Source organism: Equus przewalskii, chromosome 9, assembly GCF_037783145.1.
Source record: "Equus przewalskii isolate Varuska chromosome 9, EquPr2, whole genome shotgun sequence".
Taxonomy (NCBI): Eukaryota; Metazoa; Chordata; class Mammalia; order Perissodactyla; family Equidae; genus Equus; species Equus przewalskii.
In genome coordinates, this window is record NC_091839.1 from 24,729,932 (window position 1) to 24,791,838 (window position 61,907).

At 42.7% G+C, this 61,907-nt stretch overlaps 2 protein-coding genes across 37 annotated transcripts; one reads left to right on the forward strand and one right to left on the reverse strand.

The window, feature by feature from the left end:
• The first annotated feature begins 3,669 nt into the window (after positions 1-3,669).
• Positions 3,670-30,555, forward strand: ZNF667 (zinc finger protein 667). Of its 34 annotated transcripts, none has more exons than XM_070558618.1 (10): positions 4,181-4,237; positions 9,604-9,869; positions 10,057-10,233; positions 15,516-15,668; positions 16,556-16,647; positions 18,221-18,347; positions 19,631-19,723; positions 26,455-26,551; positions 26,690-26,718; positions 27,696-30,555. In XM_070558618.1, exons 5-10 carry the CDS (start codon positions 16,615-16,617, stop codon positions 29,273-29,275), a joined length of 1,959 nt encoding a protein of 652 aa, XP_070414719.1. In that variant the 5' UTR covers positions 4,181-4,237; positions 9,604-9,869; positions 10,057-10,233; positions 15,516-15,668; positions 16,556-16,614; the 3' UTR covers positions 29,276-30,555. The 34 variants fall into 34 exon arrangements, with proteins under 34 accessions (XP_070414734.1, XP_070414736.1, XP_070414707.1 ...); XM_070558617.1 differs by having other exon boundaries at positions 4,188-4,469; XM_070558619.1 differs by lacking the exon at positions 9,604-9,869 and having other exon boundaries at positions 4,119-4,237.
• Positions 30,556-42,682: 12,127 nt separating this feature from the next.
• On the reverse strand, positions 42,683-58,960 carry ZNF583 (zinc finger protein 583). Of its 3 annotated transcripts, XM_008528655.2 has the most exons (6): positions 57,751-58,500; positions 56,767-56,941; positions 56,419-56,507; positions 50,747-50,873; positions 50,371-50,466; positions 42,683-45,263 (listed from the first exon to the last, which is right to left on the reverse strand). In XM_008528655.2, the coding sequence occupies exons 3-6, from the start codon at positions 56,425-56,427 to the stop codon at positions 43,786-43,788; spliced, it is 1,710 nt and encodes a 569-aa protein (XP_008526877.1). In that variant the 5' UTR covers positions 56,428-56,507; positions 56,767-56,941; positions 57,751-58,500; the 3' UTR covers positions 42,683-43,785. The 3 variants fall into 3 exon arrangements, with proteins under 3 accessions (XP_008526877.1, XP_008526876.1, XP_008526875.1); XM_008528654.2 differs by lacking the exon at positions 56,767-56,941 and having other exon boundaries at positions 58,490-58,960; XM_008528653.2 differs by lacking the exons at positions 56,419-56,507; positions 56,767-56,941; positions 57,751-58,500 and having other exon boundaries at positions 50,747-50,885.
• Between the last annotated feature and the right edge of the window lie 2,947 nt (positions 58,961-61,907).

A 61,907-nucleotide genomic window follows, 5' to 3' on the forward strand; every position in this document is an offset into this window, starting at 1 on the left:
CGCCCAGGATTCGAACCAACGAAACACTGGGCCGCCTGCAGTGGAGCACGGGAACTTAACCACTCGGCCACGGGGCCAGCCCCAAACAATGGGGAACAGTTGCAGGATTTTTTTTTTTTTTTTTGAGGAAGATGAGCCCTGAGCTAACTAGTGCCAATCCTCCTCTTTTTGCTGAGGAAGACTGGCCTGAGCTAACATCCGTGCCCATCTTCCTCTACTTTATACGTGGAACACCTACCACAGCATGGCTTGCCAAGCAGTGCCATGTCCGCAACTGGGATCCGAACCAACGAACCCTGGGCTGCTGAAGCGAACGTGCGAACTTAACCGCTGCGCCATTGGGGTTCCTTTAATTATGACGTGTGTAGGGCATGTCTTTCCCAATCAACAGCTCCACAAACCTATGATGCATAACTGCAGGAGCTCTAAAGGAAGATTCTAACTTTGAATATCCCCAGGGATATAAACGTGAATCTGTACCTTAGATTACAGCTTAAATCATATGATACAAAATACATTATCTAAATTTCATGAAACTCTCTCAACCCATCTTCTGTGATCTGGTAGTGGACAAACGATCAGAATATTCTCAGATCAGACTGTGTTGTGGACAGATTTTTGGGACCCCTCTTCCTGGTCTAACAGGTGAATCTAAGGTGCATAGGCTTTAAGTCAGTACAATAAAAACGCATGCTCTCCTGTGAAGCAACCGTGAAGGCCATCTTCAGCCTGTGTCAAAATGACCTTGCTACCCCACACCTCATGACTGAAGATGCCAGCTGGACAGATCCACAACAGGAAAAGATAAAGGGGGACCTCACTCTCATATATCCCAGCCGCATTTGTTAGAGATTAAGGGAATAATGAACGACCCTGGTCCTTACCTCCCTCCACACAGATAACATCAGCATCTCCAAACTTGTTTGATGTATAACCAAGAAATTTTTGTTTATATTACCTTCAATGTATAATCTAGAGAAAACCCCAGATGTACTCTATCCCTTTTCAAAAAAGATCTAGTTGTAAGTTTTTTTTCCTCTTCCCTGCACATACACTGTTTTGTGAAAGAGATTTATGCTGGACTTAAACTCACACACCTTGGAGCAGGTCCATCAGAGCACAGTGTCGAACTGTTTCCCAGGGTTCCAATTCCTCACGCTGATTACTGAATAAAATCCTTCACTAATATCACCCTGACTCTTTATTTCACTTGACAGTGTTATATTATATGAATGTTGTACTGTGTTTCTATTTGTCTGCTTGTTTACTGTAAGGGTCATTTATTTGGCTGTGATCTCCATGACTCTTTATATTATCATCTTTATTGTGTTATTATTCTACCATTTTACACCAACTTGGCAAAATACTTGGCACATAATAGAAACTAGATAAAATACTGGATAAATGAAATAAACAAAAATGACATCAGATCAAGCTCAATTTCACCCCCAGACCTCTGGGGAAGGGAGAGGGGCTGGAGATTGAGTTCAGTCACCAATGACCAATGGTTTAATCAATCACACCTATGTAATGAAGCCTCCATAAAAACCCAAAAGGATGGTTTCAGTGAGCTTCTGGGTTGGTGAACATATGGAGGTGCTTGACGAGTGGCGGGCTCAGAGAGCACAGACGCTCCAAGCCCCTTCCCACATACCTTGCCCAGGGCAAATCTTCCATCTAGCCAGTCCTAAAGTTATATTTTTTTATAATAACTGATGATCTAGTAAGTAAAATGTTTCTCTGAGTTCTGTGAGCTGATCTAGCAAATTAATCAAACCCAAGGAGGTGGTCATTGGATCCTCTGACCTCTAGCTGGTCAGTGAGAAGCACAGGTGACAACCTGGACTTGCAATTGGTGTCTAATGTGGGCTGTGGGGGCAGTCTTCGGGACTGAGCCCTTAGTCTGTGGGATCTGACGCTACTGTCAGCTAGATAGAATCAGAATTGAGTTAAATTGTAGAATACCCAGCTGGTGTCGGGGAATTGCTTGATGGTGGGGAAAAATCCACACACTGGAATTGGAATCAGAATTGTACACATACACACCTCTAAAAACACAAAAACTGGAGGCCGGCCCTGTGGCCTAGTGGCTAAGTTCGGCTTGCTCCACTTTGGCAGCTTGGGTTTATGGGTTCAGATCCCAGGCACAGACCCACACTGCTTGTCAGGCCATGCTATGGTGGTGACCCATATACAGGGTAGAGGAAGATGGGCACAGATGTTAGCTCAGGGCAACTCTTCCTCAGGAAAACACACACACACTCACACACACACTGTGTCTCAATACACAGCCACAGTGGTTTCCCATACACACATACCCAACCACGAAAACCCAGCCATATACGTATACAAGCACACACTTCCACAAATGGTAGCTTCTAGACACACACACACACAAATTTCACTATCTGTGGTTCCCTACACATACACCACACAACCACAAAGACTGGAATCTAAAGAATCAGTCGGATAGTGTTTCAGGCTCCGTGGGCCATACAATTCCTATTGTAACTACTCAACTCCGCAGTTGTGCAAAAGCAGCCACAGTGTAAGTACGTGAGAGGATACTTACACACGGGCACTCATTCAAAATCAGTGTTCCCTCCACGCTCCATACACAACCACAAAAGCTGCGTCTCACAAAACACAACACAACAAGAGCACTGTGGGCAGCTTTTTGGGCCCCCTCTCCCTGGTCTAACAGGCGAATCTAACAAGAAAACTGCATAGGCTTTAAGTCAGTACACTAACATCCACGCTGTGCTGTGAAGCAGCCGTGCATCTTCAGCCTGTGTCACATGACCTTGCAACCCCTCATCTCATGACTGAAGGCGCCAGCTGGAGACATCAGCAACAGGAAGAGATGGAGGGTACCTACTTCCTACAGCCCCAGCTGCAGTTCCTGGAGCTAAAGGGAATAATTATCCACCCTGGTCCTTGCCTCCCTCCACACAGACAGCGTCAGCATCTCTGAACTTGTTTGACGTATAACCAGGGAATTCTTGTTTATGTATCATCAATGTATAATCTAGAGAAAAACCAGACGTACCCCATCCTTTTCTGACATACATGAAACCTCCTTGTAAGCTTTTCCCCTCTCCCCTGCACGTACACTGTTTCGTGAGAGACGCGCGCTGCACCTAAACTCACACACCGGCAGTAGCTCCTCCGAATATTCTGTCGGACTGTTTCCCAGGATTGAATTCCTCACCTGGATTATCAAATAGACTCCTTTAATTAACCTTCACCCAGACTCTACTTCAGTCGACAGCACACAACCACAAAAGCAGGGTCACACACGCTCACAAACAATCGTTCATCTTCACACGTATACACACTAACACAACTTGGGGCCCAGAAGCACAAACGCACAATCACACCCCGGGACTCGCGCGCCCAGACGATAGAGGCAGGTCCACACCTCACACGTTCCCTCTGAGACTCACGATGGCACTGCGCTTAACTTCAGCGCCACCGCAGTTCCAGCCCGCCCCCGCCCACCAGCCAGCCGGGCTGACGCACCTCCCCGTCACCACACGCAGGGTCTCCTGGGAAATGTAGTCTGACGGACGGAACGGCGGCGCGCAAAGGATTCTGGGGCTCTTCGTTCAATGAAGGCGTAAGTGAGATTTCCACTCCAGCCTGGACGAACATCCCTCCGCCCCTCTCGCGGGTCACTTCGTCACGGACCGGACAGATCGGAGCCACTGCGGGCCGGGATTCCTCAACCTCACGTCTGGGTCTGGCCGACAAGAGCCGTGCCGCGCCCCACAGGCTTCTGGGAGTTGCAGCCTGAGCTCCAAGTGCGCAAGCGCGGGTGAGCCCAGCTCTAAGTCCAGCTGAGGCCGGGGGACAACGGGGAGGGTCCTAGGGGGAGAAGCCCCCAAACGGGACGGGAACGTGCAGGCGTGGAAGCCGAGGACAGCAACGAATTGCGGAGGGTGGAGGCTGGGTTTGGTTGAACAGATCTAGCAAAGGCCTCAGTGCCAGAAGACGCCTCCGTGACTTCCTACGGGGAATGAGGAGTGGGGCCCCGGGGGAGCGCAAAATAGGCCCTGCGCGTGCGCGCGGCCGTGCGTGCTACGTGTGTTGTGCAGGGGCGGGGCCTCGGGCTGGCGCGCGAGCGACCCCACCCCCCCTGTGGCTCTGATTGCGTGAGCGTGCCTGCGGGCGCTGTTGCGTGTGAGGGGCGGGGCCTCAGGCCCCTTCTTGTGGAACGGTTCCCGGAGGGGAGAGCGTGAGTGCGTGGGCGCCGCGTGGCTTTGTTTAGGGGCGGGGCCTTGCGCTCTGGGGGAAGCCCTGGGGGTGGGGCCGCGTCCCGCCTACGTGTTGCTCGTGTGAGGGGGCGGGGCCAGCGGTGCTCTGGGGTCCCGGAGGGGAGTGCGCAGGCGCGCGGGGCGGACGCGGGGAGCGGTGCCTGCGCGGAGGTGCGAGTGGTCGCCGCCGGGACGCTACCTGGGAGGAGGGAGGTGACCGTAGGTGTGGGCGTGTGTCTGTGCGAGTGTGTCTGTGCTCGCGGCTGCGTGGGCTTGCCGGCGTGTGACAGCTTGTGGGGTCGTGGGCCCGAGACTGCGTAGCGTGGTGACACTGCGCGGGGTTGGGGCCGGTGACCACCTGTGGGGCTGTTCCCTAAGATTCTGAGGGGCTCTGCGCCTGCGGCCGCGTGTGCGGTTCGCGTCTGGTTGTGTGGTGGGCCGAGTGGGAGGTGAAGGACCGGGACTGGATATTCGAAACGTGTGATGACGTTGGGTGTGCTGGGAGATGAGGGGGCGTCGGTGGCTGTGTGTCTGTGACAGAGGCAGCGCTCCTGGTGACGAGGGGGCGTCGGTGGCTGTGTGTCTGTGACCGAGGCAGCCCGCGTGGTGACGAGGGGGCGTCGGTGGCTGTGTGTCTGTGACGGAGGCAGCCCGCGTGGTGACGAGCGGGTCTCGGGACCGGGTGTCTCATGCGTGGTCCGTGGTGCTTGTGAGGAAGAAGTGACTGCGCCTGTAGCGGGCGGGGGTGGGCATGAGAGTGTGGCTCTGAGGACTTGTGTGTTGGAGCGCTTTGTGTGACACGTGTCGTTTACCACAGTCTGGCGTGACTAATTTGACTGGGTGACTGTGGTTCGGCGGCTGTGTGATCGTGCTGTCCGGCTGTCTGTCCCCCTGTAACTGGCAGGGGCCCTGCGGGGAGGAGGCTGAGGGCCGCACAGGTGCGATGGGCTCTGGGAACGGGAGTGTGCGCGCCGTGGTGCCGGGCTTTCCCCCTGGTGACGTAGATGGAAACAGCACTTGGCCTAGGTGTTGGGAAAATTAAATGGGGTAACACGGGTGAAACGCCCAGCTCAGGGCTTGCCGCTCACTAAGCGCTCTGTGGGTGCTGGCTGTTTGTTTCAGTGCTGGTGGTCTCTGTTCTTTGACCCCATGCAGAGACAGGGGCTTATGGTGAATGCTGGAGGGGTTTTCATCTCTGAACTTGAGACTGGGTGTTTGTCCTCGAAGCTGGGGGTCTGACCTCTCCCACGTGAGCAGCGGTGCCCTCCATAGCCCAGCCACACACTTACCCATTGTCTGCTTGGGCCTTAGTGTGCTTTTGAAGGGAGGGCGCAGCCCCTCTTGGCCTCTGGGACCTGAGGCTGGTGTGGCTGGGTATGGTTGCGTGTCACCTTCCTAACCAGTGTAGCTCGGGGGAGGAAGAGCATGGACTCTGGGATTCCTGGTTCCATCACTCACTAGTTGTGTGACTTTGGGAGAGGTTACTTAAATTTGCTGCCCCTCAGTTTCACCTCCAAAACAGGGATAATAATAGTATCAGTCCCAGGCTTGTGGTGAGCATTAAGTAGAACAGCGCCTGACACAAGCAAACAACATATAAATGATACTTGTATTAACATAATAACAGTAAGGATCCCAGAGAATAGAATCCACAGGAAGAAAGGCAGAGAATTGAGCCCCAGAGTAGAGGTTTCAGGTTAACAGATAAAATAACCCTAAAGTCTAGGTCATAGCTTAGATTCAGAATTTTGTAGTCATAATTCCTGGGAGGGCTCTAGGCGGGCGGGGGAGGGGGGTGGGTTGGTATGGGGGGTGGAGACCAGGAATAGAGAGTCTTCCTGGATGGAAATGTCCCTAGGGAACCTGTGGGGTGAAGGCCTGAACTGGGAAATGACAGGGCCGAGGCTGGGGTATTTTCTGATTAACACCGGGGTCTGGAGATGTCTCTATGTAGAGACAAGGGTTTTTCAGCCTCGGCACTGTGGATACTTTGGCCCAGATAATTTTTTGTTTGGGGCAGGGGCTGTCGTATGCGTCATAGAATGTTTAGCATTATCTCTGGCCTCTTCCCACCAGATGCCAGTTGCACACTCCCCTGCCCCAGTTGTGAAAGTGAAAATGTCTCCAGTCACTGCAAGGTGTTTCCTGGAGGGCAAAATCACCCCATTTGAGAACCATTGGTGTACAGGACCACGATGAGGACACCCTGTGGACATTCCCAAGGCATGAGGATAGGGAGGGGAGTGAGGGGGCTGGAGGAAAGAGGTCAAAGAGGGATGTTGACTGAAATAAAGAGTCTAGGTGATGTTAGTGAAGGAGTTTATTCACTAATCAGTGGGAGGAGTTCAAACCTCGGGAAACAGGTCAAAAGAGGGCTCTGTTGGAACTGCTCTGAGGTCTGTGAGTTTAAGGGCAGCTTATATCTTTTTCACAAAACAGTATGTGTGCAGGGAAGAGGAATAAAAACTTACAGCTAGATTTCATATATGTCAAAAGGGGGTAGGGTACGTCTGGTTTTTCTCTAGATTATACGTTGACGATACATAAACAAGAATTCCTTGGTTGTACATCAGACAAGTTCGGAGATGCTGACGCTGTCTGTGTGGAGGGAGGCAAGGACCAGGGTCGTTAATTATTCCCTTAATCTCTAAGAAATGCAGCTGGGAAATGTGAGAGCAAGGTACCCATTACCTCTTCCTGTTGCTAATGTCTCCAGCTGGCGTCTTCAGTCATGAGATGCGAGATAGCAAGGTCGTTTGACACAGGCTGAAGATGCATGGCTGCTTTGCACAGCACAGCATGGATTTTAATGTACTGACTTAAAGCTTGTGCAGTTTCTTGCTAGATTCGCCTGTTAGACCAAGGAGAAGAATCCCAAAAATCCATCCATGGGGTAGTGTTCCTGAGATGAGAAGAAAGGGTGTCCATGGCCTGCAGCCTGGGTCTGCTCTAAGAGACATTCACTTATTTAGCAGTTGAGTGCCTGCTGTGGACCAGGCATTGTTCTAGTCAACCCACAAGACAGACAAGGTTCCTGCTTACCTGGAGCTTGCATTTAGTAGGTAGATGACAATTCAATTTATAACAGGTAGTGATAAGTATTTTGAAAAATAAAGCAGGGTGAAATGATTACGGGTGACTGCAGATGCTATTTGCGAAATCAACACCCAGCTTCCCATGGGCATCTCCATCAGCTCCAAAGCCAGGAAGGGCCACCGTCGGTGACTGGGTGGAATCCCTTCATCAGGGAATCCAAGAGTTTGGCTTTGAGCTTAACAAAGACTCTTCTCCTCTAATGCTGACCTGGAGAGGTCAGATCTCCAGCCCTATCTCTGAGGCTCAGAGACTGGGGCAGTGGTTCTAAACTAGGGGTTTGCATTATCATCAACTTAGAAAGCTTTAAAAAAAAAAAAAAAAAAGGCCCTAGACTCAATCCCCAGAGGTTCTGATTAATTAGTCTGGCATGGCGCACAGCCATTGGTATTTGTTAAAAAGCTCCCAAGACAGGTCGGCCCAGTGGCGTAGTGGTTGAGTTCGCATGCTTCACTTCTGTGGCCCAGGGTTCACTGGTTCGGATCCTGAGTGTGGACCTACACACTGCTCAGCAAGCCATGCTCTGGCCGTGTCCCGCATTGCAAAACAGGGGAAGATTGGCACAGATGTTAGCTCAATGACAGTCTTCCTCAAGCAAAAAGAGGATCTTAGCTCAGGGTCAATTCTTCATGACCAAAAAAAAAAAAAAAGAAGAAGAAAAGAAAAGCTTCCAAGACATTCTAAGGTACAGACAGGGTGGAGAGCTACAGCCCTGAGAGCTTGCGGGCTCTTTTGGGATTTCTAGGAATAGAAGAAATTAATGTGGTGGCGGGAGAGGAGGGTACCAGTGACCAGTACTGTCCGATTCTTATCAAAGGCAGGCCTGACAGCTGCGCTTTCCTGCAATAGGGACATTCCTAGCCCTGTCCTTCAAATGGGGATATCTGTTCCCATGAAAGAGGAATGGCAGGGCCCACATTCACGTGCAAAGCCTGTGTTTTCTGTTACAGCTAGACTTGGGTCTTTAGAGAACATGTCTTTGTATATCCCTGGGGCTGGCAGGTGCAGGGTAGGGGTGATCTTCACTGTTTGGCAGGTGGTACAGCAAAAGTACACTCTGGTTGAACGGAAGTGGTGAGGCTGTGCCGGTGTGCTAAAGGGCTGGCTTGCAGGTGTATCAGGACCTGCCCCCAGCTTGTGCTCAGCACAGCCCTCCAGGATCAGAGGGGTTCTTGGGGCTGAGAGGAGAGACCTGGTTGTCTGCCTGAGGGGAGTCATGGCCACTGTCCAGTAACTCTTTGAAGCTTTTTCCCATTCCAGTTCTAGCCATCCTCTCATTGGGACCGAGAATTTAGCTCTGTGTCTTTCAAAGCCCTCTCCCACCCTATGGTCGGGGACTCAGAAGACAAGCCCTGCCCTGAGATGGTGTGGGATCCACCCTCTTTATTTGCATTGTTATTGTTTATAAGAGGTAATTATAAATGCATGATAGAAAATGCCAGAGTGTAGACAGGGAAAGTGAGTTCTAAGTCTTCTTTCCCATGCCAGGTGACCCAGTTCCCTTATTCGGGGGCAGTCACTACTACCAGCTTCTTGATTATCCTTCAGAACTGGTCTATGCCTTTTCAAACTCATGCATCCATATCCTGTGTCTTGTTTTCTCTAAGCAGTTTTTCTATACCTTTTCCCCCATCATTGTCCCGTATCCTGGAGATCGTGTCGCATAGTACACGTGGAGCAGGTTTCTCAACCTCGGCACAGTTGGCACTTGGGCCAGATCATTCTCTGCTCTGGGGGCCATCCTGTCCATTGTAGGATGTTTAGCAGCATCTCTGGTCTCTACCTACTGAATGCCAGGAGTACCCTTCCCCTCCTTGTGACAACCAGAAATGTCCCCAGACATCAAAAGTGTCCCCTGGGGGCAAAATCTCCCTCAGTGAAGAACCACTGATGTAGTGCCACCTTGTTCTTTTAAAGGTCTACTTGGTGTCCCATTTTGTGCACATAACATTCACTTAGCCATTTTCCTATTGATGGCAGTTGGGTTGTTTCCACTCTCTTGATAACTAAAGTTTGTTTAGCACTGGCACTGCTCTGAGTGTGTTACATGTTTTCACGCCTTTAATCTTCACAGCAGCCCTGTGGAGCCGTTGTTGTTTGCCCCATTTTACAGTTGAGGAAGCTGAGGCCCAGACAAGACACAGAGAGTGTCTGAAATCACACACAGAGGGGATGGCAGTGTTAGAAGCTGGTCCCAGACAGCCTGGCTCCAGGCACACTCCCTTCACTGCAGGACTGTCTTGCCTTTTTCCAGAGCCTGCCACAGTGGATACCCTGTGTGCCTGTCATTTCATACACATGCAAGGACGTCCAAAGGCGGATACCAGAAATGAAGTGACGGGGTTAAAGGAGGTGTAACTTCAGTCTTAAAGGTGCTGCCAAATTGCCCCTCCCTTGAGGTTGTGCCAGTTTCTCTCCAACCAGCACCATATGAGAATTCTAACCACAGCCCTTTCAGTGGGTCTCGGTCTTCCTTGGTCCTCTCAATGCGTGGCGTGTCCTGGCTTAAGGAAAAGAAAGGTGAGAAGTCGCTGCAGAGAGCTCGTGTAAACTTCCCAATAGCCGAGGGGGAGGCGGGTGCTCTTTACCCACTGCAGAGGAGCACACTGAGGCTCCGTCTAGCTCTCCCACAGCCGATGATTGGCAGAGGCGGGCATTGAATTCAGAATTATCTAATGTCAAACTGCTGTTCTTTCCTCCCCGGCAGAGCTGAGTTCCTTGGAGAAAATTATTTGTGGACACGAATCGTGCTTCTCCAGTTTGGGGTGCATGACTGAGTGCAAACAGCTATGAGAAACCACAGGATGGACGTGATGCTACTTCCTGGAGAAATCTGTCTTACCTGAGGAATCAGAAGGGAAAAACCAAGTGATGTACTTATCTGGTAAATAATTTAAAACCTGATTTTTATATTAACCACAAACTCAGATTTATTGTAACGTAGGATGCACAAGTCACCTGGATGTTTCAAAACAAAACAGAACCAACCAGCAAAAGAGTTTTCTCTTGTGAGGTAGCTGCTTTGGGGTGTGTCCCAGACCACAGAACTAGGCGTTAACCTTCCTCTAGTGTTCGGGGATACTGGTCAAAAGTATGAGAACTGTAGGGGCTGGCCCCATGGCCGAGCGGTTAAGTTTGTGCGCTCCGCTGCAGGCGGCCCAGTGTTTCGTTGGTTCGAGTCCTGGGCGCGGACATGACACTGCTCATCAAACCACGCTGAGGCAGCGTCCCATGTGCCACAACTAGAAGGACCCACAACAAAGAATATACAACTATGTACTGGGGGGCTTTGGGGAGAAAAAGGAAAAAATAAAATCTTTAAAAAAAAAAAGTATGAGAACTGCCGGGCAGAGAACAGAGCTTCATCCTCTGAGGCCCTGGGCGCTGGAGTGCTGGGGCTGGCCTGCACCGGTTCACATGACCCTGTTGTGCACACCTCTCCCCAGCTCCGTGCTCAGTGACATCAGTTTGGTAGCTTACGATGGGCCCTGGTGGGAGTATTTACACCATGGAAATTAGCAGACGCTGCAGATCACCCAGCACACCCCTGCCCCGGGGTCTAACAGGATAGAGGCGTCCAGGATTCTGGGGCCGGCCCCTTTGTCTTTCTGCTTGAGGGAAGGCTTGCTCAGGGTAGTCAGAGACTTGAAGGCCAGGCCACTTGGTTTGTCACTGAGCCACAGCCCTCACCCTCAACAATTGGTGTGCTGCCAATCTCCCCAAGTCCTTTGGCTGCTCTAATAGAACAAAGGTAAATGTCTTGTAACTATGGTGCCACATGGACACCTCCCAAACTCTGCCAGAGAGGACCACGGGGGAATTTCCTGTGTAGGCTGCTGTCCTGCACCAATGGGCAGTTTGTGCTGCCTGTGGACAGGGGCTCAAACCCAGGCTGTCACTTAAACTGCTGTGACAGCAGGCAGCTCATCTTCCCTTTCTCATCCTCAGAATGGAAAATGTGGACCCACGTGGTCAGTTTGCTCTAAAGATGAAAGGAGAGCACGTGATGTATATAAAGTATCCAGCACAGCTCTCATTCTCCTACTGATTGTTAACTGAGGAGGTGATGTTGTCACCAGGGGTTGAGCACAGTCAACACACACACCCGAGCACTTCCACAGAGTGCATGGACAGGACGGTAACTCAGCCTGTCTCCCAGACTCAGCTCACAGCACTGGCCCCACCTGTGCTAATGACAACCACCACAATTGGGCTACCCTTCGTGGGTGATGACACATACAGTGACAACCACCATGATTGAAGCTACCCTTCACTGAGCACTGGCCCTGATGCTATCTTATCTACTCAAAGCAGCAGCCCTTTCTGGGTGTAAAAGATCAAGGTAAAGGCCCAGTAAGGTTCAGTAACTTGCCCCAGGTCACACAGCTACACAGGAGTGTTGGTCACTTCACAGTGTCCAGTCGAGGACAGGAGTTGAAGGCAAAGGCAAATGCAGTAACAGCAGAATTCTTTCTCTATGTGATGAAGTGGCACTCAGTGCAGGTCCCAGAGGCACCTGCTGCAGCCAGGGGTGCCAGGAGGGCTCCTTGAAGGAGTGATGGTAAAGAAGGTATTTGCTAGGGGGCCATTCAGTCATGGTGGTAGCAGCCCTTAGCACACCCCCTCCACGTGCCCTGCACTGGTCCAGGGTGCTTGGGACTTGCACTTGAGGGAGTGGAGACAGGCTGTAAGCACCACACATAGTAAGTTGGCAAGTTACATAGTATTTTGGGGAAAACTCAGTCTTTCCCTGTGTTTCTCTCCTTTACTCTCAGTGTCACCACGCTCACAACACTTCTGATGCCAGATGTGTGGGGTTTTTCCCACACTAGCAATTCTGCGACACTAACTCAGTGTCCTACAATTTAACTTAATTCTGACACTGTCTACCTGGAGGTAGCGCCAGATCCCATGTGTTGAGGGCTCAGTCCCATGAGACTGCCCCCTACCCACTTCAGATGCCAAGTGCAAGCAGTGAGTCCCCAGATTACCCACCACTTCTGTCTGACTTGGCTACTAGTTGGAGGTTCCCACAGCCCCCTCCTGGGGTTCAGTCAGTTTGCAAGAGTGGCTCATAGAACTCAGGGGAACCCTTCGTTTACCAGTTTGTAATATAATGAAGGACACAGATGAACAGATACATAGAGGGGATCTGGGAGGGTCCCGAGCGCAGGCGCTTCTGTCCCCGTGGAGGTGGGATGTGCCACCCTCTCGGGACGTTGATGTGTTCACCAGCCTGGAAGCTCTCTGAACCCAGTACTCTGGGGATTGTATAGAGGCTTCCTCACGTGGGCATGATCAGTTATTAACTCCATTCTCAGCCCCTCTCCCATCTCTGGAGGAGTAAGCTTTTAATCATAGCTTGGTCTTTCTGGTGACCATCTCCCATCCGGGAGCCCACCCGGCATCTCCTTGTTAGAGCAGAAGATGCTCCTGGTGCTCTTATCACTTAAGAATTGACAAGGCTTTTAGGAGCTCTGTACCAGGAACCAGGGGCGGAGACCAATATACATCTTTTCTGTTATCTCACACGTGGAGCGTTAGCCATGAGAGCTATGGAGAAGAGAAGCCAGAGCTGGGTGAGGGAGGCCAGGAGTGAGTGTGGGTGGGGTTGGAGGCAGGCTGCCGTTTTAAATAGAAAGGTTGGGGTGAGCCTCACAGAGACAGTGAGATTGGAGCAAAGATTGAAGGGAGTGAGGAGCTGAGCTGAGGCGGGGGAAGAGCATTGCAGGTAGCGTCCTGAGGCCGGGCTATGGCAGCACCTTCAGGGACTGGCAGGGAGGCCAGCGTGAGGGAGAGAGGGTTGTAGGACCTGAATTTGACTCTTAATCCTCGCAACAGCTCCAGAAGTAGTTCTGTTTTGTCCCCGTTTAACGGGAGGAAACTGTGGCACAGAGTGGTTAAGTAACTTGCCCAAGGTAAAACAGCTGATGAAAACAACTGTCACACCCAGGTGGTCTGACTCCAGAGTGATGTGTTTAACACACATCAGGCTGCCCAGCCCTTCCCTCTAACCCAGAGGGTTAGCCAGGTACCTGGGGGCAGATACCCCAGCTTGAATTCTGGCTCAGCAGCTTCCCTGCCCTATTACCTTGGGCAAGTGATTCCTGCCTCTCTCAGCTTCATTTTCCTCATCTGGAAAATGGTGTGAATAAAAGTACCTGCCCCCAGGGTAGGAGTGAGAATTAAATGATAATCCTCATAGAGCGATGCCTAGCACATGTAAAGCACTCAGTTTGTTAGTCTTATTAATAATTAATCTTAGTGTTACTTGTCATTATTACTATTGCTTTTCTCTTTATGAAGAGAGAAGTACAATAAACCAAATGTTCTTCTGGCTGGGTTCTCTTAAACAGTACAGGCCATCCTGTCATTCACATTTTTAATCAAAACATACTCACTGTCAGGGCTGGCCCGGTGGCATAGTAGTTAAGTTTGCGCTCTCCACATCAGTGGCTCGGGGTTCATCAGTTTGGACCCCAGGTGCAGACCTAGCACCACTCATCAAGCCATGCTGTGGTGGTGTCCCACATACAAAATAGAGGAAGACTGGTACAGATGTTAGCTCAGTGACAATCTTCCTCACCAAACCAAATCAAACGAAATAAAACATACTTGCTATCTAATTCTGAACTTAACTATGGCCTTGATTTCATTTATCTTCCCTACCTCCACCCTCAAGGGATGAAAAAAACACCTATAGAGAGAACTATCTTGTATTTCCATTTTCTAGATTGCATCCTGCTGTACCTTTTTCATAGAAAAATCAAAAGTTTTTTTTATGTTATTTCTGGGGTTTTTTTTGAGGAAGATTAGCCCTGAGCTAGCATCAGCCGCCAATCCTCCTCTTTTTGCTGAGGAAGATTGGCCTTGAGCTAACATCTGTGCCCATCTTCCTCAATTGTTTTATATGTGGGATGCCTGCCACAGCGTGGCCCGACAAGCAGTGTGTAGGTCGGTTCCCGTGATCCAAACCAGCGAACCCCAGGCCACCAAAGCGGAGCATGTGAACTCAACCCCTGCGCCACTGTGCCAGCCCCTCACCAAAAGAGTTTTTTATGCCGTAGCCACCATTGTTGGCACCGGCTGTGATGATGGCATTCTTCAGAGGCACGTGCTGAAGCAGTTAGGGGTGAAAGGTCATCATGTCTACATCTTATTTTGAATTTTAAAAAAAAACGAAATGTTAACATTTGGTGAAGAGTAATCAGGTGTTCATTGTACTATTCTCTAGATTTCAAGTTTTTTGAAATGGGGGAAATAAAAAGTATACCCCCATTTCTGCCTTTTCTAGACCCTGCCCTTCTCCGAAAGACAAGTTCAGAGGGCTTGGAAGGACTGCTAGCAGAATTGTTGCTCTGTGACGGGGTCTTGGCGTAGGATGGTTGCTCCCCACCCCGATTTCAGCATGCCAGGAAGCACTCAGAGCTGGCATTGAGTGAGTCAGCAGGTGTTTCTTGAGCACCGCTCTGTGCTGGCTGCTCTCTCAGCACCGGGAGGAGAGCCGTGGACAGAGCAGTCAAGGTGCCTGCTCTCGTGGAGCCCTGGTCACGGTGGGGGTAGTGCCCGTGCAAACACACGCTTACACAAGCCGTTTCCAGGAGGCAGTGAGTGCCGTGCAGAAAACGGAGCAGTAGAATAGTATAGACTCTGTAGTAGGGGGCAGCGCTGTCCCAGGGAAGCGTAACGTGAGGCATGGAACGTAAATCTTCCAGCAGCCACATTGAAAACAGTAAGAAGACACGGAAATTCATGATCACGGTTAATTTTAATAATGCATTTTATTTAACTCAATATGTCCGAAATGTTACAGTTTCAACATGTAGTCAATATAAACAATTACCACTGAGATATTTTACGTTCTTTTTTTTCACACTAAGTCTTTGAAATTCGCTGTGTCTCTCACATGTGTGCGCCTCAATCCAGACACTGTTTTCATTGGAGATGCTTGATCTATATTTGAATTTCATAACATTTACCATTGGAAAAATAGATTCACACACCCAAGTTGTTCGAAACATGCTTAAAAGTTTTACGGAAACAGAATTGAGGATCAGTTTTTAATTTTAGATTAATAATAAGTTTTAGTTGAGTAATTTTAATATTATTTTCTTGTGGTTTTAATAATAATTGAAATTAAGTAAAATTAAGCACTCATTTCCTCAGTTGCAGTAGCCTTGTTTCCAGAACTCAGTTGTCATATGTGGCTAGTGGCATGTGCATTGGACAGCACCGGTGGAGGTGACTCGGCGACGGAGGGGCCTCCCTCGGAGTGATGTCCGGCATCTCGCGCCTCCCCTCTGCCCGCCCCAGTATCTAGTGAGTCTCTTCAGCTCTTGCTCCTCCCCCACCAGCATGCACACAGTTTCTTCACCACAGAGCCATGCAAAACAGTTTTGTTAAATGGTACTTCGGATATGTCACTCCTTGCCCAGCCTCCTGCTCCCTCAGTAATGTCTTGTCACACTTAGGGTCATTTCCAAACTGCTCACCCCCACTTCATGATCTGACCCTTCCTGACCTCAGCCTCCTCCTAGCCCCCTGTTCCCTACCTCACTCTGCTTCAGCACACCTACCCACTTGGTTCCTCCACATGACAGGTACACGTCTGCCGCAGGGCCTTTGCACCTGTGGTACCTCTCCCCAGAATACTCCTCTCCCAGTGCCCAGGTGGCTCATACTCGCACTCCATGCAGACTCAGCTCAGTGTTGCCTCCTCTCACAGGCCTTCCTCCAAACCTCTTCACTCCCCGCCTGCCCTGGTCCTTTTTTTCTTCATAGCAATGATCGCAGCTAACACTTTGTTACGTGGGCCTGTCTTCCCTGCTGGAACGTAGTGTGCGTGGGAGCTGGTACTGCTCCACTCTAACTCATTGCTTACCGCCCAGCACCTGGGCCAGTACCTGGCACCTGGTAGGCACTCAGCAAATACTTGTCAAATGGATGAACAGGTGTCTACGCAGGTCTCATTTGCCTCCTGATGCAGAGCCCTCTGATCCTTGGAGCAGGTAGCATTGGCTGTGGTCCCTCCCTGACCCTGAGAAAGGGAAGAAATGCTGCACAAGGTGCTCTGACCTTCCTCCAAGTGTGTCTGTGCACGTGTGTGTGTACGTGTGTGTGTGACCAGGCTGAGGAGATTCTTACCCTAGAGACTCTGGGACTGCTTAGAAGTCCCCATCAGCCTCATGACTTCTCTTCTCCTGCAGCCCCACCTCCCCAGCACGCTGCCCCTCTCCAAACGCGGCCCCTCAGGGGCGAGGACAGGATGCCTGCTGCACGAGGGAAATCCAGGTCCAAGGTAAGTAGCGATTCCTCTTCCTTCAGGAAAGTGCCATCTTGTGAGACATGACCATTTGCTTTCCTCCCATGGAAACTTCCTGCCCAGGGGAGACCAGCCAAGACCTGGCCCTGTTTCCTCCCATCAGCACAGAGGCTGGGAGCCTGTGAGAAGGGCCCCAGCGAGCCAGGAGACCACCCAGCAGCCCCCTCTCCTCTTTTCTCAATGTGCGCATGACCACTTTCCTGTTTGTTCAGCATCTCCAGGGTCTCTGCCAGTGCTGGGAGGAAGGCCCTCCCCAGGGCATTCAAGGGAAGACGAGAGCCCCTGTGACATCCAGGTGGACACGTGTGCCTGGGTGGGACCTGCTGAGGCAGAGGGGATTTGATGTTGTCCTCCAGAGTTCTCTTAATGTCACTTTGTTTTCCTCGTGGAACCCATATTTACATGGAGGAAATCTCTTTAAGAGACTCCGTGTAGCCCCGTATTCAGGTTGAGTTCGTTGGAGCCAGGCCAGCGAAGGGGTGACGTCAGCTTCCTGTGAGAAGCGTGCTTCACCGCTTTAGATGGTCAAGGGATTTCCTGCAATAAGCGTCTTGAATGCGATTTCTTGTAACAGAAGCTACTGCCCTCTAAGCGATGTTATTCGTTCCTTATTGCTGCTGTAACAAATTGCCGCAAACTTGGCAGCTTGAAGCAGCACATGTTGATCATCACAGTTCATGGGTGGAGTTTGGGCACAGCATGGCTTACCTGGGTCCTCCGCTTTGGGTCTCAAGGCTGAAATCAAGGTGTTGGCTGGCTGTGGTCTCATGGGTCCTCCTCTAAACTCCCTGGTTATTGGCAGAATTCAGTTCCTTCTCGCTTTTTCCGGGTGGCCCCCTTCTTCCACCTTCAAGCCAGCAACAGCAGGTCAAATCGCACTGGTGCTTCAGATCCCCCCACTTCCCTCTCTGCTCTCCTCTTCTGCCACCAGCAGGAGAAAAATCTGCTCTCGTGGGCCCCTGTGATTAACTGCCTTGGGCCCCCCTGGATTATCTCCTTTTAAGGTCAATTGATTAGTAACCTTGATTACATCTGCAAAGAACCTTTTGCTGCATGTAACATAGTCCCATGCTCTTTAGAGAGCAAGTGGTCAGGAGCAAGACTCAGAAGTCAGACTGCCAGCTTCCACCCCAGCTCCTCCTTCACTGGCCCTGAGAACTTCAGTAAGTCACCTTAGCTCTCTGGGCCTCAGTTTCCTCGTCTGTAACATTGCTGTGATTTTCTCAGCAATACCTCATCGGGGGCTAACACAAGCACTAAATGAGCCAGTATGTGTAGGGTGCTCAGAAAGATGCCTTGACTTTGTCGATGCCCGGTAAATCCAAGTTGCTGTGTTTTTTGTGCAAGTCTTTAATAACAGCTGTGTCATAGTCGTTGTTTATTTATTTTATTTAATACACCTGCCCCTTTTGGCTTCAGAACCTCAAATGTTTCCCGGATAGATTCTTGGCATTATGTGTCTCCCATGTTTTGGGACAAGTCCGCCATTTCCTTCAGCCACGTGGAAGCACAAGCCCACGGTGAAAGGACATGTGATTTTCCATTTCAGGCGCCAGTGACGTTTGGGGATTTGGCCATTTACTTCTCCCAGGAGGAGTGGGAATGGCTGAGCCCCGTTCAGAAAGCACTATACGAAGATGTAATGTTGGAGAACTACCAGACCCTGGCCTCTCTTGGTAAGGCTCTCCTCCCCGCGTAATCCACAGCTGGCTCACTGAGGGACAGGAGTCATCAGTCTAGTCAGGAAAACAGAAGCCACTCCAGTTTTGGGTTTTTTTAACAGCTTTATTGAGATGGAATTCACATTCTATGCAACTCACCCATATAAAGTAGGGTAGTGGTTTTTAGTGTATTCACAGAGTTGTGCGTCCTTCACCGCAGTTAATTTTAGAACATTTTCATTACCCCCAAAAGGAACTCCCTACTCATTAGCAGTCATCCTCATTTCCCACTGCCCACTAATCGCCCCCAAGTAGGCAAACACTAATCCACTTTCTGTCTATGAATTTGCCTATCCTTGGCCTTTCATAGAAATGGAATCATAAATATGTAGTCCTTTGTTTCTTGTTTCTTTCACTTAACATGTTTTTGAGGTTCACCTGCATTGTTTCATGTGTCAGTACCTCATTCTTTTTATGGTCAAACGATATTCTACATATTTTATCCATTCATCAGTTGATGGGCATCTGCACTGTTTCCACTCCATGGCTTCTATGAATATGCTGCTATGAACATTTGTGTACCAGTTTTTGTGTGTGCATGTATTTTCGTTTCTCTTGGGTAGATACCTAGAAGTAGAATTGTTGGTCATATAGTAACTATACATGTAACCTCTTGAGGAGAGAGAAGTTTATATAAGGAATTGACTTAACGGGTACTGTTAAAAGATGAATAGTAGACAATGAATTAACAGAGATGGTAACTGCAGGGCTAGGGGGACAAAGGGAAGAGTTAGGGGTCTTAGGACTTAGAGGAAGAGACTCAGACTTCTGAAGGAGGAGAGGGGTGCACTGTCTGGTTGGTTTATACTCCTGTGAGGGCAAGATGAGGCTAATTCTGGGAGTGCAGGCTGAAAAAGAAAAGCAGAAATTGAAACCACCAGAGCCCCATTGGTGGACCCTGACAGGGAGCACCTGGCGAAAAAGAAGTGTGGCTTGCAGAGCCCCTGCACCACCAAACAGATCAAGGAGGGGTGTGGCTGGAAGCTAAAAGGCAATAGGTTAACCAGCCTCAGGAGTTTGGGGTCCCACTTTTTAGGAAAATAGTTGGCTTTGTAGAGTTAGAAATAAACAACTCTGCCAGCTGTAACTGAACTTTCATCCTCCTCATTCTCCACCTGCCCTTTGCATCCTCTGTGCTCCCTTTGCTAATAAAGCCCCTTTCCTGTTGACACAGGGCTGGGCTCTGACATCTGTGGCACCCCCATCATGCTCAATTCCAATGTTTTTCCCGTGTGCAGGACTTTCCTTTCGGAGGCCAAATGTGATCACCTTATTGGAGAAAGGGAAAGCGCCCTGGATGGTGGAGCCAGTGAGGAGACGCCGGGGCTTGGGTGAGTGACAGAATCAAGGCTTAGAAGGTGGGTTTCCGTGTAAGAGTGCACTCCATCGTGAGAGGGCAGCCTCTTTGAGACAATATTGGAGAGCTACTTTCCTCACCTCCATGGCCTCAAGCCTGTGCAGAAAATTCAAGTCTCTTCAGTACGAGCCCCCAGAGGGAGAATAACCAACATTTAATAAGCTCTTACTAGGTATCAGGCACTCTTCTAAGTATAAGTTTCTCCCAGCACCCTATACAGTAGGTACTATTATTCCTCTTCTATAGATGAGGAAACTGAGAACCAGAGAGGTTCAATGACTTGCCCAAGGTCACCCAGCTAGGAGGTGGCAGCAGAGCTGGGTTTGAACCCCAGCTACTGGTTTTAGAAGCTCAGCTCTTAACCCCCTCATCTCCACCTATCACTTTCCCTTCCTCAGCTTTCATATTTCCCTTCAGAGAAAACGTATTCCACCTTCTCTAATGATAGCACTTTTAATGGTAATGTTCAAACTTGCATCATTTTCTTCATTCCTTAAAAAAATTAAAGTCTTTTCCATAAATGTTCATTTTGACTACTTTTCAGGAACTCATTCCCTTTTCTAATAGATTCCTCTTTGGTTCGTCAAGTTATATGGTTTTTTTTTTTTAATTGTGGTAAAGAACACACAAAACATTAAATTTACCTTCTTAACCATTTTTAAATGTAGGGTTAAGTATATTCACATTGTTGTGCAACAGATCTCTAGAAACTTTTCATCTTTCAGTGATAAAACTCCATACCTACTAAATACTAATTCTTCCTTACTTCTCTCCCCAGCCCTTGGTAGCCACCTTTCTACTTTCTGTTTCTATAATTTTTCCACTGTGGATTCTTCATAGGAGTGGAATCATACAAGATTTGATCTTTTGTGACTGGCTTTTTTGCTTAGCGTAATGTCTTCAAGGTTCATCCATGTTGTAGCATGTGACAGAATTTCCTTATTTTTAAAGGCTGTATAATATTCCATTATGTGTATATACCACATTTTCTTTTTCCATTCATCTATCAATGGATATTTGGGTTGCTTCCACCTCTTGGCAACTGTGAATAATGCTGCAGTGAACATGGGAGTGTAGATATCTCTTGGAGATCCTGATTTCAGTTCCTTTGGCTATCTACAGAAGTGGGATTGCTGGATCTTATGGTATTTCTATTTGTAATTTTCTGAGGAACTTTCATATTGTTTTCCACAGTGGCTGCACGATTTTTCGTTTCCACCAACAGTGCACAAGGGTTCCAGCTTCTGCCCATCCTCGTCAACACTTGTTATTTTCTGGTTTTTTGATCGTGGCCATCCTTATGGGTATGAGGTGATATTGTGGGTTTGGTTTGCATTTCCCTAATGGTTAGTGATGGTAGGCATCTTTTCATTTATTTATTGGCCATTTGTCTTTTTTTTGAGAAATGTTTATTCAAGTCCGTTGTCCATTTTTTAATAGGGTTATTTGTGTTTTATTGTTGAGTTGTAGAAGTTCCTTATATGTTCTGCATATTAACTCCTTATCAGTTATGATTTGCAATTATTTTCTGCCATTCTGGAGGTTGCCTTTTCACTGTGTTGATTGTTTCCTTTGACATGCAGAAGTTAGGTCTGATGTAGTCCCATTTGTCTATTTTTTGTTTTGTTGCCTGTGCTTTTGGTGTCATAGCTGAGAAATCAGTGCTGAATCGAATGTCCTGAAGCTTTTCCCCTATGTTTTCTTCTAGGAGTTTAGTAGTTTTAGGTCTTACATTTAGGCCTTTAACCCATTTCGAGTTAATTTTTGTTTATGGTGTAAGGCAAGGTCCAGGTTCATTCTTTTGCATGTAGATATCCAGTTTTCCTAACACCTTATGTGGAAGAGACTGTCCTTTCCCCATTGTGTAGTCTTGGCACCCTTGTTGAAAATCATTTGACCAGATGTGTGAGGGTTTATTTCTGGCCTCTTTATTCTCCCATTGGACTATATATCTATCTTTATGCCATTACCACACCATCTTAATTACTGTTGCTTTGTAGTGTGTTTTGAAACTAGGAAGTATGAGGCCTCCAAGTTTGTTCCTCTTTTTCAAGATTGCTTTGGGTATTTGGGGTCCATTGAGATTCCATATGAATTTTAGGACTTGTTTTTTCCTATATCTGCAAACAGTGTCATTGGGATTTTGATAGGGGTTGCGTTGAATCTGTAGATCACTTTGAGTAGTATGGACATTTTTACAATATTGAGTCTTCCAATCCACAAGCACAGGATGTCTTTCCATTTATTCGTATCTTATTTAATTTCTTTTAGCAATGTTTCGTAGTTTTTGGTCTACAGGTCTTTCACCTCTGGTTAAATTTATTCCTAAATATTTTATCCTTTTTGATGCTTTAGTAAATGGGATTGTTTTCTCAATTTCCTTTTTGGAGTGGTCCTTGTTAGTGTATAGAAACGCAACTGATTTTTGAGTGTTGGTCTTACATCCTGCCACTTTACTGAACTCGTTTATTGGTTCTAACAATTTTTCTGTGTGGAATCTTTAGGATTTTCTACATATAAAATGATGTTGTCTGTGAACAGAGAAAAATTTTACTTCTTTTCCCTTTTTTATGGCTTTATTTTTCTTGTCTAATTGCTCTGGCTAGAACTTCCAGTACTACATCGAATAGTAGCGGTGGAGTGGGCATTCTTTGCCTTGTTCCTGATGTTAGAGGAAAAGGTTTCAATCTTTCCCCAGTTACTGTGGTGTTTGCTATGGGCTTTTCAATGATGACTTTTATTATATTGAGTTAGTTTTCTATTCTTAGTTTGTTGAGTGTTTTTATCATGTTGAGTTTTGTCAAAAGCTTTTTCTGCATCAATTGAGAAGATCATGTAGCTTTTGTCCTTCATTTTTTTAACGTGATGTATTACATTGATTGATTTTCCCATATTGAACTATCCTTACATTCTAGGTATAAATCCCACTTCCTCATGTGTAGGATCCTTTTAATGTGCTGTTATATATTTAGGATTTTTGCATCGATACTCATCAAGGATACTGGTCTGTAGTTTCCTTTTGGTGTCTTTTCTGGTTTTGGTATTATTAAGGTAATGATGGCCTCTTACAATGAAGTTAGCAGGTATTCCCTCTGTTTCCGTCCTCTGAAAGAGATGATGGAGAATTGGTATGATTTCTTCCCTTGGTAGAATTCACCAGTGAACCCATCTGGGCCTGGTGCTTTCTGTTTTGGAAGGTTACTAATTATTGATTCAATTACTTTAATAGATAGAGGCCTATTCAGATCATCTCTTTCTTCTTATGCAAATTTTGGCAAATTGTGTCTTTTAAGGAATTGGTCAGTTTCACCTAGGTTATCAAATTTCTCAACATAGAGTTGTTCTTTTTTCTTTTATCATCCTTTTAATTTCTGTAAAATCTGTAGTGATGTCCCCTCTTTCATTTCTGATATTAGTAATTTGTGCCTTCTCTCTTTTTCTTAGTTAGCCTAGCTAGAGGCTTATCAGTTTTATTAACTTTCAAAGAACCAGCTTTTGTTTTATAGTATTTCTCAGTTGATTTCCTGTTTGCAATTTCTGCTCTAATTCTTATTATTTCTTTTCTTCTGCTTACTTTGGATTTAATTTGCTCTTCTTTTTCTAGTTTCCTAAGGGGGAGATTTAGATTATTGATTTTATTTTTTATTTTTTTATTTTTTTTTAAGATTGGCACTTGAGCTAACAACTGTTGCTAATCTTTTTTTTTCCCCCTGCTTTTTCTCCCCCAGTCTCCCCGGTACATAGTTTTATATATTTTTTTTAGTTGTGGGTCCTTCTAGTTGTGGCACGTGGGACACTGCCTCAATGTGGCCTGATGAGCGGTGCCATGTCCATGCCCAGAATCCGAACCAGCGAAACCCTGGGCCACTGAAGGCGGAGCGCACGAACTTAACCACTCGGCCACTGGGCTGGCCCCAGATTATTGATTTTAGATCCTTGTTTCTTATATGTGCATTCAGTGCCATAAATTTCCCTCTCGGCACTGCTTTCTCTGCATCCCACACATTTTGATAGGTTGTTTTCATTTTCATTTAGTTCAAAATATTTTTTAATTTCTATTCAGATTTAAAAAAAATTTTTTTTATTTTTATTTTTTGTGGAAGATTATCCCTGAGCTAACATCTGCTGCCAATCCTCCTCCCCTTGCTGAGGAAGACTGGCCCTGAGCCAACACCCACACCCATTCTCCACTCTATATGTGGGACACCTGCCACAGAATGGCCCACCGAGTGGTGCCATGTCCGCACCCAGGATCTGAACCGGCGAGCCCTGGGCCACCGAAGCAGAAGATGCAAACTTAGCCACTGCACCACTGGGCTGACCCCTTCAGATTTCTTTTTTGACCCATGTGTTATTTAAAAGTGTGTTGCTTAATCTCCAAGTATTTTGGGGCTTCCAATGATCTTTCTGTTACAGATTTCTAATTTAATTCCATTGTGGTCTGAGAGCAAACATTGTATGAATTCTGTTCTTTTCAATTTATTAAGTTGTGTTTTATGGCCCAGAGTATAGTTTATCTTGGTGAATGTTCCATGTGAGCTTGAGAATAATGTGAATTCTGCTGTTGTTGGATGAAGTAGTCTATAGATGTCAGTTATATCTAGTTGAATAATGGTGTGGTTGAGTTCACTGTATCCTTTACTGATTTTCTGCCTGCTGGATCTATTTCAGAGAGAAGGGGTGTTGAAGTCTCCAACTAAGGTAGTGAATTTATCTGTTTCTCCTTGTGGTTTCATCAGTTTTTGTCTCATGTAGTTTGATGCTCCTTTGTTAGGCATGTATTTGTTAAGAATTATGTCTCACTGAGGAATTGACCCCTTTATCATTATATAATGCCCTTCTTTATCCAGGATAACTTTCCTTGCTTTTAAGTCTGCTCTGTATGAAATTAATATAGCTGCTCCTGCTTTCTTTCAATTATTGTTAACATGGTATATTTTTCTCCATCCATTTACTTTTAATCCATGTGTGTCTTTTTATCTAAAGTGAGTTTCTTGTAGACAACATAACAGTTGAGTCATGTTTTTTGATCCATTCTGACAATCCCTTTTAATTGGTACATTCAGATCGTTGACATTCACAGTGATTATTGATATGGTTGGATTAGCATCTACCATATTCATTGCTGTTTTCTATTTGTTGCCTTTATTCTTTGTTCCTGTTTTTGTCTACCACTCTTTTTCTGCCTTTTGTGGTTTTAAATGAGCATTTTATATGATGATATTTTCTGTCCTTGTATCACTTATACTTTTTTTTTTTTCAGTTGTTGCAAACCCTAGAGTTTACAACATACCTTTACAACTAGTCCAAGTCCGCTTTCAGGTAACGCTATACCACTTCATGGGTAGTGTGAGTATCTTATAATAACAAAATAACCTTAATTTCTCCCTCCTATCCCCTGTATTATTGCTTTCGTTCACTTCACTTATATATAAGCCTATCCTTCAAAAGTAAAAGAGAAATTGACTTTCTCAGACAAATATTGAGGGCACTTATTGCCAGTAAACCTGCCTTGCAAGAAATGTTAGAAGAAGTCCTTTAGGGAGAAAAAAATAAAATAGGTCAGAAACTCAGATCTGCATATAGAAACGAGGAGCATTGGAGAAGGAATAATTGAAAGCAAAAAAAACCGTTTATTTTTCTTATTCTTAATTGGTCTAACAGATAACAGTTTGTTCAAAATAATAATCACAACAGTGTATGCTTATGTATTTATCTTGAGTGTGTATATATGGGTGTGTACATGTATTTTCACAGGGTACGGAAAGTTCTAGGTTGGTGGGTTGTTTTCTTTCAATACTTTAAATATTTCGCTTTGCTCTCTTCTTGCCTGCATGGTCTCTGAGGAGAAGTTGGATGTAATGCTTATCTTTGTTCTTCTCTAGGTGAGGTTTTCTTTTCCTCTGGTTTCTTTCAGGATTTTTTCTTTAACTTTCTTCAGTGTGAAAATGACATGCCTAGGTGTGGGTTTCTTAGCATTTATCCTACTTGATGTTCTCTGAGTGTCTTGGATCTGTGATTTGGTGTCTGATGTTGATTTGGGGAAATCCTCAGTCATTATTGTTTCAAATGTTTCTTCTATTCTCTCTTCTTCTGGTATTCCCTTTACACATTTGTTACTTCTTTTGTAGTTGTCACACAGTCTTTGGATGTTCTGTTCTGTTATTTCAGTCTTTGTTCTCTTTGCTTTCCAGTTTTTGAGAATTCTATTAATAAATCCTTTAACTCACAGAATCTTTCCTCACCTGTGTCACACCTACTAATAAGCCCATTAAAGACACTGTTCATTTCTGTTATAGCATTTTTGATCTTTTAACATTTCATTTTGGTTCTTCCTTATTTCCATCTCTCAGCTTTACATTTCCCATCTGTTCTTTATCCATTAGAGTCCTTAGTATATTAATCATAGTTGTTTTAATTTCCTAATCTGATAATTCCAACATCCCTGCCATATCTGAGTCTTATGCTTGCTTTGCCCCTTCGAATTGTGTTTTTTACTTTTGGTATGCCTTTTAATTTTTTCTTCATAGCCAAACATGATGTACCAGTTAGAAAGAACTGCTGTAAATAGGCCTTTAGTAATGTGGTGAGGTCTGGCAGGAGGGGGAGCATTCTGTGGTCCTATGATTAGCTCTCAGTGTTTTAGTGAGCCTGCGCCTGTGGAATGTGAACATCACAAGTGTTTGTTTTTTTCTCCCCCCTTAGGTGGAACAGGATGGGTAGAGTGGGCTGGAGTTGGATATTTCCTTTCTCCCACTTGGGAGGCTAGAGTCAGCTGGAGCTGGGTATCTCCCTTTCCCAGGTCAGTTAGGCTCTGAGAATACCTCAGCAGAGTTGGCTCTGGTTAACTAGTTTCCCCTGAGGGCAAACCTTGTTAAGAGGAACAGAGTGCTCTGGCATATTTCAAAAATGGTTTCTTTTCCCCTTCCCCTGCTGGCAGCCCAAGAGGATTTTTCTCCGATATTTATGGTGAGACTCTGATCAAACTCCTAAAGGTAAATCTCGCAGTATTTTAGAGATCCCCTTATGATTAGCTCCCTCTGGAGTTTTTAACTCTCAGACTTGTCAGCACTGAGCCTCCAGCAATTTGTCAGTTACAGTTCAGGTTTTCCTACCACAGCACAGGTTCCCATGGTGGTTTTGCTTGTGAGTCTCTGCTCTGCTAAGGTGCGACTCCCTGTATTCTTCAGTCTGTCTCTCCAGTCTTGGAGGCGGCAGTTTGCCCTGCATCCTCCCTTCTCTTGTGGATCCTAAAGGAGTTCTTGGTTTTATAGTCTGTTTAGCTTTTTATTTGTTGCTAGGATGAAGTGGCAACTTCCAGGCTTCTTAGATGAGGAACCACAAACCAGAAGTCTGGTTTGGTTATTATTTTTAATTTTTGATTTTAAGAATACATTTTTTAAATTTACAACTTTATTGAGGCATAATTTACGTATTGTAAAATTCACCCATTTTAAGTGTGTAATTCATTAGTTTTTGATAAATTTGCCAAGTTGTGCAGCCATCACCATAATCCAGTTTTAGAACATTTTTATCACTCCAGTAGGAGCCCTCATGCCCATTTACAGTGAATCCCCCTTCCCACCTCCAGCTCCAGGCAACCACTAATCTGCCTTCTGCCTGTATGCTATCTTCTGTCTTTTCTGGAATTTCATATAATAAAACTACATTCATCTAATGAACAACCTATGAAGTTTAATGCGATATATGGTATAAATTTATCCTACAAATAAAACTTTATTCATTTAAAATTGCAAACTTTCCTAAATTCTAGTTTTTAAATATTTCTATAAATTCCTTACTATGTTAAAACCATAATAAGACACTAAAAAGTTATTGTTCTGGTTAACATCATTGTTATTATAACTGATAATGATAATGACTTCACAGAAGCTTCGTTTTTCCAGCCCAGAAAAACAAACATTTAATTTCTTGATGTCTTTCAGACTCAGGGTCTAAGTGTGAGACCAAGAAGTTACCTCCAAATCAGTGCAACAAATCTAGGCAAAGCATCTATCAGAAACCAGTTTCTGTGCCACAAAAAGTTTCCACAGGAAAGAGGGGCTGCAAGAAAAATTCAGTCCTGGTAAAACCCAAGAAAGTGCATTCAGGGAAGAAATCTTTAAAATGTAATGACTGTGGGAAAATCTTTAGTCAAAGCTTATCTCTTAAACTTCATCAGAACTCTCATACAGGAGAGAAGCCTTATGAATGCAGTAATTGTAGAAAAGCTTTCAGGCAGATCTCATCCCTCATTCTTCATCAGAGAATTCACAATCGGAGGAAAAGCCATAAATGTGATAAATGTGGGGAAAGCTTCATTCAAAGAACAACCCTCATTCTACATGGGAAAACTCATGATGGAAAGGAAACCTTTGACTGTGGGAAGGCCTTGAGTCAATGCCCATCTCTCAGTATCCATCAGAAAATGCACTTTGTTGAGAATGTCCACCAGTGCAGAAAATGTGGGAAAGCCTTCATTCGAATGTCATCCCTTTTACTTCATAGGAAAATTCACAATGGAAAGAAAGTACATAAATGCAGTGTATGTGGGAGAGGCTTCAGTAAGAAATCAGTCCTTGTTACACATGAAAGAATTCATACTGGAGAGAAAACCCATGAAAGTGGGAAGACCTTAAGTCAGAGTCTACAGCAGAGAAGTCACCATTTAGAGAATCCTTATAAATGCAGAAAGTGTGGAAAGTCCTTCAATAGGATTTCATCCATTATGCTTCATCAGAGAATTCACACTTCAGAGAAACCCTACAAATGTGATAAATGTGAGAAGGTCTTCAGGCGGCCTTCAACCCTTATTCTACATCTGAGACTTCATGTTGGAAAGAAACTCTATAGATGCAATAAATGTGAGAAGATCTGTAACCGGCATTCATCCCTTATTCAACATCAAAAAGTGCATACAAAGAAAAAGAAACTGTTTGAATGTAAGGAATGTGGGAAGATGTTTTCTGGAACTGCCAACCTTAAAATACATCAGAACATTCATTCTGAAGAGAAACCTTTCAAATGTAATAAATGTAGTAAAGTTTTTGGTCGCCAGTCATTTCTTATTGAACATCAGAGAATTCATACTGGAGAAAAACCCTATCAATGTGAGGAGTGTGGGAAAGCCTTCAGTCATCGCATCTCTCTTACTCGACATAAGAGAATTCATAGTGAAGACAGACCCTATGAATGTGATCAGTGTGGGAAGGCCTTCAGTCAGAGTGCACACCTTGCCCAACATGAAAGAATTCACACTGGAGAGAAACCATATACGTGCAAAACATGTGGGAAGTCCTTTAGTCAACGCACATCCCTTATTCTGCACGAAAGAAGTCATACTGGAGAGAAGCCCTATGAATGTAATGAGTGTGGGAAGGCCTTTAGCAGTGGCTCTGATCTTATTCGGCATCAGAGAAGTCATTCTTCAGAGAAACCCTATGAATGTAGGAAATGTGGGAAGGCATATAGTCGGAGCTCATCCTTGATTCGACATCAGAATTCACATTCTGAGGGAAAAGCCTGAAGCTGTTTTAATTATGTGAAAGCAAAGAGTGAGGCAGAGGCATGGGAAAAGTGCATTTTTCTGTAACATAAAGTTTGTCTATAACATAAATTTTGGACTATTTGTTGATGTGTCCCACTTTGAATGCCAAAGAGTAAAAGTCATTGGTGACTTTTGACCTGAGCATTTTAAATCAGCTAAGGTAATGGCCTTATTGTAGGTCTTAATTTCATACTAGTGTGTCAGATGATTGGATCAGTCATTTTTAATGAGTATCATTCTTCACTTGATAAGAGTCACTGACATTTTGTTCCGAGGGTAGGTTTTAAAGCTGTTTCATTGGTCGTGTGCAACAAAGTGGAGTTGTGAAGTCCATTTCTGTGGATGGGGCTTTGAGCCTGATTTAAGGTCACCTGAAGGAAGAGTTTGAGTTTGTCCCTTAAAACTATAACTGTCACATGTAAGGGACTTCCTGGAAAATGAGGGTGCTGTTTTTAGCTGATAGAAACTTCTGGGATCAGCATAAAGAAGAGTGAGTCTTTATGTGGATAAAGATAGCACTCAATTGTGTGGAGCAGTAGAGTCGTTAGCACCTGACTCCGTGGATGTGAAGGTACATGATCTTCACGGTATGGAGACTCTAACAAGCCTGAGATGGGCTAATAGGAAAAAAGGTAGGATGTTCTGAGGAGCAAGGAACTTCAGAGCCGAGAGAAATTATTGTTTTATTTGAAAAGAAATTTGTCTATATTTGTATGAATAACATTGGTATTTTTATGTAAGAACACTAGTCTGCAGAATGGAATGTCATGGACTGAATGTGTCCCCCCAGAATTTATGTTGAGGCCCTACACGCTATGTGATTGTATTTGGAAATGGGGCCTTTGGGAGTTACTTAGTTTTGATGAGGTCATGAGGTTGGGGCTTTCATGGTAGGATTAGTGTCTTTTAAAAAAGGGACACTAGAGAGCTTGCTCTCTCTGCCATGTGAGGAAGGCAGCCAGAAGGCAGCTGTGCAAGCCAGGAAGCTAGCTGTCACCTGTATCCAGCCATGCTGGCATCCTTATCTCGGACTTTCAGCCTCTAGAACTGTGAGAAATTTCTTTTAAGTCACACGGTCTATGGTATTTTGTTATGGCAGCCCACGCTGACCAAGACATGGGTGAAACCCTGGATTTGTGTATCAGGCTCTTTTCCTGTCAGCTGTTCATCCTATATAATAGCTTTCAGTCCCTCTTTCCAGCTTGTGTGAAATATGCAAGGAATAAAATAAGAGCTCTTTTTTGTGGTTGTGTTGTATACACTTGGATTCCTCTGTGTGTTTATCTACTGCAGAAGCTATTATTGAGGACAGCCATATTTTAAGACAACTTTGTAGAATGTGTGGCCACATGGATTAGGTCACTCAAACTTTGACCACAACTGAGAAAACAACAACCAGATTTGTGAAGGGTGAGCATGCATACAGGATAACAGAATAATGGATTTTCCATTTAAACTTGTTAGTTCTGTAAAATCATAAAAAAATCAATGCTTGGAGCAAATAACACAGAGAAGTCGCATAGAAAGTCTTGTCTTTTCTTCCTCCCCGTCTATACACACACTCCTCTATGTTGTTAATTCTTCTGCCAATGTGCCAGAGAGGTTGGTTCCAAATCAACGTCACAAACCTAACTTATGTAAGATAAACTGATAAGACTGTTCTTGCCTGCAGACACTTACACTTTACTAGAAAATATAGCTTATTTAAATATGGAAACATGTTTAAGGTAGACAAGCAGTATAGAGGATGATGAACCTAGGGTGATGGGAAGGCATGGGGCCAGGGATTGCTTTTGGAGGTGGTGATAGTATTAAAAAAGAACAGGAGTTTACTAGGCACACAAAAGTTGGAAGGCTATTGAAGGCAAACAGAGAAGTACAGATGCACAAAATAACGGCAGAGGGTAGTAGAATGGGGAGTTAGAAGTTCAAGCATTTAGTACAGTGGGACATAAGTGGTAAGCACTCAAATGTTGAATGAATGAATGAAATAGTATAGCTGGACTGTCTCTGAGGCATAATCCAAAGGGAACACCCGAGGGTGACCCAGACATTGAGATAAACCCTTGGGAAAACCAATCGTCATTCTAAGGAATCACTGTTGATGTTTGAAGACTGTGGCTTTGAACTTAGGGTAACCACGAGCAGCAAACCTTAAACGTAGTCCAATTTCTGACTGTGTTAATGAATTACCCCACATGCATACACACACACACTAAAGGCTTAACAGAAGGAATGATATGAGCACTTTTAGGAATTAAATCTTTTTACCTCTGTTTTTACTGTCCTACACAAGATATCTAGCTTTTGGCAGAAAAGAAAATTATAAGGCATACAAAAATGCGAGAAAGATCAATACCCATCCCCCCCCACCAAGAGACAAGGCAGTCCAGAACTACTCAGAAATGACATAGCTGTTGGACTTTGACACAGAATTTAAAGTAACGGTAATTTAAAGTAATGGGTAATATATTAAGGGCTCTAATGGAAAATGTGCACAATGGGGAAATTAAATGGGTCATGTGAGCAGAGTGATGGAACTGTAAGGATCAAATGGAAATACTAGAAATGAGGAATGCAGTAACAGGGATGAAGTGTGCCTTCATCTGGCTCATCAATATGCTTGCCACAGCCAAGGAAAGAATAACTGAACTTTAGGGTCAATAAAAATCACCCAAACTAAAACACAAATTGGGGAGAAAAGGTGAGAAGAACAGACCATCCAAGAGCTGTGGGAGAAGATCTGTTGGTCCAGCACATACATAATTGGGATCTCAGAAGGAACAGGAAATGGGGCAGAAAAAATATTTGAAGAAATAAGGGCTAATGACACCAGAACTCAAATCTGTAAAACTCAGGGGACAGCCCAGTGGTGCAGTGGTTAAGTTTGCACGTTCCACTTCTTGGCGGCTCGGGGTTTGCCGGTTTGGATCCCAGGTGTGGACATGGCACTGCTTGGCAAAAGCCATGCTGTGGTAGGCGTCCCACATATAAAGTAGAGGAAGATGGGCATGGATGTTAGCTCAGGGCCAGTCTTCCTCAGCAAAAAGAGGAGGATTGGCACTAGTTAGCTCAGGGCTAATCTTCCTCAAAAAAAAAAAAAAATCAGAGAACACTAAGAAACATTAATTAAAAAAATTACAGGGGGTCGGCCCTATGGCAGAATGGTTAAACTTATGCACACTCTGCTTTGGTGGCCCAAGTTCTCAGGTTTGGATCCTGGGTGTGGACCTACACTACTCGTCACCATGCTGTGGCAGTGGCCCACATACAAAATAGAGGAAGATTGGCACAGATGTTAGGGTAAATCTTCCTCAGCAAAAAACAAAACAAAACAAAACCAAAACAGAGAAACAAAGATAATTACAGCAGACTTATAAGAAATAATGCAGGCTGGAGGACAATATAATGACATCTGTAAAGTGCTGAAAGAAGTTATCTTTATGAAATTTTTCATGAAAATATCTTTCAAGATTGATAGAGAAATGAAGACTCTCAGAGAAAGGAAAACAGAATACATGAATGCCAGAAGATCTACTCTACAAGAAATGTTAGATGAAGTTCTTCAAGCAGAAGGAATTTGAAACACAACAGATACTTAGATATACACAAGGAAATGAAGACATCTGGAAATGGAATAAATGAAGGTAAAGTGATTTTTCTTTTAGCCTAAATATCTAAAAGATAATTAGCTGTCTAAAAGAGTAAGAGATTTTGTGTGTTTATAGCAGATATAAAAGTGAAATATATGATAGCACAAGGGCTGGGAGGGAGAAGTTGAGAATACATTGTGTAAGATCTTTACTTATTAAATGGTATGTTATTTGAAGATATATTCTGGTTAATGATGTATATTGTAAACCTTAGAGTAACCAGTAAATGTTTTAAAAGAGAAATAATTAGCTAGTACAATAAAAGGGAATAATAAAAATGCTCAGTTAATCTAATAGAAGGCATAAAGAGAACAAAAAACAAATGGAACAATTAAAAAATAGTTAAGAGGATGGATAGATTTTAATCCACATATATAAAAAATTACATCAAATGTGAATGGGCTAAACACACCAGTTAAAAGAGATTATAAGATTGAGTTTTTTGAAAAGGTAGGACCCAACTGTATGCTGTCTAGCAGAAACCCACTTTAAATATAAAGGGATAGATAACTTAAAAGTTAAATAGTGGGGAAAAGACAGACCATGCAAACTCTAATAAAAAAAACTGAAAATCACTATGTTAATATCAGATGAAGTAGACTTAGAACAAGCAATCTAATCATGGATAAAGGGGCCGGCCCGGTGGCGCAGCGGTTAAGTTTGCACGTTCCGCTTCTCGGCGGCCTGGGGTTTGCCGGTTCGGATCCCGGGTGCAGACATGGCACTGCTTGGTAAGCCATGCTGTGGCAGGCGTCCCATGTATAAAGTAGAGGAAGATGGGCACGGATGTCAGCTCAGGGCCAGGCTTCCTCAGCAAAAAAGAGGAGGACTGGCAGTAGCTAGCTCAGGGCAAATCTTCCTCAAAAAAAAAAAAAATCATGGATAAAGAGAAACCTTACATCATAATACAGGGATCACTTTTCTAGGTAAACATAACAATCCTAAATGTATACACATTCAACTACAGAGCACAAATTACCCAGAGGAGAAAAGAACAGAAAGGACAAATAGATCCACGATTATTGGACTTCACCAGTCCTCTCTTGTTACTGATAGAACAAGTAGACAGAAAATCAGTGAGGATAGAAGACCTGAACAACACAACCAACCAACTTAACTGGTTGACATTTATAAAACACTCCACAAGAGCAGAATATATAGTCATTCCAAGTACACATGAGACATTTCATCGAGACCATAAAACAAATATTAATACATTTTTAAAAATTATAGTAATCATAAAGTATATTCCCTGGCCATAACACAACTAAACTGGTGGTAACAGCAAGATATCCAAGAATATTTGGAAGGTTTAAATTACCAAATCAATTTCTTTAATAGATATGGAGATGCTCTGGTTACCTATTCTTGAGTAAGCTTTTTCCATTTTATCTAAGTTGTGAAATTGATTTGCATAAAGTTCAAAACATTCCCTTATCCATTTAATAACTGTAGAATTTGTAGTGATGTGACCTCTGCCATTCCAGATACTGGTAACTTGCATGTTTTCTCTTTTTTTCATGATCAGTCTGAATGAAGATTTCTTGGTTTTATTGACCTGCTTTTTGGTTTCCTGTTTCCGATTTGCTTGCTATTCTTTGTCATTTCCATTCTTATGCTAACTGTGGGTTTCATTGCTCTTCATTTTCTAACTTGTTAAGGTGGAAATTGAAGTCATTGATTTGAGAGCTTTCTTTTATAACTTAGACAGTGCTATTCTATTTCTAAGTATTGTGTTAGCTGCATCCCGCACATTTTGATACTCTGTGTTCTAAGTTTCGTTCAATTCAAAATACTTTGTATTTTCCTTTTTGATTTCTCCTTTGACCCATGGGTTACTAAAAATTGTACTATTGAGGTCCAAATATTTGGAGATTTTCCAATTACCTTTCTGTTACTGATTCTAATTTAATCCATTCTGGATTAAAACATTTTGTACGGCTTGGATCCTTTTAAATTTATCGAGACATTTTAAGGCCTGGAATATGGACCGTCTTGGTAAATGTTCTGGGCGCATTCTCAAAGAATGTGTACTCTGCCGTTCTCGGGTGGAGTGTTTTAAATGTCAGTTAGGTCCAGTAGGCACACACTGTTCAAGTCTTCAATCTCCCTACTGATTTTCTGTCTCCTTGTTCTATTGAGAGACGCGTGTCAAAATCTATTATAATTGTGGATTTTTCTGTTTCTCTTTGTAGTTTTATCGATTCTTTCCCCAGCTTCAGGTAATTTCCTTACATGCATGTTCTGATCAGTATTCTGGTAGAAATTAGAGTTTTTACTCAGGTAAAATTCAGATAAAAATTCTGCAGATGTCTAGGGTTTTTTTTTTCTCTCTCTAAGAGGTCTCAGGCACTTCATCCTGTGAACTTTAGCCACCTCGATCTCCCTGACTCCCAGCTCCATCTCCTCAGCTCAGGGAGCCCACAGCCCGGAAACCCTACTCAGTTATCTGGGGATGTCCTAGTGCTCACCTCATTGGTTCCCCATTTCTCAGGGATCTCTGTTTCGTTGCCTGATGTCTAGTGTCTTGAGTACCAGGTTTCACATATTTCGTCCAGTTTTTCAGTGTTTCTGATGGGAGGGTAAACTATTCCCTATAATCCCACCTTCACCAGAAGCATTTAGCCAGGGCAAGGACCACTTATGGATCTAGGATTTATTTTTTATTTTTAAAAATAGTGCTGCCATTAACATTCTTAGACATATGCTTTTGAAAAGTTTTACCGATATTTTTGGAGGATAAATTGCCGGATCAAAAGATAAGACATATTTTAGTAGATATTGCCAACTTGCCTTCACTATTCAAACTAGTATCTGTCTAGAATGAAGAAGGATTCTTGGAGGAATTTATGTACCTTTGTCCAGTGTTTGCCTACCAAGTTGGGATCTAGGAGGGAAGGTATTCAGAATTTCTCCTGCCTACCTTCCATTATGTCGCTCTCATCAGAGGGCAGAGAGTGCCAAAGATCCAGCATGTTATTTTAGTGTGGCCCTAACTGTTGTTTCGTATTATACTTTTCATAGTGTGTGATATGAAGCAGTATCACTTTCCTCTTTCACTGATGCTTAGCATATTCTATATTTTTTTCATTTTGTTCAGTTTTGGTACAAGGAACTTCTGTACATCTGAGTCTATCATTCTTCCCGAGGATCTCTAAAAGGCCGGACTTTTCAATTTTTGAATGAGTAGAGCTCTTCCTGATCTAGCTGTGTATCAAAGGGCAGTGCTCCAGAGTAGCAGGAAATTTTAGTCCAGTGATTTCTCAAACGTTGCTGTGTATTCAGATCACCTGAGGGTCTTAGAAACCTGCACCTTCTGAATTACTAGGCCTGGGTTAGGGCCCAAGATCCGTTCTATCAAATTGTCAAGTGATGCTGATGCTGCTCTGTGGCCCACACTTTGAGTAGCAAGGATTTAGCCTTTATCTCGCAGTCCTGCACATCATTGGCAGTTTCCCTCTCCTCTGTCTCAGGATAAATCGCCTTTTCAAAGCCCATGTGTTTCCTCCTTGTACTCTTCGGCTCCCTGCCTCTGCCACTCATGATGATGAACAGAGTTTAGGTAGGCTTCTAAAGCCAGACTTTCCAAAGTAATGCTGTGGCTCCAATCGAGGTGACTTTGCGTTTGGCCTTTCAGGTATGCCGCTGCTTTGGAGGAATTTTCTGCTCTTCAGTGCAGCATCAGTTTCCTCTCCTAGGATTCTCATCACATTTAGCAGCATTTCCTTGTAGATTTTGAGGCTCAGAATTATAGCTTTTTCTTCATTTTATCAAAGATAGAGCTTCCATGTCTATTTCTTACTCTTCTTGTTGCTTTAACTTGATTTCAGAAAGGAGAAGCAGAGACATCTCGGTTCCCCCACTTTAAATTCAGAAGTTAGTAAATATTTCTAATGGCTCCTCATACATACATTAGAATTTGCCTCCTTTGACTGTGCACCAATCTGCCACTCTTCTGTGGAGACCAGGAGAAGGGTGGGGGAAAATGAAGTTTCCTGACTTGAACGCAACCCTCTTTGTAGATAGATCTGCTTTCCTTTATGTAAACAGCCCCACTTTCTGTTGGTTGTCTCTATCTGACACCTTCTGTGAAGGAAGCCTTCTTTGTCGGGCTTTAAAAGGAACTCCCCTGAAGTCTCCTGGCATGAACGGTCCAGGTGAGGCTCAACCACTTGTCACCCAAACCCTAGCTTCTTGCCGGAGTTACCTTGTCCAGCATCAGCCATGTCGAGATTACTGGCAAGATAACTTAGTTACAAGCTACTGTGTACTGAGTCCACTTGACCCACGGACATTTAACGTGCCTGTGCTGCAGGCTCTGAGGCAGCATCCCCTAATCAAACACAGTATTTCTCCAGCAAAAGATATGAATATTCACATATTTAGTGAATCAATAAATGCCCTCATGCCAGTTCAGGTCAAGTTTTCTTTATGAAAACTGATTCTCAACCTCCCTCCACCCTGTCCCCATTCCATGAGAATTTTGTGAACTAGTCAATCCAGTGATCCATTCCCCCTGCAGACACTGACCCAGGGTGCACTTGACCCAGACTAACCAGAATACCCCACGCCATGGACCCAGCGATTGGTCCAGAGTAGACACGTGGCGTAAACTGGAACACGGTATAGTCTCCCCCCAGGGATTGACACGGAGGCTAAGAGAGAGATTACCTTGCTTTTGAAATTAAAAACTCTAAGGACCTTTTAAATCTAATATCATCAGATGCCATGGTTTTCCTTTCAAGAGACAGAGCCTGCCAGAGAATGAAACAACTGAAAGCGGAGCTGTGAGCTGCTAATCTCTGCTGAGTCTGAGCACTTCAGTTCAGCCCGCCTGAGGCTGTACCACACACCTCTACACCTTTCATTTACAGGAGCTAAGTACCTTTCTCCTAAGCTAATGTGAATTGAGTTTGTCAGAATCCTCATTACAGTTGCTGTTTCTCCATTTACCAACTTTATATACTCTTTATAAGTTTTTTATGAAAAATAAGCACTTAACTCATTCCACAAAGTGAGTTATGTATTAGCTCCTCTAATGTGTTTTAACTTGAAATATAGCTAACCTCTCTTTCTTCTTGTATCGACTTTAGGCAGATCTCTTGAATCCCATCTATGTACAATGAGAATATTGCCCCTCATCCTTGCTTCAATCTCTCATTTCCCTGTCAACCTGCCACCATCCAATCTATTTGCTATATTCTGCCTTTTACATTATTAAGGACATATTAGATCTCTACGCATACAGAAACAGAGAGGCTTCAGCTCTGTCTGTATATTTTAAAGTTGCAAAAAAAATAGTATTAGATCATTATCACCATATATATATTACTCTCTGAAGAGTCAGAGCCAAGCAGTGTGTGTAGATTACATTTCCTTCTCTACAGGTCTAATATTATGATCCCAGTTACCCACTTAAAGGAGTCTATTCCTGATATCAGTCAAATGGATTTTCTTTCTTTATATTCTAGTTATTTTACAAAATCATGTCACATTTTATGGGGACTTGCTTTATATGAGGTCCATGATGTCTGGTATGGCTGCTTTGTTTTTCCTAGAGCCAATTGCCTTATCTTCCTCTTTCCTTAAGAGCAAACTTCTGTCTTCATCATATTGCTGACATCTTCTAATTGCATACTAATTCTGTTTAATGTAACTGATTCCATTCTGCCTGAAGGTTTTCTTCACTGACTCCCTGGATTCCTAACCTACCAGTAATTTGGTCTGATTTTTGCAGAATGGTCATCGCCATCATCCTTAACACCACTTGCCGAGGTTAGATCCACTATTTATTGAAGGATTTCCTGCTGCCTTCTTCTTCCTTTTCCATCTAAATTTTGCCAAAGCTAATCCTTTAAAACCCCAATAAGGGACAAGTGGGAGTAAACTGAAATAAACTGAATATACAAATTATCAACATTTGGCCTCATGTTTTATTGTTTTGGTAAAGGCTTCTAGATTCAAAGTAATTTTAACCTCATAACTTGGAAGTTGCTGTTCTGTATTTCATCTTATATTGTTCGTGAGAGGGAGGGCTAAAACTATCTTGATCTATAGGTGACATTTAGATGTTTTGAAAGTTTCCAGAATTGTCTCATCTTTAGTATTCTGGAATTTCACAAGCATGTTTCTAGATGTCTTTTTTTCTATTGTAGTCGTGGTTTTTGCCTGTTCACCCTGCCCCACATTCAGTGAGCCATTCCAAGCTGAACCTAACTTTCTTTAGTTTAGGAGTCTTAATCATTTATTTGATACATCCTGTTATATTTTCTCTGTTAGTTTCTTTCTGGAACTTCTATTAGTTGGATGTTGGACCTTCTAAACTTCCATGTTTCTTTTTGTCTCTTGTTTTAATTTATGACCTTGGAGGGTTTCCTTAGTTTTCTTTCAAACCTTATATTAAGTTTATTACAGCAATATCTTTTCCTCCTTAGGAGTTCTGTCTTATCTACTTCTCTTTTTGGGTAGCTTCCCATATTTGTTTTAAAAGTGCAACATCTATCCAAATCTCAGGCTACCATAAACTTTGTTTCCTTCTCTTATTACATAACTTCCCCACTGTGGATTTATTCTGTCTCTCAGTCTTTATTATGCTGATAGTTTTTTTCATATGTGATGATCCTTAGCTCTCTGTTCACATTTATGAATGATATGGTTTGACTATCCTAGGTAGATAGCAGGGGCCTCTTTGGATATTTTCCCTGTAGATCTGTTTCCCTGAAAGGGAAGAGTTACTGGGATCTCTGTATGCATGGGAAGGGCTGGTGAGTCAATGAATCTCCAAATTCCACGAAGGTTTCAATTTAGGCCACCAACTTAGTTCTTCATAAGTTCATTCAATTTTTCATAGTTTAAAATTTTTTAATTGTATTGTTACATTCTTGTTTAAACTTCCAATGTTACAGATAACACTAAATCCCTCTTTTTTCTTTCTTTTTTTTTTTTTTGCTGAGGAAGACCAGCCCAGAGCTAACATCTGTTGCCAATCTTCTTTTTTGTTTGTTTGTTTGAGGAAGATTAGCCCTGAGCCAGCATCTGTGCCAGTCTTCCTCCACTTTGTATGTGGGTTTGCCACCAGAGTGTGGCTGATGAGCAGTGTAGGTCTGCACCTGGGATCTGAACCTGCCAACCCAGCCTGCCAAAGTGGAGTGCACTGAACTTAACCACTATGCCACAGGGCCAGCCCCTAAATCCCCTCTCACCCAGAATATCCAATCCCACTCCCCTCCCCAGAAGAAACACTTAGGGGTCAGATGTGTCTGTTCAGAACTTTAAGCATTTCCATACTTATATAAATGTATTAGAACTATATTTTAAATATCTAATACTCTATTATTCTGCAAAATTTGCTTTTTCAATGTCTTTTAGTGACATCAATATTATCAGTCCATTCTTTTAAACTGCTGCTCCAGCAGTATTTCTAGTCATGACTCTGTTGATGAGAATTTAGATTATTTCAGCATTAGATGTTCCAACCATATTCCCCTCCAAAGGGGTTACAGTGAACATTTAGAAAATTTCACTGCCTCCAAAGTGGCAGTGAAGAGGGTACTCATTTCTCCACAGCGGCCAAATTTGATATTACATTATTTAAATTTGCAGCTCTTAACACTAGCAGTGTTACACAAGGACTCATATTTATTGGCAATCTATATTCTTTTATTTGCCCATTCTCAACCTTTGTCCATTTTCATACTCCGTTAGTGTTCTGTACTTATTTATAGGTATTCTTACGTCTTCCCCTTTGTATTACAAATATTTTCTTCCTTTTGCTTTTAACTTTGTTTAAAAGCATGCTAACTTTTAATATAATCAGCTTCATTAAGCTTTTCCTTTTGGCTTTTATTTTTGTCTATTTTAGTAAGACATGTCCAACAGCAAAGTCACAAACATATCCCTACTGTATTTTCTTCTAATGCTTTTACTTATTTACTTTAACATTTAGGATTCATTAAACTGGAATTCATTTTTGTGAATGGTGTAAGGGTCACATTAAATTTACTTATAGAAGAGATAGTGGAGTGGGGAGGCTGTTAGCAGGGGGTGCTAACATAACTTTCACCTAGAAAAGCATTTAACAGTCTTGTCATCATGTCTCCTTATTACCCACAGCCTCTACATAAGCCACTTCGAAGCCTGAACTTCTCTAGGAATTTTTTGGGCAGATTGGCTCCCATTACTGAAATCCCTAACATTCAAACATTTCAGGTAGAGCTGCTTCTGCTACATTTCATGGATCAATACTCTTCTCCCTTTTGTCTTTTACAAAATTTAACTCTTTCATGCACTGATGGCCCTTTCTTATGTGCTTTTTCTTTGCTACCTTTTACATTATCTGCTTAATGGGATATCGAGGGAAGATAAACATGTGCTTGTTAACTGCAAAAGAAAATCTCGGTTTTCCCAGTGAAAATTGATACTGACAAGTTGCCTTCAGAAAGGTTTTACAGGGGCCGGCTCCATGGCCAAGTGGTTAAGTTTGTGCCCTCCGCTGCGGCGGCCCAGGGTTCAGATCCTGGGAGCAGACATGGCACTGCTCGTCAGGCCACGTTGAGGCAGCATCCCACATCCCACAACTAGAAGGACATGCAACTAAGATATACAACTGTGTACAGGGAGGGTTTGGGGAGATAAAGCAGAAAAAAAAAAAAAGGTTTTACAAATTCATACTCCTTCACATCAGTGCATACAAGTATCTCCTTTCCTGTGCTTTTGCACTGCACACTTATCAATGTGATATTGAAAAATGGGTAGTTCATTGGTTTAGCTTGTATTTCTTGTGATCCTAATGAGACTCAGTACTTACTACATGTTCATCAGTCATTTGCTGCCTCTTTATATCCTTTACCCATTGGGGGAGGAGAAGTATCATTTTCTGAGTGATTTCGAGGAACACTTTTATCCTGAGGATATGGATTTTATAAGTTACATATGTAATAATTTTCTCCAATTCTGATGTTTAAAAACCTTTTCTTTATACTGTTGTTGACTATATAAAAACTTAATAGAGGTCTTACACAGTCAAACCTAGAATCTTTGTGTGTTTTGCTTCTGGATCTCATGTCATGTTTAGGAAGGTTGTTCTCACTCTGTGATTATAAAGTGTGTTACAGTGTCCTCTAATAACCGTTTCACATTTGGAAAAAGAATGAGGGGATTGTTTTTGTACAGAGCAGAATTAATTTTACCAATACTATTAAGCCACTGATATGAAACAGCACATTTTCCTTGTGTGTATATCTATAGGAATGTATATTTGTGTATGTTCACACGCAGTGTTTCAAACCTTAGAAAATTCTTTTTAGGATTTTGTTACGTACAAAGAGTTTGTAGGTTAATTTGGGGCCTGCTAACATCTGTATAATACTGAGTCTTCCCCTACAGAAGGATGAAATGTCTATTCAGGTCTTCCTTTTCATCCTCCATTAAACTTTCATTTTGTTTGTACCTATATTCATATGTGCATTGGTTACTGCACTGATTGCATTCTCAAAGCCTTCAGGAGTCAGGAAGCAATACAAAGTGTAAAACATGTTAGATGTCAGGGAACAGGGAGTGGTTTGAACTGTGGAGAACTGGAAAACAGATGCTCACCTAAAGGGATTCACGTTCATTTTAAATTTGATGTATACCAAACCAAACATGTTTGTGGGCAGCCAGTTTGAGTACTGACCTGTAATTTTGGTTTCTTTTCCTCTCTAGTTTTGGAATTACAGCTTAGAAGCTTAACAACTTTTTCTGTTTTAAATAGAATATGGTTATTCTATAAATATTTTATTTAAATAGACATAGGTTTAATACACTCATCCACCTGGAATTTGGAGAGGGGAGTTCAAACTTACACTTTATTTTCTATTCTTCTTTGGTTGTCGATCATTTTAAGTTTTCTGTCTTTTTTAATATCCATTTCACATTTGTTTCAATGTAAATGATTACACCTCAATAAATTCTACTTATCTTATTACAAGTGATTTTTAAAATCTGGCTACTTAGAACTGTTGAATATGTAATGAAGTTAGTTTTTCTTACCAACAAAGTCATATCCTATATATTCATGCTGAAATAGAAGCTACCATCTTACTCTGTATCATCCTACTGTATTAGATACCCTTGTCACCCATCTTTAGAACAGTGACTACTGTTCTTAATCAAAATTATTTACAATCTCTTGAGTCTTGAGCTGCTGCTTGTTATTTCTCAGCTGATCATTGCTGAGATGATCAGGTCTTCTTTGTATACCACAGTATCTTTTCATCTTACATTAATGTTTATTGAGTGATTACTTTATGCTAGGCACTCTGCTGAGCAATTTACATGCATTATCTCATTTAATCCTCCCATTAACTTTTGAGGTAGTACCATTATTATTCCCATAATATAAATAAGACTAAAGCTTACAAAGGACAAAATGTTCTCCAAAATTAGAGGGCTAGGAAATGGAAGAATAAGGATTGGAATCCAGATGTATTTGATGCTGGAATATGAGTTCTTAATTCTGGATAAGTATCTAAAGAATGAGATGGATACTGACATGAGATAGGGCTTTGGAAGGTAGACTGGAACAAAGTATTGGGGGTTTGGAGAAACTTCTAGGCTATTTTGAGGAATGTGTGCTTTAACCTAACAACTGTGGGATGCCAGTGAGGGGTTTTAATGAGGGAGAAGTGATATGCACAAACTGCTTTTAAATACAAGCAATGTGGACAATTGACAAAGGAAATGATAAATACAGGGAGAACAGTTAGAAAGCTATTTCCATAGTCCATGTCAAATAGATTACTGTGTATTGGACAAAGATGATGGAAATGGATTAAAGGAGTCAGATTCAAGGCATATTTAGGAGATAAAACCTAGAGGTCTTGGCAACTGACTGGACATGGAGGGTGAGGGAGAGGAAAGAGTCAAGAATGACTCCATAGTATGAATTCTCTCATGATGAGCAAGGTGTGCACGCTGCCTGAAAGATTTCCTGCAATCCTTACATTCATAGGGTCTCTCTCCAGTATGAATTCTTTGATGTAGAGTAAGAGATCCACTATAGCTAAAGGCTTTCCCACAAACATTGCATGCATAAGGTTTCTCTCCAGTATGAATTCGCTGATGTTGAGCAAGGCCTGCATTCTGGCTGAATGTTTTCCTACATTCCTTACACATATAAGGTTTTTCTCCAGTATGACTTCTCTGATGTTGTGCAAGTGATGAACTATTGCTAAAGGCTTTCCCACATTCAATACATTCATAGGGTTTCTCTCCAGTATGAACCCTCTGATGTTGATCAAGGTATGCAATCTGGCTGAAGGCTTTCCTACATACTTTACATTCATAAGGTTTTTCTCCAGTATGAACTCTCTGATGTTGAGCAAGGTGTGCATACTGGCTGAAGGCTTTCCTGCATTCTTTACATTCATAGGGTCTCTCTCCAGTATGAATTCTCTGATGTACAATTAGGTATCCACGATGGCTAAAGGCTTTTGCACACACGTTACATACATAAGGTTTCTCTCCTGTATGAATTCTCTGATGTTGGGCAAGAAATGAACCATTACTAAAGGCCTTTCCACATTCAATACATTCGAAAGGTCTCTCTCCAGTATGAACTCTCTGATGTTGAGTCAAGTGTGCAATCTGGCTGAAGGCTTTTTTACATTCTTTACACTGATAAGGTTTCTCTCCAGTATGAACTCTCTGATGTTGAGCAAGGTGTGCATTCTGGCTGAAGGCTTTCCTACATTCTTTACATTCATAAGGTTTCTCTCCAGTATGTATTCTCTTATGTTGAGCTAGGTTCGCACTCTGGCTGAAGGTTTTCCCACATTCAACACATGCGTAGGGTTTCTCTCCAGTGTGAATTCTCTGATGAAGAGTAAGAGATGAGCTCTGGTTGAAAACTTTCTCACATTCATTACATTTCAAAAGTTTCTTTTCTACATAGACTTTCTTATGTTTCATTTGAACAGGTTTTTTTTGGTAACTTCTCTTTTGTGGCTCATGCTTACGTACTCTTTCTTTGGTGGGAAAACTCTGTTTTATAGCAAATATTGCATCCTGATGGAAAGTTTGCCAGGACTTAGTGTATTCAGTACTTGGATTTTTAGAGGGCATACTTTTATGAGTGATCATCAGTTGGCTAGAATGTACCTTCTGACTTCCCGACTGTTTCTTAAACCAGTCCTCACTTTTACAGTCTTCTCTCCAACTGGTGCAGTCAAGGCTATAACTAAGATGGCTTCTTCCCATTGTTGCTACTCTGGATGATTCTTCATAAATAACTTGCTCTGATGAAAATTCATTGTTTTTAAGTGCATACTCCCAATCTAAAAGATATCAAGAAAACAAATGTCTTTTGTATTTATGCATTAGAGAACTTCTAAAACAAAAATTCGTGAATAAAATATATAAGAAGTTGGAGGAGTTAACTGCTGTTAAATAAAATCTAAAAAGTATGAGATATATTAAGAATGAGAATTAAAGAAAGTTGATTAAGGAAATAAATTAATCATATTTAACTAGTAAGGTGAATATCAGAAAAATTTTTAAAAGTCATCTAAAATCACAATCATCATTTTCTATCTATAATAATATAACAGTCTCCAAACACCCTTCCTGTCCTGCCTCAGATTATCCTGCATTCAAGCTAAGTTCACCATCTTTAAAAAACCAATTTCATAATGTCATCGTGGCTAAAAAACCTCCATAAGATCACCAGACCCAAAGACACACCAGGTACTATTAGTTGCCTTAGGTTGTACATGAAAGTCTATGGTTAAACTTCTGCAGCCTGAAAAATGTCTTCCTGGATATAATTTTCTTGGTGATACATTCCAACCAAATGTAAATTTTCAACTGATCACAAAGCTATGGTGCCTTTGTACAGAAGTAATTTTGTATCAAATTGCTTGATTTTATTAACCCACACTGGACTTAATTTTCCTTCCCCTTTACATTCCCAAATCAAATCACCTGTTTTGCTCAAGACTTTCCAATGGTTTCTCACCACATTTATAATAAAACTAAAATTCCTATCATGCTTTAAAAAGCCAATGTGGCACATGAACATAAATGTAAAATCTTTTTTTTTTTTTTAAAGATTTTATTTTTTCCTTTTTCTCCCCAAAGCCCCTCGGTACATAGTTGTATATTCTTCGTTGTGGGTCCTTTTAGTTGTGGCATGTGGGACGCTGCCTCAGCGTGGTTTGATGAGCAGTGCCATGTCCGCGCCCAGGATTCGAACCAACGAAACACTGGGCCGCCTGCAGCGGAGCGCGCGAACTTAACCACTCGGCCACGGGGCCAGCCCCTAAAATCTTTAATAAAATTATAGCAAATCAAATCCAGGAAACATGAAAGCATAATCATGACCAAGTAGAGTTTATCCCAGGAATGCAAGATTTGTTTAATATGTGAAAATCAATCAGTATAATTGACCACATTAACAGATTAAAGATGGAAAATCATATGATCATTTCAATAGAAGTAGAAACAGTATTTGACTGAATTCAACACCTGTTTATTATAAAAACTCTCAGCAAACCAGGAATAGAAAGGAACTTCCTCAAACTGATAAAGGACATCTAAGAAAAACCTGTAACATCATAATGGTGAAAGACTGAACACATTTTCCCTTAAGACTCAGAAAAATGCAAATATATCTGCTCTTACCAATTTTCTTCAACATTGTACAGGAGATCCTAGCTATTGCAATAAATCAAGAAAAAAAAGGCATAAGGATCAAAAAGGAAGAAATAAAACTATATTTGCAGATAACATGATTGTCTATGCAAAAAATCTTAAGGAACCCACAAAAAAACTACTAGAATGACTACTAAATAAATCTAGCAAGGTCATAAGATATAATGCTAATATAAAAATTAATTTACATGTTCGCATCCTAGCAGCAAACAATTGGAAAATGGAACGTTTAAGAATTCTATTTATAATAGCATCAAAAAAACCCCATAAAAGACACGGGGAAGGTGCCTGCCCTGTGGCCAAGTGGTTAAATTCAGTGCGCTCCACTTCAGCAGCCCAGGTTTGGTTCCCAGGTCAGACCTACACCACTTTTCAGTGGCCATGCTGTGGTGGCGACCTACATGCAAAATAGAGGAGTACTGAGACATATGTTAGCTCAGGGGGAATGTTCCTCAAGCTAAAAGAGGAAGATTGGCAACAGATGTTGGCTCAGGGCCAATTTTCCACAGCAAAAAAAAAAAAAAGAAAGAAAAAAAGAAAAAAATTTGTTAGATATATAAGACCACTACACAATACTACAGAACATTGCTAAGAGAAATTAAAGAAGACTGTAATAAATGGCTAAATAAGCTATATTTATGAACTGGAAAATTCAATGATGTTAGGATGTCGGTTCTGCCAAAACTCATGTATAGATTCAACATAATCTCAATCAAAATCTCAGCAGGCTTTTTGGGTAGAAATTCCCAACTTTATTCTAAAATTTATATGGAAACACAAATGACCTAAGACAGTCAAAGTGATTTTACAAATTGGAATATCTGATATCAAAACTTATTATAAACGTACAGTAATCAAGACAGTAGGGTATTGGTGAAAGGACAGACATATAGATCAACAGAATAGAGTTCAGAACTAGACCCAGGCATAATATGGTCAACTGATTTTCAACAAAGGGCACTGGAGCAACTGTATATCCAAATGGGAAAAAAAAAGTCCTCAACCTCTACCTCACACAAGATACAAAAATTAGCTCAGTGGATCATGTATCAAAATGTAAAAGCTGAAATTATAAAATTCATAGGAGAAAATCTAGAAGAAAATCTTTGTGACCTGGGGATAGCAAGAATTTCTTAGATATGATACAAAAAGCTCCAACCAAGACAAATTAATAAATTAGAACTTTACAAAAGTTGAAAACTTTGGATGTTCAAAAAACAGCAGTAGGAACACGCCACAACTGGCATACATATACCCCAATACATACAAATGACAAAGGACTTGTATTAAGACTATAAAAAGAACTCTTACAATTCAATAATAAGAAAAATAACCCAATAAAACATGGGCAAAAGATTTGAACAAACACTTAACAAAAGATATATGAATGGCCAATAAGCACATGAAAAGATGCTCAATATTATTAGTCATCAGAGAAATGCATATTAAAACCACAATGAAATACCACAACACAACCATTAGAATGAATAAAATTAAAAATAGTGACAATACCCAGATATGATAAGGATGTAGAGCAACTAGAACTCTCATATATTACTGGTGGTGATGCAATGATACAGTCACTTTGGAAAACTATTTGGCAGTTTCTTAACAAGTTAAAAATAGTCCTACCACATGACTTAGTTTTTCTACTTTTAGATATTTACCTGAGAGAAATGAAAACATATGTCCACACAAAGTCCTGTACCTGAGAGCATCATAGCAGCTTTATTTATAATAACCAAAAACTGGAAACAACCCAAATGTCACCAGTAGGAGAATGGAAAAAAAAAAATGTGGAATATCTACACACTACACTACTCAGCAATAAAAGGAATAAACTATTCATACATGGGCAACAATATGGATGATTTTCAAAATCATTATGGTGAACAAAATAAGCCAGACGTAACAGAGTATATACTATATGATTCCATTTCGTTTAGATGCAAACTAATCTAAAATGACAAAGATTAGATTAAATATTTGGAGCCAGGAGTGGAGATGGTTTCACAGGTGTATACAACTGTCAGAACTCATCACACTGGATAATTCATATGGATGCAATGTACTATATGTGTAAATAATTCCTTAATAAGGTTATTAAGAAAAAAATATAGACGGAAACAAGAAAGGTAACTAAAGACAGACTTTGATAACATAATAAAAAGGTAAAACTCAGTATATATAACAAGCTCTTTACACTCAAAATAGAGACTACACCTTAGAACCTATACCAAACTATATATTAGGCTATACAAAATCTTCAAATTGTTAGAAAGTAGAATTAGTACTAATTATTGTATGATCAAATATGATAAAACAATTTGATCAAAATCAATAAAACCAGAAAACTTTCTTTTAAACAACTCCTGTTTAAAAGGGAAATTTTTAAAAAGTAGGTTATCTAGAAGACAGCAATAACAAAAACACTAATATCAGGATCTATGGAAGACAGCTGAAGCTATATTCAGAGGAAAATTCATAGCCCTTAATTTCTTTAGTGAATAAGAGAATGAAATGAATAGATTAAGCTTTCATTTCAGCAAAATGGAGACCAAAATAAACCTAAGAAAATTAAAAGGAAAGAATCTCTCTTAGTAAAGAGAAAAGCAGAAAATAGAGGACTGAATAAAAGAAGAATGGTAACACTAACAGATAAATCCATAAGCTAGATTTCAAAAAGAAAAGAAAATTGATTAATGAGTAGCAACTGAGTAATTTTTTTAAAAAATAGCTATACAAAATAAGAAATTAAAATTGGAAACTACTATAGCTATAAAAGAAGTAAAAATAATTATAAGATTATTTTGCTCAGAATCATGGAAATAAATCTGATAAGCTAAATGCAAAGGAAAATTATCTAGAAAAATAAAAATTTACAAAATTTAATGCAAGACTGAAACTGTCGAGAGTGCATTTACCAGAGAGGACATTGAGAAAGTTGTCTAAGATACACTTCCCCACAAAGGCCCCAATACAGGGTTTATATCTCAAACTCTAACACTAGTGATCTCATCCATTCACACTATCACCTCTAAATCAGACTTTTTTTCTGAGCCTCTGTCTCCCTCCAATGGCATGTTGCATTTCTTCACTTGGAAATCTCCTCATCTCACAAAAATAAGTTTCTTATGTCACAAGCCAAATTCACCATCTTTCCCCCTATCAACCTATTCTTTCTTCTGACTTGTTTCTATTAAACGGTATCACCTTCCAGTTACCCAGACTTCAAAATACAACTGGAAATGCTTTCTTTTTCCCTTTGATGGTTTTTAAACCCCTGAATAATCCCAAGAATTTAACAGAATGACTTTCTCAAAGTAGCAACTCAATGAATCTTGGTAAAAGAATAAGTGAATAAATAATCAACCTTTAATCTAAAAGGAATGAGTGACTGAAAAGGGAAAAAAAACAGGCATTGCTGTGTCTGGATTTTTAAAAATGTGATGGAGCAACTTGTGCAAAACTAAAAATCAAGGACAAGGAGATACTATGACATTTGGATCCAGAGAATAGGAAAAGGTTATCAGAGAAGACAGTAACGTGAGAGAATATATACAAGGAGATTAGGCTGGTGAGCTCATGCTAAAGACGCCTCAATGTTTCTTCCCAGGCCTTGAGCCTTTAAGAAAAGCTACCCGGGAAACATTAATTATGAGCTGGAACCTTTCAGAATAGCTAAGCTTTTCCTTGCCATGGCCTCTACCTCCCTAGTTCTCTCTCACTCACCAGGGCATGTGCCTCTTGTCCCCTCCTTCTTCACCATCCAGGGCTCTTTTCCTTGCTCCAATAATGAGATCACATCTGGCTTAGAAACTGAAACTCCTGCTTGCAAAAAATAAAAGGGTAATTAGCCAAGCCCATAAATCATATCAAGTTCCTGGTCATCAGGAAGGCATATTATAGAGGGGAGTTGAGGAAGAGATGAAGTATTCTAAGAATGGGGAGGATGAAGCTGCAGGAATAGTCTAATGAGGCTGCCAATTCTCAACCTATTTTGGGGAGCACAAAGAGAAATTTAACGAAGTACATCAGAGGCTTCCCAAACATTACGCTGGAGAGCAGCCCTGCATGTCGATTCTGCATTATGGGGAGATTGCCTTACCCAGTGACACCAGGCTTCTATAGTTCTCCAACATCACTTTTCTGTACAAATTCCTCTGAGCAGGGTTCAGCCATTGCCACTCCTCTTGAGAGAAATCGACAGCCACATCCCCAAATGTCACCAAATCCTGAAATGACATAAACGTATTCTTGCTCAACTAGTGTTCTTACCCTCATATGGGCATAGCTTAAAGAGTTAAATTGTCTATACTTTTAGAGAGAAATATTTCATATAGTGAAATTTTCTGGCAGTACCGTAGGTTCTGAGCAATACATGTCAAGTAATTGCTCGATGACTTTTCTGTGCTTAGTTTTGATATTCTGTCATGGAAAGTGTACAATTTCAGAAATAGTCTCTACTGACGAAGAAAAGATAACACAGAGAATGGGCAATAACAGAAGACTGTAAACAAGTGTAAAATATTAATATTATTCATACTAAATGCTAGAGCATTTCTCAATACGGAAAATCCCGATGGACTGGGGCAGTGAAGAAAGGAGGAGGCAGGAACATGAGTGAGTTAAGTCTCACAAGATATAAGTGGTCTAAACAAGCATTTTTCCAAACTCTACAATGGAATGGTCAGTGTTTCAGCTATATCATTAGGGTATATATATATGAAAATACATTTGATGCTTATAATATTTTTCTGAAATTAATAAAAATAGTAAACAAGTTTTACAGTGATTTTGCAAAAATATAACTTCTTCAAATGTATGTCATAACAGAGAACAATTGGTGTCAAGAAAAGATTATCTAACAGCCCTTGATAACCCCACTGTTTCAAAGACAGCTGGTAACTTATCATGCTACCTAAGAGACAAAACAATAGTAAATTTCAGGCACTATTAAATAGTAAACATTTCAAATGTGATAATGAAATGCATCAAAAAATACCTACAGCTCTCACTAGAGGAACATACCGACTTGTGCATGTTTCATGACCAAGGGTTTTTTTAATGTTACAGTACAGCTCGCAAATATGACTATGTTGAATTAAAGATCTTTATAACATGGAATAAGACCTAGTCTGCTCCCTAAAAATTCAAAATAGGTATTCTTACTAACGAGGTAAATCTGCTCCAGACTTACCAGGGCTTGCTGTATGGCTTGGTATATGCTTCTTAGGTATGGCATGTCACAGAGCAAAGCCTATGCTTGAGCTGGCTGATATACAGATGCACTCAATGGTACAAACCTGAACAGCTGAACTCACTTGTTAAGTATTGAAATACCACCACAGTTTGGTAAGCAGCTACTGCACTGAGCCCTGCTAGTGACCATCCCAGATCTCCCCCAAATCCAGCAGCTGAGGGGAATGCCCAGCATGGCAGCAGCCTCCACGATCCAAGCTGGGGTAAGTCTTGGTGTGTGCCCTTGCCTTGGTGCTTGTCAAATATGAACGTCACTCCTCTTCTTTGTGTGTATGTGTGTGAGGAACATTGTCCCTCAGCTAACATCTGTGCCAATCTTCCTCTACCTTGCATGTGGGAGGCTGCCTCAGCATGGCTTGACAAGCGGTGTGTAGGTCAGTGCCTGGGATCCGAACCCACGAACCCCAGGCCGCCAAAGAAGAGCGCGTGAACTTAGCCACTACGTCACCAGGCCGGCCCCCCTTCAAATATTTTTATATTTATTTTGATTTGATAAAACAGGAGTTTCATATAATTTTGTCATCTTTAAAGAAACTTAGAAAATAATGTCCAGTATTTCTACCCTCAGTGGATTTTTCGCCTTTTTAAGTTCAAGAATTGGAAGTCCTCCATGCCCCATACCTACTTACCATGTCAACCTTCGTCCTAGAAGCAATCAAAATTTACAGTTAGTGTATATTTGTTCAGATGTTTCCTTACACAGACATGTCTATGATTGTCTACACCTATTCATTTATTTAACATCACTTATATTGAACGGATAATATTACCTGGTATAAATATGCCATGGCTTATTTACTAACCCCTTGCTTATTTTCAGTTAGATGAATCTTAATTTTCACTATGATGCTGCAAAAGTCTCTAATTATCTTTTTTTTTTTTTAAAGATTTTATTTTTTCCTTTTTCTCCCCAAAGCCCCCCAGTACATAGTTGTATATTTCTCGTTGTGGGTTCTTCTAGTTGTGGTATGTGGGACGCTGCCTCAGCGTGGTCTGACGAGCAGTGCCATGTCCGCGCCCAGGATTCGAACCAACGAAACACTGGGACGCCTGCAGCGGAGCGCGCGAACTTAACCACTCGGCCACGGGGCCAGCCCCTCTAATTATCTTCTTAAAATAAATTCCTAGAAATTTTGTCTCTCCATTGAGACGAGGATTTCCCAAACTTACTTAACCTCAGAAAAAACTTTACACTATTTTGACCCAGTAAGAATAGGAGCTAATGAAAAAATAATTCAGGTTGGGAGTAAAGTGTTGACCTGTACTCAAAGAAATACTGAGAGGGGTTTTTCAGGTACAAGGAAAATGGAAGCATAGACATACAAGAAGAAATTAAGTGCCTCAAAAAACTAACTGTAAACTAAATATCTGCTAATAATATCTTGGAGTTAAACCACTATAGGAGTCTTGTTCAGGAAGTGCTAAGAGTACTGATTATAGGGGCTGGCCCCGTGGCCGAGTGGTTAAGTTCCCGCACTCCGCTGCAGGCGGCCCAGTGTTTCGTTGGTTCGAATCCTGGGCTCGGACATGGCACTGCTCATCAGACCACGCTGAGGCAGCGTCCCACATGCCACAACTAGAAGAACCCACAACGAAGAATACACAACTATGTACCGGGGGGGGCTTTGGGGAGAAAAAGGAAAAAAATTAAAAAAAAAAATCTTAAAAAAAAAAAAGAGTACTGATTATAGAAAGAAGAAAGATTATTACATAATGAGTAATGGATACATGTTATCCTAGAGTGGCCACTAAAAGAATAATAAAAATAATGTATAATTAACTAGATAATAAGGAAAAAATATCTAACTTATCCAAAAGAAGGCAAAAAGGAGAAATAAAGGAACAAAGAACAGACGGGGTAAGTAGAAAAGGAACTGCAATATGGGGTAGACTTAAACACAGATGTATCAGTTATTCTATCAAGTGAAAGTGTACTAAACACTAATTGAAAGACCAAGATTATCAGACTAGATTTAAAAAACCAACCAACGTTTTGTGGGGAGACACAGGGAACTATGGAAGGTACACAGGGCTGAGTGCCCAGCTAAGAGCACGGGGGGAAAAGCCAACCAACCAACTACATGCTGTTTACAAGAGGCATACTTTAAATATAACCTTTAGAGGCAGAGGTTCTCAAAAGGTGTGCACTAAAATCATCCTGGGACTCAATAGAAACGTGGTTTCTAGGCCCCACCACCAGAGACTGTGATTCAGGAGGACTGGGTGGGTCCTGGAAACAAGTCGGACTGATGGGCTCTGTCTATTCTACACATCATTCCCTCTGCTTTCTCCTTCCGTTACCTATTCGTGGCAGGAGAGAAGGGCTCACTGCCTCCCTGGTCACAGTCACAGACGAGGAATTCATTCCCTTTTTATTCATACATTAATTTGGTAAATATTTACTGAATGCCTACTACCTATACTGTTCTAAGAGTTGGGAATACAAAGGTGAACAAAATATAGCCCCTCCCCTTGTGGAGTTAATATTCTAATAGAGGAGAAAGACATTAAACATAAGGTCATACAATGTCGGGCAGTGTTAACTACTATGACAAAAAAACAGGTAAGGTGATTGAGAGTGACAGTGGAGTTTGTTTTAGATAAGATGATCAAGGTAAACCTAAATGAAGAGGTAATGTTTGAACAGCAATCTAAATAAAGTGGGAGAGCAACACGCCATCATCTAGGGAAGAGACTTACCAAAGAGGGAGGAGAAATGCAGAAGTTCAGAGACAGGAAAGAGCTTGGTAAAAACTTGTAGAAAATAAGGTCTGGCATAGCCAGAAGCCGGACCACCTGGGGCCTCATTGGACACGGTAAGGACTGGATTTCATTCCGGGTAAAATGGGCAGCCCGTGAAGGTTCTGGGCAAAGGAATGAAATGCTGTGCTTCATCACACTGGACACACTGCTCCACAGAGGCTCGTTATTTTCTACCACCTTCTTCAAACCATCACTCGCTGTCATCTATGCTACTGACCCTCAACATACAATTACAACTTCCTGCACCTGACACAGTCACTAGTGACGTGGATATGTCACTTTCCTCCCTTGGCCTCTTTTTCCTCATCTGTAAAATGAATGACTTGGACAAGATCACCCATAGTTTTCTTCCTACCTTTATCATTTTATGAGCCTAGATCTGTGCTGTCCAATACACTAGCTACTAGCCACATGTGGCTATTTAAATTTAAATCAATTAATATTAAAAATTCAGTCTTAGTCACACTAGTACGTACAAGTGCTCCATAGCCACGTGTGGCTAGTCCTCCCGTCGTGGACAGTGCAGATACGGAACCCTTCATCCTCACAGGACGTTCTACTGGACAGTGCTGCTCTGGCTGATTTCTGCTTCCGGCTCATCTTCCTCTTTTCAACCATTCTCTATATTTTCATCTAACAGTTTGTATGGTTTTATTTTCTATATTTACCCTACAGAATGTATTTAACCTTGAAGTATAAGGAAGAAATTTTTTTCTAAATGAATAAATAATCCATCACTTCTCCACTGATTTAATATAACATCTCTACAGTATCATATAATAAAGAAATGAGCAGACACTAAATTCCAGGAAGACAAAAACAGTGTGTCTTTTTATTTGCCACAGTATTGCCAGCACTTAGTATACAGTAAATCTTTAATAACTATATGTTCATTCAATGAATAAATATTTTCCACTCTTATTTATATTTGCATTTGTTTCAGGACATTATATGCTGATCTTTTCATTTGTTCTGGTTCCTATTCCACCCTAGTTACTGTTTTCATTATTATAGATGTATGTAGCCATTTTTTTAATATAGATTTAAGTACTCCCTCCTATTATTCTCCTTTTTTCAAAAAATTTCCAGCTATTTTTCCATATTAATTCCAGTAATCTTAACTGGATGACCTAGAACATCCTGGCTGTAGCCCACCACTAACTCAACATGTCCCTAAAACAGGACCTCATCACTTCCATGGAATCCTACTTTTCAAAGCCCACAGAGTGCCTGAGAAAATCCCTGCCCTCGCTGACCCACATTTTAATACTCAAGCCCAGCACATCCCTCTCCTCAAAATCACCTTGTGCAAGAGACCCTGTCATGTACTGTGACTAAGACTACCCAGTAGCCCTCGTCTTGCCTTCCTCTCAAACCCAGTTCTGTGGAAAAGCTCTAAGCTAGTGGTCACATCCGAACACACACCTTGACCTCAGTGAATCAAGTCCCTACAATGAAGGCTTTCATATCCTACCAAGGGGTCTATTTTTGCCTCTTGTGAGCTCCTGATGGAACACCTAACCCAGAGGGGGTGCTACACTCTTTCTTGAATGAAGATGAAAATGGTGGCTGAGGAAAAGAAAAGGAGGCTCACGGGGCTTTTGGGGACCTCCTTTTACTGGATCTGAGAACACGAGGACCAGGTCACTGAATGAATGGGATTTTGTTAGGCTGGGGAATTTCAGAAGAAAAGCAAAATGTTCATATAAAACCTGAAAAGGCATGTCAGGGAAGACAGAAGAAATGCTTCCTTACCTTGGACATGGCTTTAAGAATTTATGACAGCTCTTCTGTCCTCCCCCTTCAGGCTCCTCGGAGAAGGGCAGTGTCTGGAGAAAACAGAGCTGGAGAGGGAGAAAGAAACCATAAAATGCCAGATCCACCCTCAGCTCCAGGCTCACCAGCCTAGAAACCCTCCTTTCCTTCTCTTTGCCCTTCTCACCCACCACCACAGAAGTAGATTAGAAGTGTCACTGAATTGGTCATTCCTATCTAAATTTACAGTTCTTTTCCTCATGTGCTTTAGATCTTGAGAACGCAATATAAACTTTCTGTGCATAAGTCACCTCCTCATTTATACTTAGAAACAATAACAGTATTTACCCTTCAGAATGGCACTACCAAGTAAGGATTATTTTCCACTTCACACATGAAGGCTCTTCAGTGAAATTATCCAAGGCTTCATGGGAATAAGTAATTGAGTCCAGATGGAATCCAGGTCTGACTTTAGTCTTTCTACCAGGTGATGATGTTGAAAGGAAATATGTCCCCACCCTTTCTACAAAGACAAGAGAAAGCTACAAAGTGAATGCCTCATAGAAAGCATCTTTACAGAGTAGGCATCAGAGGGGTCATGTGGTCCAGAGGACACTGGACCAAAGAGTCAAGACATCCTGCTTCTGGTCCTGGCTTATAAGGGCAAACTGCACCTGAAAACCAATCTTAACTTTTCTGAGAAATTTCCTTAGAGAGAGACGGGGAGGACTAGGCATGAACAGTCATTGAAACCCCTTAATCATGAGTTATTCTCCACTAAATCTCACTGCCTTGGAGAGTAAAGGAGCCTAACTTAGTGGTAAGAACCACTAGGTCTGGGGATCAGAACCCCTGCACTCAAATACCCCATCCACCACTCATTTGCTCTGCAACCTCCCTGGAGTTAAGGAACCACTCCAAACCTCAGTTTCCTCCTCAGTGAAATGGGACCTACTCCCTATCGATTGCTGGGGGGATCACGAGATGATCCACATAAAGCATTTAGCACAGTGCCTGGACATCCTTCAGCTGGACAAATGTCAGTCATTCAGTCATTTATTTTCATAAACAGCACACAGTAGGTCCCCCCTTTCTCTTTCCTCTTCAGTTCCTTGCTAGCACAGGGACAGAAGACCTGTGCGAGGTGCCCAGAGTTTCGTTGGTTCGAATCCTGGGCGCGGACATGGCACTGCTCATCAGGCCACGCTGAGGCAGCGTCCCACATGCCACAACTAGAAGGACCCACAACGAAGAATATACAACTATGTACCGGGGGGCTTTGGGGAGAAAAAGGAAAAAATAAAATCTTAAAAAAAAAAAAAAAAGAAAGACCTGTGCGAGAGAGGGCTCAGGTTCGGCAGCCACTGGCCTGCTCCTCCTCTTCGCTCCCTCCCTCTCTGTCCCCCTCAAGCTCCATCTTTCCCCTTCATCTCAGTCTCCCCCACGACGCGGCCTCCCCAAGCACGCGCACAACCTCCTGCCCCCACTCAAGCCACACAATCCCTCACGCCGGCAGCTCCGCTGGCAGCCTGTGGACAGTCCCCCACGGCAGCTCGCCCTCCCCTCACCATGGGTCACACAAGACCACTCCTGGTCACACTGTCACAATCACTGGCTTGATGACACTCAGGGCTACACGGCGTCACACATGGTTCTAAGGTCACACAATCTCACGCAGTCTCACATGACCACACACACTGCCACGGTTTCACACGGTCACACTCACTGTCACAGATGGTCACACACATTCTCAGTCACACATGGTAACGGCCTCACACTATCACACACATTCTCAAGCACTGTCACACAGTCTCACACGTGTCCCACACAAACGGGGAAACTGTTCACACACACATAGTGGCACGGTCTCACACACGGTCACACAGTCCCAGGCACACGGTCACACTGTTCACACACAGCCCCGCACACGGTGACATGGTCTCACACTCCCTCACACGTTCTCAAACGCTGTCACACACGGTGGCACGGTCTCACACGCTGTCACAGGCCCCCTCACACCCCCGCTCCAGCCCGGCAGGACCAGGCGCGCGCCCGCTCGCGGACTCCTCACCGCCTCCTCCCTGCCGGTCGGCACCTCGCTCCGCGCGGTCGGCGGAGACCCGGAGCAGAGCGCCCCGCGGGCCGGGGCGGGGCCTCGATCTCGGTCCCTCCGGTGGACTCACAAAGGCGCCGCGGCGCTCGGGCGGGCAGCCGGGGCCGGCCGCAGTGGCTGCTGGGAAATGCAGTTCGGGGCCGGGCGCGGTGCGGCGCGAGGCATCCTGGGACGGCTCTCCGAGAGCGCCATGGCGGCAGGCGTTTCCCGCCTCCTCCCTTTCGAGTCGTCTCTGCCACGCTCCCTAACCCCTGACCCTCCGACCCAGAACGAGGACCGCGTCGGCCCTCTCAAGCGGCCGGACCCATCGCCTCCAACCCGTTCTCGCCCGGGCTTAGGCGAGTCGGCTCGGACTGCGCAGGCGCAGCTGCCTTGCGTCCCGAAGGCGCCCAGAGCCGGTGCACGCTCCAGGAGCGCGGAGCCCACGGGGTTGGGATGCGCACGCGCAGTGGGCGGGCCTGGGCGGGCCTGGGCGGGCTCCGGGCCCGGTACTGGGAAAACCGAGCTGGCGGGGCGCGCGGGAGAGGGTCCGGGTGTGGGTTGGGGCTCGGGTTGCCCTGGATTTCTTTCCTTTCTTTATTTTTCTGTTTCTTCTCTCTCCTCCTTATCCTGTCTTTCATTCGCCCTTTATTGACGGCCTACTGTGTGTCAGGCACTGTTGTATGTGCTGGGGACGCAACTGTGAACACACAAAAATCCCCATCCACGGAGGTGACATTCTAAGGCGCGAGAAATTCAATAGAAAAACAAAAGGATACTGATATATATTGGGAATTGTTACATGTGTCGACGAAAATAATCCATAACCAATCTATAAATGAAAATTTGGGTGAGTTTATTCTGAGCTAAAATCTGAGGACTATGGTGCAGTAGAATCTTTCCACTGTGGGGACTGGAATTGGCCACCCCAAGATATGCCTCTTTGGCATGATGATTATTTGTGGCTTGTTACTTTGCAGACAGGAAAGCAACTGAAAAGTAGAACTTGCTTGCCTTTGTTAGGAGATATTTACATTTGTAAGGTAAATCTCTATCTGTAAAGGTGCCTCCCTCTCTGTACCAGGAAGAAGAAAGGAGATGACCTTCTCTCTAGAAACTCTTAATGCCAAAGGCAAGGACTTAAATCTGCATTTTATTGTGCTTGTCTGGTAACCTCCTGTAACTGACTTCCCTCCCCCTCCCAACATTGGCATTTCTTCAGGATTAAGCATCTTTCCTTAGGCTAGGAACTGATTGCTGTGCTCACCTGTGACCACCCAGCTCGAGACAATAGACTTGCCTCCTGCTACGCCCACTGAGATAGCAGACCCACTACCTGCTGTGTCCATCAAGCGCTGTGCCGACAGGGCAATCGTGTGACTATTGTGGGAGGGACATTTCAATCAAATGTGAAATATCCTGTTTAGGGGTATATAACCACTCTGTGCACCCCACTTCTTCGGTGCCCTGGTGCCCTTTCTTCCTACGGAAAGAAAGGCCCCAGGCCATGGTTCCTCATAAAGCTTTGTTTAATCTTCTCTCGCTATTCTGTCTCACGTGAATTTAATTCGTTCTCCGGCCAGACAAACCCACATTTGGGAAGAGGAAATGTCTTCTTCCCCTACAACCTTTATCTCAAGGGCCTTTGTTCTTGCCATAGGGAATCTCTAAAGCAGATATACAATGCATGCTCAATGGCCATGGTCAGGCCCTTTTGGAAAGACAAGGTCAGGCCAAATTAGGTTTACACCAAATGGCTTCCTCATATACTACAATATGCTATTGCTTGCCATTTTTATTTGTCACATGTTATAAAGAAAAGCAGGGTATAAAGATCACTCTTTCAGTTCTTTGTTGTTTCAGTTATACCCTCTTGTTCCTATTCAACGTTGTCTTTGACAGTGTTTTATAAACTCCTACCACTAGTCTTAACTCCAATTCAGGTCTGAACCCTTCCGAAACTGGGTTATAGGCTCCTGTACTTCAATGTACATTGTCTCACCAAAGTCACCAATGACAAAAAGCATATGACCTGGGAATTTTTATATTGAAAAATTTTAAAATGCAAATATTTACAAAGATATTGAAACATTGTTTATAGTAACAAAATGTTGAATGTAAACAATATGACTACAAGTAGACGAATGATGAAATAACAGTGCCTTTATCTGCTTGAAAACTATATGACTTATTGCTGATGAAGCAACATGTGAAAAGACTTTTTTTTTTAAGGAGGAACAGAGCTATTACAATTGCAATAATGTGTTGACAAAAATCCATAATGAATCTCTAAATGAAAATTGGGATGAGTTTATTAAAGCCAGAGCTGAGGACTAGCTTAGCCCGGCGCCTTCCTTCCCCAAGGAAGGGTTCCAAAGAAGTGGGGGTGCACAGAGTGGTTATATACCATCAAAGAGCATGTAGCACATATGATTGAAATGTCCCTTTTACAACAGTCACAAGATTGCCCTGTCAGCACAGTGATTGATGGACACAGCAGGTAGTAGGTCTGCCATCTAGGTGGACACAGCAGGTGGCCTATCTGTTGTCTCAAGCTGAGTGGCTACAGGGGGGCACAGCAATCAATTCCTAGCCTAGGGTGAGATACTTATCCTTAAGGAAATGCCAATGTGGGGAAAGCTGCATCATCTTAAGGCCATTTGTTCTTGTCTTTAGGACAAAGCAAATGTTTAAAGTAGATACACAATGCATGCTCAACGGCCAAGTCAGGCACTTTTGGAAAAACAAGGTCAGGCCGAATTAGCTTTACACCAAATGGCTTCTTCATATACTCCACTATCTCCTATTGTTTGCCACTTGTTTGTCAAAGGGAAAACTTTCTATGTGCAAAAAGTAAAAGAAACACAATCCACAAAAAGTGTGTTTGGTTTTGTGTCTGAGTGTTGAAATTATGATTGATATTGTCCCTCTTGCTTTTTTAAACCATACAGACAAACCTTATGTAAGTTAAGACATATCAGTAAACTTCCAGATTTTTGCAGCCTTTTACCCATTTCACAAATGTATGAAGAGACTGGGTATCTTTAGCCTGAAGAAGATAGCTGTAAGATTTTTCGTTTTCAACCATTATCTCTTAAGATTCTTCTACAAAGCTTGGCAATATAGTCACTAAATGAATTAAAATTTACTTTGATTTGCATAAAAAACATCATTTTCAAGTCAGTAATAGCAAACAGATGTACGCCTGGCCTATCTAATTTGTTTTTTTCCTGAGGTAAATTCGCCCTGAGTTGACGTCTGTGGCTAATCTTCCTCTTTTTGCTTGAGTAAGATTTGCCTTGGGGCTGGCCCCATGGCCGAGTGGTTGAGTTGGCGGCCCAGGGTTTCGCTGGTTCGGATCCTGGGCGTGGACATGGCACCACTCATCAGGCCATGC

Bases quoted from the DNA above. Each gene is read 5' to 3' on its own strand.
- ZNF667 (XM_070558606.1), top strand. The intron at 18,348-19,630 runs GTAAGGCTCTCC...TCCCGTGTGCAG, and splicing joins CCAGACCCTGGCCTCTCTTG to GACTTTCCTTTCGGAGGCCA. The intron at 19,724-26,454 runs GTGAGTGACAGA...CTCCCCCCTTAG, and splicing joins GAGGAGACGCCGGGGCTTGG to GTGGAACAGGATGGGTAGAG.
- ZNF583 (XM_008528653.2), bottom strand. From the start codon at position 50,885: ATGTCATTTCAGGATTTGGTGACATTTGGGGATGTGGCTGTCGATTTC. The intron at 50,467-50,746 runs GTAAGGCAATCT...TTTTGCAAGCAG, and splicing joins TAGAAGCCTGGTGTCACTGG to GAGTTTCAGTTTCTAAGCCA. The intron at 45,264-50,370 runs GTGAGTGAGAGA...GATATCTTTTAG, and splicing joins GACAAGAGGCACATGCCCTG to ATTGGGAGTATGCACTTAAA.